The sequence below is a fragment of the Thamnophis sirtalis genome, unplaced genomic scaffold (genome assembly GCF_051295495.1).
Source record: "Thamnophis sirtalis isolate CommonGarterSnake01/CBP01778 unplaced genomic scaffold, rThaSir2_p1.2 scaffold_1, whole genome shotgun sequence".
Taxonomy (NCBI): Eukaryota; Metazoa; Chordata; class Lepidosauria; order Squamata; family Natricidae; genus Thamnophis; species Thamnophis sirtalis.
Genome location: NW_028261381.1, coordinates 178,424,160 through 178,496,248, shown reverse-complemented (window position 1 = coordinate 178,496,248; position 72,089 = coordinate 178,424,160). Strand labels below are relative to the sequence as shown.

The window sequence follows — 72,089 nt, the reverse complement described above, 5'->3', positions numbered from 1 at the left end:
TAAAGGGTCCCAACAGGGATCCATCAAACTATATAATCCTTTCAGGTTATTTGGGGCTGCCTGATCTTATTTGTTGAAGATCTTAAGCTCCCGAATAAAATCTTATTGTACTTATTGGAAGAGAGCTGTGTTTTCCTATCTACAACCAAGATCTTTTCTAGATTTGAAAAAGGGCTTCCAAACTTCTGATTTAAAACTCCTATAAACCAACATGGCTCTTCTCCATGTTCTCTTTCCTCAAGGATAAAAACTGATCACTTCCTCCCCTTCTTTGTCCTTGACTAAAGCTGATGAAAATTTTGTGCATTGTCTTCTCCAAGTGTGGTGCCTGTTAGGAGATCTGGTCTGAATCCACTGTATGATTCATGACATTATCAAATTAGTTATATGATGATCATCAAATTGTTAAAAGTTACTATTAACTTCATTATGATCAGCAATCACTCTACATATAAAATAATATTAGAAAAACTAGTAGTGAAATCTTAAAAGAAAGATGTAGATTGTGGCTGCTATTCATTTGTGTTATACAAAATGCAATAATATATCAAGTCCTAGGTGCTCAAAATTAGTTTCGAACTGTATTTTACATATGCACCTCTCTCTATCTGAAAATCATATTTTTATTTTCTAGAAGCTGGGAATTTTTAAAGGAGATCAAAACAACTTTGTCAAAGCATTATTATAATTTCTGCATCGCAAAATCATGATTTGTCTACTTCCCTTTTTAATGAAAATATCAAAGAAGCAATGCCCAATGTCTAATTGTTTTTCATAATTTTCTAATTTTATCACTAAGATTAAAATTTATTTGAGTACAATTTTAAAGACGGTTGTATCCACTTAATTAACATGCCATCCAGTGTACAATTAAGAAGATCCCCACTCACCACATCAGGAAGGATTTTGTTGATTGCTAAAATCAATTATTACCACCAGCATTCACACAGTTCAATAAAGAAATGTGATGATATGTGGGAATGAATTTGGAGGATGAGAGAAAGAGATGCTGCATAGGGAGGGATTGGATAAGATGTGGGGGAGGAAACCATCAGCTGTATAACAGGCAGAGAAAGAAACTCAGATAAGATCTGTCAAAAGAGTTCATTAAAAGATTTGGACCATCCCATTGTTAATAAAGTCTTACAATGAAGTAGAATTTGTTCATCTGGTCACCACCCCCCCCCGCACTACTTGAATAAGGATTAGCCTTGCAACTATCTGCTTAAGAAATCCTTGCCCTCTGCTAATCACCCTGTTGTTTTGAATGTGTTTATGAATACTCTACTTATTTGTGTTTTTTCTTCAATTGATTTATGACCTTTCCTCAACTGTACCCTATAATTGACAATTTTTGTCAATTATATTGTCAGTGTTTCACATAATGCACCCATTGAATGTAAAACTCTGAGCAGGTAGATTTCCCAAAGAACCATTTATTGGATACATCATATTGACACAATAGCGAAAGCTGACTCTGAAAGGTCCCATGATTTTCACCTAATTAAAAAATGAAAGTTCCCCCTGTCCTCCAAGTCATCAGTCACATTGTCCAATAAAGGTGCTAGCAGGTTGCTTGGTTACTCAACTCCTCCTCTCTAAGCCACCCATTGGAATGACCTTGGTTCCCACAGGAAAACTTTTTCTTTTGACAGCAAAATCCCAGCTATCTAATTTCCCCCCTCCCTGTCCCCTCTTCTGCCTTGTGGCAACCATGAAGCCAGAAAGATGGCCTCATGCAGGTTCGCTTCAAGGTTGACATATATCTTCTCTCTATACTTTGGACAATATACTAAGTGATTGAGAACTATTATTGAACCTTTGTTCTTGAGTTTTGAAGATTGTGGCAACACCTGTTCTTCCAACTCACAATATTTAGAAGTTAAACAACCACTGAAGATAGATTCAAATGTAAAAAGAGATAAGAAATCAAGATTTTTGCTTTTAAAATTCCTGGATGTTTCCATTCTAGATCCATCCATTTCTAAAGAAGAAGGAATTGTACAATCTTTCCCTGAAGAAATTGTACTTGGATCCAAATGGAAATGTAGCAGCAGATCTGTGGATCTTTTGTAGGGTGATTCTTCCCAAGAAGTATCCCATCAACAAGCATTTGGGGAATTTTGAAAGCAAGAGATTGATAATCAACCATGATACTTTGTCACAACTAAAGTTACTCAACAAGGTGGGAAAAATATTGATGTCTTTTCTTCATTTTCTTCTTTTTCCAAAGAATCAGGACCCTTTTCAAGGGGGATAGTCAAAAAAGTGGATATCCTGCATTGAGAATTGAATGTGCAGAATAAAACATCTATAATTATATTAGATAGATAGAGGGGCTTCAATTCTTTTTTTTTTATTATTATTTTTTCCTTCTACAATACATTACAGTCAGTATATCAACATTATTATGTCATCATACCTGTACATGTAAATATTACAATCTTCACAAAGGAGGGGATGAATTGCCTGTAGAAGTTCGTGAACCCAAGGAAGCTTTGTAGCTGTCTGCGGGTGCAAGGGAGTTGCTAGCCTAGGACAGCTTGTACTTTGGCTGGGTCCATCTCTATTCCTTCATTTGATTCTTGGCAACCCAGGTAGTCTAACCATGCACAGTAGAACTCGCATTTTGATACCTTGATGTACAGGTTGGCTGCCAGAAGTTTTTCCAGTACTTGGTGGATCAAGGGTATGTCGTCCAATGTTCCCTCTAAGCTGCGTGCCTGCGCGGCCGTGCACATAACAAGAAAACACAGTGCAAAAGTTTCAAACTGCAGCACAGTGTTTCTTTAAATGTGACTGAAAATACCCCCCCTCCCTTTTCTCTTTCTCTGCACTGAACTCTCTCCTCCTTCTGGTGATTGGTGAAATCAAGAAAGACTCTGCCCGGAGACCGATGATGCTGCAGAAGGGAGAATTGTCATTGGTCCTATGGGGCTTCGTCGGCTCCTGGGAAAACATGATTCACTGGTTTTAGCCTGTGTTTCTCTGCACATCTGGGGTTTCTCAGGCATTGCATCGTCTGAAGCCCTGTTCTGGACTGGGCAGTCTTTCTGTGATCCTTTCTCTTCAGGGAGGGAGGGAACCAGCGTGGAATTGGACTCCCTGAGCCAAAGGGGTCCACAGGATCTTGATACTTGATTTTTGAGCAGTACCAATCCTTTCCACTCTTTCCTTTCCCTTTCTGTTCTTCTTCTATCTTCCTTTCCTTTCTCTTTTCCTTTCCTTTCTCTTTTCCTCTCATTTCTCCTTTCCTTTCCTTTTTCTTTTCCTTCTTTTCCATTTTCTTTTTTTCCTTTCCTTTCTCTTTTCCTTTCCTTTTCCTTTCCTTTCTTTTTTCCTTTCATTTCTCCTTTCCTTTCCTTTTTCTTTCCTCTTTTTCCTTTCCTTTCCTTTTTCCTTTCCTTTCTTTTTTCCTTTCCTTTCTTTTTCCTTTCCTTCTTTTCCATTTCTTTCCTTTCTCCTTTCCTTTCTCTATTCCTTTCCTTTCTCGTTTATTAACTGCATGGATACCACTTTGAGTCCCTGCAGTCTGAAAGGCATCACTTTGAATTGAAAGCTCCCTAGGGGGCAGCTTAACGCTGTTTTCCATTCATCTCCCTCTCTGATATGTACTTGGTAGTATGCTTCTCTGAGGTCTAGTTTGATGAAGACTTTTCCCTTGGCCAGATGAGATAGCATGTCCTTCATGAGGGGGAGCACCGTATAGGTTGTGTACACACATGGCATTTATTCCTCAAAAGTCCACAGTCTCATAGCCCCAAGACAAAGTTCAAAAGAAATCCATTCATTTATAAGGAGCAACATTTTGGCATGTTCTTCTGCACAGCCAAAACTGATATCCGGTTAATGGTCTCTGAAATTTACCCCTGTCTCTCCCCACCCCTCACTCTGTGTCATAAATTGTCCACCAATGAGGTGCTGCAGTAGGCTGTGAACTTTGCGCCTCACGTGCCTGCTGTAGAAATCTGAGATCCGACTCTGGTTGAAGGTATGCATAGAATCCTCCCACACTTTTTCATGCTGACTTGATAATAGTCATGGAAATGCTTTACAAGTTGACATCGGGGAAAATATTGGTGTCTTTTCTTCATTTTTCCAAAGAATTAGGACCCTTTCCAAGTAGGCTAAACCTGGTTAAAAAGTGGGTAACCTGCATTGAGAATTAAATGTGTGGAGTAAAACATCTATAATTATATTAGATAGATAGAGGGGCCTTCAGTTCTCTTGACCAAAGTATCCTTCAGATGCTATAATGCTGAAGCTGTTATAAGCTGATTCGCCTATATCTAAAGTGAGATTTGGGATGATTATTATTTAGGACACAAATCATTGCCAATTAATGTCTCTTTTGCAATTTATCACTTTAAAACTGGTGAGAGAGGGCCTCATATGCTGAGGGACTTCACTTTAATAGCTTCAGGTTCACTTGTTCCTTGTTTCAAATATTAGAAATGAAGGCAATTCTGTTAACCAGAACCTAACTTCAGGTTTGGACTGATTGCAATGAAACGGAATCAAGATTGGATGGTCCAATTGGAAAATAACAGAATAACGGAGTTGGAAGGGACGTCGTAGGTCATCTAGTTCAACCGAGCTCTAAAGTAGAAGACCCCCCACCATTTATAACAGATGGCAGTCCAGTCTTTTCCTGAAAGCTTGCAGTGATGAAGCTCCTGCAACTTCTGAAGGCAACTTCTTTTCCATTGGTTGATGGCTATCACTTTCAGAAAATTTCTCCTTATTCCCAGGTTGAATCTCTCCTTGTTCAGTTTCCATCCATTATTCCTTGTCTGGCCTTCAAGTGTTTTGGAAAATAGCTTGACCCCTTCCTCTCTGTTCAGCCACTCAAAGATGATCCTTCTCTTCACTAGACTAGTGATGCCCAGTACCTGCAATTATATTAGCCTCCAATCCCCTAATCATCTTGGTTGCTCTTCTCTGCACTCTTTCCAGAGTCTCAACATCATTTTTATAGTGTGGGGACCAAAACTGGATGCAGTCTTCTAGGTGTGCTCTTACTAAGGCTTTATCCAGTGGTATTAGTACCTCATGGGATCTTGATCAAATCCTTCATTGCCTGGTTAGAGTCAGGGTCTCCTAAATTTGCAGACACATAATCTATGGCATTTTTTAATCAGCTGAGACCATAGTTATACATGCCTCTCTTTAACCCCACTGGGATAGTGGAATTTAGGAAGGCGGTCCAAGACTTTCAATTCACATGAAATAATAATGACTGGTCTGATGTGAGATTATTTATCCATTGATTGATTAAATTTATTAGCTGCCCATCTTACCATGATAATGGCTTGAAAACTGAAGTACTCTAGCCTGACTTGGGTGCAAAAGAATCCTGATATCAGAAGAAATAAGGGACAATTTCAAGGGAAACATTATTTAAATTTGAACTTTGGCTTTTAAGAGTGCACAATAATTAGAAACTAGTCAGTCAGTTTTAGTTTTAGTTCACTACCATGGTAGCCATATTAACTGAACAAATAAATATACAAATTGTTGGAAGAAATGTCCTTCTGGGTTCAGTTTCAAGTGGGGAAAAAGAGACCGGAAACACGGAGGCTGCTTGAAATGATGGTTTAAAGGTGGACAGGATCACATGGCTTGAGCTCCTGAACAGAAAAGGGGGAGTGAGATGCTGAACGTTCCTGGTTTTATGCCCTCTCTGGCCTTTGATCTTGATCTTGTTTCCTGATTGGTTGTCAGCCTCCCATGGGCCGATGCAGGGTGAGTCCACATTTGGTTGAGCGTTGCTTCTTCCCAGATGCCCTGTGGTGAGATTTCATTTCATTTTTTTTCATTTCATTTTATTAAAGCTTATAGGCCACCCTTTTCCCTGAGGGGACTCAAGGCGGCTTACAAATCATGGGAAGGGGAGTGCAAGACAAAAAAAAACATAAAACTGTGCATGAATAATAAAAAAAAGAAAAGAAAATAACAATAAAACACAACTTTCATTCAACATTCGGGTGGGGCGGATTAGAATCTTATCCCCAGGCCTGATGGGATAGCCAGATCTTAAGGGCTGTGCGGAAGGTCTGGACGGTGGTGAGGGTACGAATCTCCACGGGGAGCTTGTTCCAAAGGGTCGGAGCTGCTACTGAGAAGGCTCTCCTCCGCGTAGTCGCCAGTCGGCACTGACTGGCGGATGGAACTCGGAGGAGGCCTAATCTGTGCGATCTGATAGGTCGAAGGGAGGTAATCGGCAGGAGGCGGTCTCTCAAGTACGCAGATCCACTACCATGGAGAGATTTATGGATGGTAAGTAGCACCTTGAAGCACACCCGGAGATCAACAGGTAGCCAGCGCAGCTCGCGGAGGATAGGTGTTATGTGGGCGAACCGTGGTGCGCCCACAATCACTCGCGCGGCCGCATTCTGGACTAGCTGAAGTCGACGGATGCTCTTCAAGGGCAGCCCCATGTAGAGCACATTGCAGATGTGGTAGATGGGTAAAGGGCTAATACTATCATGCCTTAATCCCATCAACCTGGATCTGAAGGGGGAGATCTTTGTTACATAGAATAGACTGGCCCAGGCTTTTTAATGGCCCATTGACAAAGGTGAGGGCTATTAAGAGTGAGATTGTTTCCTGTCTAAAAATATATTTGTCCATTTCTGGTCCAGGGAAATATAATATAATATATATCTGCCTTTTCAATATTTCCCAGTATATTTCATTTTTCTTAGATAGGGTGAGCTTTAACTTCCTACAAGATAATGAGCATTTCCTTTAAGGTTGTCAGCCCTTGTTTGTCAGGAATTTTTCCTCTGTATCTTAAGTGGGGGATAGTTTCTAAGGGAAGCAACTTTGCAATGTTTTATGTACTCCAGAAAAGAACTTTTCCAGATCCTACTGGTCAGATGTTTCTTTCCTCATCACAGTTTTATTCTAATAAATCTAATAAAATAAGCATTTAATAAACATTTTACAGTAAAGTTTACATTCAAATGAGATCTTATTTTAAAATCATGCCTATATGAAAAATAGAGGAATGCATGTTAATTCCACTGTTAGGTGGAACCTCCTGGTTGTCACTTGATGCTTGAATCTTTTCTCAATTTCATCCCTCCAAGGATCCAGAGATTTCATATTGGCCTAAGTGAAGCCCAGAGACTTCTTGGTTAACGTTCATGTCTACCTCCATCTTTCATGAATGATGAACCTCAACATATTTCCTTTGGCATTTCTTCTTTCTCTTTTCAGTCTCTGCCTCAGTCTAAATGTGTGGATAACTGTCAGCCTGGATTTTTCAGGAAGGCTCGAGAAGGAGAGCCAGTTTGCTGCTACGACTGCATTCCTTGTCCAGAGGGGACCATCTCCACTCAGGAAGGTGGGTGACGCCATAGGAAAACCTACTAGATTCAGCAAGAACGTCTTTCATGTGGAGTAATTAAAATGCTACACAAGCCATAAAACAGAAATGGCAAATGCATCACATAAACAGTAAAGATGAATCCTATAGTGGCATTGTGATACAGGAAACAACCACACTAAAGAGGAAGGATAAAGCTGCATATAAGGTAGACATAACACCTTTGATCAGGGCGCTTAAATCAATATGCATTTTAAAGACAAATGTAACTTTGATGATATTGTTCTTAATTTTTATGGTGTCCAATTCCTTCCATAATGGAAGAAATTAGGAAGAGGAAAGTTGTGAATTGGTTAGGAAATCTCTTTTTTTATTTGCCAATGTGGATGTGTCCTTCCATATTTATCTTTCTTAGGTACGTCTGAATTCTTTGTAACTTGAGGAATGATTTTAGTTCAATGGGATTTGCTCACTCAAACCAACTTTATATTACAGGCCACAAGATTTATCAATCATACATTTAATCAGTTAATCTTTATTAACATCATAAATCTTAATAAATTGAAATATCTAATTGGGAGAGACAATTGAGGGAGAGATTTTGGGTTGAAGGAACAATGAAAACCAAACAAATGACTCATCATAAAATCGTCAAGTGGATATTTCCTTCCTACCTTCTCTTATCTTTTCAATTTTCCTTATTGTTAAATATTGAGATACAAACAGTTATGACACCAACAAAAAAGGAATATAGTCCTGCTTTTGAAAGGGGAAAAAAGTCTAATATGCTGCACTAGGATTAAAAGGAACAGAAAGGAGGGAGAAAAAAGAACTAATAAAAATCTACTTAATATCCATTGATACTAATGTTGAATCCATTATTTAAAATTGTTGCCAAATATAAAGAGGATGGAAATATATTGCTTTATCTTCTCATTTTTATTGGGCAAAAAGACTTTACAGATAACAATTACAATTTCTCTTCTTGCATTCTTTCATGAATTCATCTTTTTTAAAGATCTCTTTATTTTAAAATTTATTCACCAAATTTATATGGCTGTCTATTTCACATAAAGTGACTCTGTCTATTTCATTCAAAGTCTATCTCATTCAAAGTTGGCATACAATTAAATCAATAATTAAAAAATTAATACAATGAGAAATAAACATTAAGAAAGCAAGAGAGGAATGCATCAAGATGCTACCAATTATGCAAGGATCTGTTACCAAGTGATTCCCAGGGCTGTTGACAGAATCACATTTTGTAGATACTCTCTAATCCAGGGTAGTTAATGGTTTTTAACTGGAAGAGGCTGTATAATCTCCCTGAAGTAGGCAGTTTTGCAACCCTTCTCAAGAGTCTCTCCATGGATCCAACCATGTTAGACAAGTTTTACTCTGTGAGCAGGATTTTTAGAACAATTGATTGAGAGCCTAGTTGGTGGGTCAATCATTAATAACTGAGTTCAAATATTCCTGTGAGAAACGCATGTGTAGCATTTGTCAAAAATTAAAATTAAAACAAACAAATAAATTCAAAGGAAAGTCAGTGAAAAATAAGAATGTGGTGGATCACCTCAGAGAAGGGAGTTTGTGCCAACAGATATTTCTTCTTTTAATTTGATTTATATATTGGGGATTTTTTTCTTGGAATGTATTTATATACAATTTAATGATGTTTTCCTGTCTCTCAGTATCAAATCTCACCTAAAGGATTTCTTGAAATTTGAAACACTATGAAAAAAATTATTACTTTGTTTTCTCAGATACTGAAAAATGTACAAAATGCCCAGATGAACAATATCCAAAGAAGAATCGAGTCAAATGTATCCCCAAAATAATAATCTTCCTGTCCTATGAAGAACTTCTGGGCATCATCCTCATCTCCTTTGCTCTACTCCTGTTCCTAACTACAGGCCTTGTTTTAATCATATTCATTAAATACTTAGAAACTGCAATTGTCAAATCCAACAACCGGGACCTCTCCTTCATCCTCCTGATCTCCCTCCTGCTTTGTTTTTTGTCCTCCTTTCTCTTCATTGGTCAACCAAGGAAAGCCACCTGTCTTCTACGACAAACAGTGTTCAGCATTGTCTTCTCAGTAGCTGTGTCTTCTGTATTGTCCAAAACTATCATGGTGGTGCTGGCCTTCCTGGCCACAAAACCAGGAAATAGGATGAGAAGATGGTTAGGAAAGAGCTTGGCCAACTCCATCATCCTTTCTTGTTCTGGTGTCCAAATTTTCATCTGTGCCATGTGGCTGGGAGTTTCTCCCCCATTCCCTGATTCTGACCTGCACTCCCAGCCTGGAGAGATCATCCTTCAATGCAATGAAGGCTCTGTTACCATGTTTTATGTTGTCCTCTGCTACATGGGTTTCCTAGCTGTCATTTGCTTCATAGTGGCTTTCCTAGCCAGAAACCTGCCTGGGGCCTTCAATGAAGCCAAAATGATAACATTCAGCATGCTGGTCTTTTGCAGTGTCTGGATCTCTTTCCTGCCCACCTACCTGAGCACCAAAGGAAAGTCCATGGTGGCCGTGCAGGTCTTCTCCATCTTGGCCTCCAGTGCTGGACTGCTGGGCTGCATCTTCTTCCCCAAGTGCTACATTATCCTCCTGAGATCAGATCTAAACACAAAGGAGCATCTAATGATAAAACTAGGGAACTGACAATGAAAATGTTTCTTAGAATCATAACATTTAATTATTGATTACAATTGATGTTGGTTTATATGCTTTGTTTGCCTCTATTTGACAACTTATATTATTTAAAACTGAAAGAAAAAAAGTTAAATTAATCAAATTAAAATCTAAGAGAATCATTAAACAATGAAATAAATTAATAGTTGATGTTTGTGTTTTTAAATTATGCATAACTCTCCTTTACCTTCAGCACACTGGTTAGGAAATATTTGCCTTAAGCAACCCGTGAAGAGAGTATACACATATAAGCCATTTCCTGGGCTTTAGACTGCTTTAAACCTGGTGGGAAACTTCAGCATTAGTTAGGAGGGTCTCAGCCTCATCTTCAGGCTTCATTCAGAATTCAGAATCAAGTGTAGGGCCCAAAGCAATTATTCAATTCTTTCGGCCGTGTTTTTCAGCATGTCCTGGTGAGACTCCCTCAAATAATATCAAGAGTTGCCCCTCACGCAAGAAAGAGATGCACACATATTTATCCATTTCAAAAATGGAAGGATAGACTAATGCATAAGTAACAAATGAAGAACAACTGATGCAGATATTATATTGTTGCCATTAGGGAAACTTGGTGGAATGAAACCCACAAATGGAATATACAGCTAGAGGGATTTAAATTATTTTAAAGAATCAGATGGAATAAATGAGGAGGAGGAGCTGCACTATATATAACAATAACTAAATATTTACAGAAAGGAAGCATAAGAATCATGAAAAGTGTCTTGAATGCATTTGGGTCAATATAAAAGTGGGAGAAATGGCACTGCCATAGGTGTATACTATAGGCCACCCAATTAAACAGAAAATAGTTGAACTTTTTGCTAGTCAGTTATCTAAGTATGTAATAAGCACATCAAATAATTGGGGAACTATAAATGGGGACTTTAACTACTCTGACATCAACTGGGAGAGAAACTCTGCACCAAGTGGAAAATCAAACATGTTCCTGACAAACTTAGCAGAAAACCTTGTCTCCCAAAAATTAGAGAAGGGAACTAGGGGATCAGCCATTTTGGAGTTCATTCTCACTATTAGAGATGAAATGATAAATGGTGTTGAAGCTACAGGAACTTTGGGGGAGTGGAATGATTGTGCAATATTGGAATTCAACATTGTCCAAGAACAAGCAATAGAGAAAACTCAAATCGTAGACTTTAAGAGAGTGAATTCAATAGACTTAGAAAGAGTTTGGGATGGATGAGAATCCTCAAGGGGAAAACAACCCAAGAAGTTTGAGAAACTTTGAAAAGTATGCGTAGACATTCATATGTAAGGGATTTCAATGTATGGTAAGTCACAGAGTTCAGCCTCCGTCTTCTGCCAGTTTTTCCTTCAGGGAGGGAAAGGCAAAAAGGCAATCAAACAATAAAGCAGGGGAAAAAACATTAATCTCTCCCCAGTGGCCTCATCCTGGGGACCTGGTGGACAAATTGTCAGGGCACCTGGCCTCAATTTATTGCTGGTCAAAGGATTGATAGAGACTCAATACTCCAAAAGGACTGGAAACTTAAACCCATTTTTGTCTGCAGTGGATGCGGAGACATTTACACTTCACAAAAAGAAAGCTTCTATATTTTTTTCAAAAAGGAATTATAAATTATGAATCCTTTCAACTAATGCCCAAATTAATCTTAATGCTAAAACCCTTTTCTATTTCTGCTCTCTTAATTTCTATAAGCTCTTTATCCACCCTATTTTCCTTTAATGTCCAATTTTACAGCATCCTCTTCCTTTTTATCTGTTTTTAGTTCAATTTCCTATTTATGGAGAAGAGGTTGAATAGACAAAGTCAAAGGGGGGAGGGGAGAGAATTTCAAATAAGGATGAAATTAAAAGGTTTTAGGTGTGATGAGAAAGAGAAAAAGAAAAAAAAGAACTCATTGAAATGCAGAGGGAGAGGAGGCTGAAGTCCTGGAAGAGACTTTCCCCTCTCCCACCTAGAAATGGCTGCCCTGGAGAGCTTCTCCTTAGGCAAAAAAGTGTCACTGGATGATTTCAGACTGTGGACTTCCCTCCCCACTGAAGATCAGGGCTGTCTGTCTTCCTTCACGTCAAAGTGTTTTATTCTGGGGAAAATAAGATCTGAATGCAAATGCAGCCATGTTTCTGCCTGCTGGGCTCAACCCTCACCAAAAGCCCCCCCCCCCCCCTTTCCATCTCCCTTCCCCAACATTCCCTTGTGAATGTTCCCATGGTAGAGAACCATGGACCCTGAATCGAAAAGCAGATCATATAGATCTCTTTCTGGTATAGAAGTGTTGGGGGTCCTGTATCTACCCAGAGGTGACTTGGTGACATCTTCCCCTCTGGCTGGAGGCCTCCCTTCCTTCGATCTGGCCCCCAATGGGACCCTGCAGTGCTTGGGCCTGATCCTCATTGCCTCCTGGAAGTGGCCCCCATTTTCCATACTCTGAGAAGACCTTGGAGAAATGGCGGTTGCTTTGGAAGCTTCCCACCCTGATCCTAAGGCTGTTGGGAGACTGCAAACCTCTCCTGGCTCTTGCTAGCTTTGGGAAACCAAGCACTGCATGCTGAGGTGGCAGCTTCAGGACAAATTTCCTGAAACTTTTTCCTTTCTTTTATCCCATCTTTCTCCCACCAAAACCCAAATTTCTTCAATAAAGGGCACACACACACACAGACACACACACAGACACACACACACACACAAAGCTGGGAGAGAGAAATTTGTTCATCTTTCACTCCTCCCCCAGCCCTGAATTAGGTGCTGAAACAAAACTGTCAGGTCATTTCTCCCTACTTCTAGGTTGGCTCCAAATTAGTTACTTTGACTGCAGAGTCAAAAAGGAGAGAAAAGGCAGGAGTTTGTCTGAGCTAAGCTTGGTTGATGCCATAAAGGGGCTTGTTGGGCAATTCTTATTGTGGCTCAGGGCTGATCCTGCCTTTGTTCAGACCTTGCTGCTGGGAGTTTGCTTATGAATAGAGCTAGCTATCTCTTTATCTCTGAAGTGCTGACATCTACTGAGGGCTATTACGGAAGGTGGGGGCTGCTTCCCGAGAACACGTTTCTCCATTTCTCATCCGGGGAAATATAATATTCTGCATTTTCAATATTTCTCAAAGTATTTCCTTCTTCTAGGAGAAGGGTGGGTGCTAACTTTCAACACAATTGAGGAGATGTTTCCTCCCCTCTGGAAACAAATAGGCTTCAGTGAGGAATGGCAGCCAACGTAATGGATAAAATTAGCTCTTCTGCACTTCAACCTGGCATTCAGAAGCTAAAGCTGGAGCCTGAGGCCACCATGATCTGGTAGCAGGCATCGAGAGTGGAAGCTGAGGGCCGTGCAGTTGAACAACTTTCAAATAATGAAAATAGGAATATTGGTCCTCCTATGACTCCTTATTGTGATGATGGAACTGCCCATCCCATCATCAGCTTCCCCTCTCACTCAAACTCCCAGTTCTCCCTTCCAGGCTGAGCTGTAGATATTAACATTCCCCCTGCAGATAGGAAACATAACCCATCAACAATCAACCAAGAAAACACAGAACACGAGGATTCTCAACTGTGCCCTTGAAGCACTTGGAGGTCTTCTGGGAGTTTCAAATAAAGCCTCAGAGACAGGAATGTCACAATAGTCGGACCACACCAAGTGCACCTGCACAACCAGAGGAACTGCCACAAGGTCTCCCTAAGGCAACTTCTGGGTGGTTGTGGCAAGAAATCTGCCACCATCACAACTGCAGACCTCACAACACAATTTTATTATTTAAACTAAGCAACGTCAACATTTAACGGCTCTCATTGTATCAATATGGAAAGACAACACAGAGAGTGTCAAGGAAACTAAAACAAAAATTTCTTTCCACTCCATCAAGTATGTCCACAGTATTTGGACCTTTCCTTTTCAGTATCAAAAAATTGGAGTAAAGATGATGCCTATAAAGATGATTTCTTTGTGAAACATGAATTTCAAAATGAGTATTTTCATTGTTCTGTTTCAAAATATATTTTTCCTGTCAAAGTCCGAAAAAGATGCACCCAGAAAGCCCCAATGGGAACCCAAAAGAAACAGAAAAGGGTGCAGATTCGAAATTCAAGTTATACTTACAGTGTCATTAAAATTCTTGTCCATGCCTTAAATTCAGCATCCAAATCAAATGGTGTGACCGGATTTCTTGCCAGACTTAACCAAGAGACTGGTTTAGGGATACATCGGGGCCCTTTCTCTGCTTCTATGGATGTACTCGGTGGGATGGGCCCCATTTGAGATTCCCATCTCTCAGGTCAAATGGGGGAACAGGACTGAGGGAAAAATCAGGTCTTAGATAAATGGAATTGATTAAATCAAGTTGCTATAAATCAATATAAGGCCAACGTTTGTTATCTCAATACAACAATCCCAAAGATTTGGAATAGAAAATGCTTTCTTTTTCTGGCATTATCAAAGTGGCTCCTCCTTTTGATTTATATTTTCTTCCCTGTTTTATTGCTCATTTGTTTTTGTTTTTGCCTTAGTTCTGTGGACGTAGCTTATTTTGTGTGTGTGGCTTGGAAGTCATGTGACTGGGTGGGAGTGGCTTGGTGGCTTTGTTGTCATGTGACCAGGTGGGAGTGGCTTGGCTGTCATGTGACTGGGCGGACATGACCAATTTAGTCAATTTAGCAATCCATTAAAAAATACACAGCAGCCCCCTTTTCTATTCTTTTTAATACTGCATGAAGTTTTTGCTCTAGTTTATTTTAGTAGGTGGGAGAGGTTGGCAATGTCTGGGGATTTCTGGGGATTTCTCCTCTGTGTTAGAGGCAACAAAATAACCAACATGATATAAGGTCTCCTGCTGGAGCAGGGGATTGGACTAGATGACTCTATGGTCGCTTCCAGCCCTGAATTGCTGTGATGTTTCAAAGCATCCTCTGAAGCTGCATCTAGTGCCAGGTTTGTGGTCCTTCCCTCCTCTCCTGCTTCTCTCCCTCCCTCTATTCATCCTTCCTTCCATCCATCCATCCTTTATCTCATTCACTTTTCCTTCCCTTCCCTCTTTCTCCCTTCCCTCCCTCCCTCTCTTCCCATGAAGAGGGAATCAAGAAGTTTTTTCTTTAAAAAAATCCTGACAATCAGCAAAGGTCAAATACCAACCACAGGTCTTTATCCCCCCACCTAAAAACTGGCAATGATGGACAGGCTAGGTAAGTGCTAGGACAGCTGAGAAGTGACAAAGATACTTGGATGCCAACCCTCTCAGGCAGAGGCTATGAAGATATCTGCTACAGAAGATTCCTCACCAGAAGGCAGAAAGTCTGTTCAACACCCCAGCCCAGAGAAGCTGGAATGTGAGGCTAAGAGTGAAGAAGCCACAAAAAGGGTGAATGTTTGTCTGGAGCTTAACTGAAGGGAAATTGCTGAGAAAGAGCACCAAACCCAAATAGAGCTCTGGAAATTGCAACACCACATTATCCACGCTAACCCTTCTCCTCCCAATAGAACCAGACCTTGGGGAAATTGAAGTACCACTTCCGAAAGAACCATAAAGGAGATGAGGTTGAGACCTTCCCAGCTAACTCTGAAGATACCTACCAAGCTAAAAGCAGTCCAAAACCCAGGACATCTTTCATATGTCTTCTCTCTTAAAGGATTGCTTAAATATTGGGTAACCTGTGTGCTGAGGAAAGGAAGGGCCACCAATTGCTTAAAAAAATAAATATTAACTACTTATTTATTTTATTGTTTGATCATTATCTTGATTTTGATTTGATTAATGACTATTTTTTTATTTCCTTGGAGTTTAAAAAGTTTAAATTCTCAAGCAGAGACAAACAAAGCAACAAATCAATAACAATTGCAATCAATAATCAAATGTTATCAGCATAAGAAAGCATTTCATTACTAGGTCCCTACTTTTATCATTAGATGTTCCCTAGTGTTTAGATCTGGTCTAACAATAATAATGTAGCACTTGGGGAAGAAGAAGCAAAACAACAGCCCGGCACCAGAGGCCAAGATGGAGAAGACCTGCACAATCACCATGGACTTTCCTTTGGTGCTCAGGTAGGTGGGCAGGAAGGAGACCCAGACACTGCAGAAAACCAACATGCTGAAAGTGATCAGCTTGGCTTCATTGAAGGCCCCAGGCAGGTTCCTGGCCAGGAAAGCCACTGTGAAGCAAATGGCAGAAAGAAAACCCATATAGCTGAGGACAATATAAAACATGGCAACAGAGCCTTCATTGCATTGAAGGATGATCTCTCCTGGCTGGGAGTGCATGTCAGAGTCAGGGAATGGGGGAGAAACTTCCAGCCACATGACACAGATGAAAATTTGGACACCAGAACAAGAAAGAATAATGGAGTTGGCCAAGCTCTTCCCCAACCATCTTCTCACCCTGTTCCCTGGTTTTGAGGCCAGGAAGGCCAGCACCACCATGATAGTCTTGGCCAACACAGAAGACACAGCTACTGAGAAGACAATGCTGAACATTGTTTGTCGGAGAAGACAGGTGGCTTTCCTTGGTTCACCAATGAAGGAAAAGGAGGACAAAAAACAAAGCAGGAGGGAGATCAGGAGGATGAAGGAGAGGTCCCGGTTGTTGGCTTTGACAATTGGAGTTTCTAAATATTTAATGAATATGATTAAAACAAGGCCTGTGGTTAGGAACAGGAGTAGGGCAAAGGAGATGAGAATGATGCCCAGATGTTCATCATAGGATAGGAAGATTATTCTTTTGGGGATACATTGAATTCGATTTTTGGTTGGATATTGATCATCTGGGCACTTGGTGCATTTTTCAGTATCTGAAAAAACAAAGTAATATTTGTTTTGTAGTCTTTCAAATTTCAAAAGAACATTTGGATGAGATGTTATACTAAGAGAAAAGAAATCTCTAATGTTATATTGTTACACTCAAGCAAAAAAAAAATCACCAATATATACAACTATAAAAACAACAACAAAATAAAATTAAACTATAAAAAAGAAAAACTAAATAAAATTAAACCATAAAAAAGAAGAACAAAATGAAATTAAAAGAAGTATCTGGTGCCACAGCCTTCCTTCTCTGAGGTAATCCACCAGATTCTTTACATGGGGCTGCCCTTGAAAAGTGTTCGAAGACGCACGAGCGATTGTGGGTGCACCTAGGTACACCCACGTTACACCCATCCTCCGCGAGCTGCACTGGCTGCCCATTGGTCTCCGGACTCGCTTCAAGGTGCTAGTTATTACTTATAAAGCCCTACATGGCATCGGACCTGGGTACCTGAGAGACCGCCTCCTGCCAATTACCTCCCAAAGACCAATTCGATCGCACAGGCTTGGCCTTCTCCGGGTTCCATCTGTCAGCCAATGCTGGCTGGCGGCCCCCAGGGGAGAGCCTTCTCTGTTGCTGCTCCGGCCCTCTTGAACGAGCTCCCTGTGGAGATCCGGACTCTTACTACCCTCCCGGCCTTCTGTAAAGCTACTAAGTCCTGGCTGTTCCGGCAGGCTTGGGGCTGTTAAAGCACCCAGCCCCATCTTAATTGTGACTGTTGTGGATTTTAAAATTGTTTGTATTGTCTTATTTATTCCCTCCCCTGTTTATTGTCAGTCCTTCGGGAGTGGGCGGCATACAAAACCAATAAACCCAAACCTAACCTAACCTAATCTTGCACTGACATTACCTTATCTTAAATGGTTGCTACAAGAAAACAAATAATTCATGTTCCTAAGAAAGATAAATATGGGAAGACACATCCAAACTGACAAATAAGAGATTCATATTACTTCATATTTCAAGATCTTTTATTTATCATTAAATTAAAAACGAAACCATCAAACTTATATGACTGTTTAAGATGCACATTGATCAAAGTGCTCTTGATGAATCAAGTAGATTTCTCTATGGTATCACCCACCTTCCTGAGTGGCGATGGTCCCCTCTGGACAAGGAACGCAGTCATAGCAGCAAATTGGTTCTCCTTCTCGAGCCTTCTTGACAAATCCAGGATGACATTTATCCACACATTTGGACTGAGGCAGAGACTGAGATAAACAAGAAATGCCAAAGAAAAGATGCTAGGAGTCCCCATGCATGTAAGATGGAGGTAAACATGAATGTTATCCCAGTAATTTCTGGGCTTCACATGGGCAAATATGAACTATCTGGCTTCTTCCAAATGGCTGCAGGAGATATGGTTGGAGGCAGATGCCTCACTTAGTTCCTCCCTTTTTCTTCAGGCTTATCAGACTGCAAAAAGGACCTTTCTACTTAATAAAGTCTGGAGGGATGAATTTGAGGGAATATTTAAATATTAAATGACCTGGTAGTTTTGTCCTCACAGTCGAATTACCATGCGTTCCTCCATTCTGTATATATGCATGATTTGAAAATAAGATATCCATTCATACTAAATTTTAGAATAAATTTTGTTGTAAACAATTTATTATTTTTATTCCATTATATTTATTAAAATAGAATAAAACTGTGATGAAGAAAGAAACGTCTGACCTGTAAGATCTTCTGCTTCCCTTTGAAAGGATCTGTCTGTCTGTCTGTCTGTCTGTCTGTCTACCATCTGTATCTATCTATCTATCTATCTATCTATCTATCTATCTATCTATCTATCTATCTATCATCTACCTACCTACCTACCTACCTACCTACCTACCTACCTACTTACCTACCTACCTACCTACCTACCTACCTACCTACCTACTTACCTATCTATCTCTATCATCAAACTATTGAACAATCGATCTATCATCTATTTACTGTATCTATCATCTATCTATCTATCTATCTATCTATCTATCTATCTATCTATCTATCTATCTATTCTCAGAGAAATAATGGCTGTCAACCTGAAAGGAGATGTTCCTTATTTGTATATTTCTTTGTTCAATTTATATGGCTGCCATGCTGGTGAATTAAAACTAAAATGCTAGATTAATTTTAGAGTATAGTTCAACTGTTTGCAATCCCCACCATATATCTGATATCAGTACAATCGAGCAGATTCAGAAGTACTTCATGAGAAAAGTCTTGCACTCTTCTGTACACAATAGAATTCCCTATGCTACCAGGCTCAAAATTCTTGGTTTGGATAACTTAGAACTGCGTCACTTGTGGTCAGACCCAGTTATTGCATACAAAATTATATGTGGTAATGTTTTATTTGAAAATGACTTTATCTGTTTTAATCACAATAACAAGCATGCAAGCAACTGCTTTAAACTCAAGGTAAATCATTCTATAAAATATGATTTCTGGAACAGAGTTGTCAAAGTCTGGAATGCCCTACCTGATTCAGTTGTCTCAGCTACAAATGTTCACAGTTTCAATCACAAATTACTTATTCATACTTAAGTGGTCAGTAGAGGAGGTGTGCATAAATGCACTAATATGCTTATCGTCCCTGCCATTGTATTTTTATTCTCTTATTCTTATTCTCCATTTTGTTTGACAAACTCCAATAAATAAAAAATAAATAAAACTGACTGACTAGTTTCTGAAACTATAGTGAGGTGAGATAGAGGTGTGGTCATAAGAATGTGTCCCTCAAAAAGAGTGAGTATGAGCCCTATGTGGGAAAAGGATATCGAACACAACATATTCAACACAAAGTTAATACTTTCTGTTAATAAATTAAAATTAAGTGACACAAACTCACAGGGAAATACACACACCCATATTTATTATTAAGCCTCTTGTGGTGCCTTAAAGTAGCGAAGACAAACAATTGTATTCAAGGGATTTTCAAATAAAGTTTAATTTTATGTATATATATCATCTAAGTAACATTTCCCTCAAAATTAGCCCTTGTTGCTTCTGATATCAGGAACTGCTTTTCTTTCCATCAAAGTTATGCTTCCAGCATTCAGTTTTCAAACCATTATTGTGGTGAGATGGGCAAAAATATATTGAATGAATGTATGTATGAATGAATGAATGAAGAAATGAACACATGAACAAATGAATGAACAAATGAATAAAAGAATCAATGAATGAAAAAACAAGTAAGCAAGCAAGCAAGCTCACATCAGATTGGCCATTATGATTTCATGTGAACTGAATGCATTGGACTTCTTAAATTCCACTATCCCAGTGGGGTTGAAGAGAGACATGTATAGCTATGACCAGATCTTGGATGATTAAAAACATCATAGACTCTGGACCTACAATTTTAGGAGATCCTGCCTCCAACCAGGATAAGATGAAGCTTATTTCCCAGTTGGACTGGCAGGACTTCCATCCAATCGTGATTCCATTTCATCGGATTCTGTTCAAATCTGAACTCAAGGGCTGATCAAGAGAATTGCCTTCATCTTTGATAGACTAACAACATGAAAATCCTCAGCATATGAAGCTCTCTCTCACCAGTTTTAGGGAGATACTGAACTGCAGAAGGACCACTAAATGGCAATGATTTGTGTCCCGAATAATAATCACCCTGAGTCTCATTTTGGATATAGGTGAATCAGCTTACAACAGAATTCAGCATCATAGCATCTGAAGGGTGCCTTGGTCAATAGAACTGAAGCATCCATATCTGGCTCAGAAAATTACAGTTTTACTCTACACAGTCAATTCTCAGTGAAGGTTATCCAAGGTTTAGTCCACTTGAAATGGGATGTAAGGTTTTGGAAAAAAGAGAAAAGACATTAATATTTTCCCCACCTTGTTGAGCAATGTTAGCTGGGACAAAGCACCTTGGTTGATTATCAGTCTCTGCCTTTCAAATGTCCCCAATTCCTTCTCGATGGGATCCTCTTCAGGAAGAATCACCCTACTAATGATCCTGAAATCCGCTGCTAAATCTCCCTTTTGATCCAAGTAGACTTTCATCAGGGAAAGATTGTACAATTCCTTCTTCTTGAGAAATGAATGGAACTAGAATGGAAACATCCAGGAATCTTAAAAGCAGAAATCTTGGTTTCTTATCTCTTTTATTTAACTTGCAAAGAATGTGAATTAAGAGAACAAGTGTCAACGCTATCTTCAAAATTCAAGAACAAAGGTTCCTTAATAGTTCTCAATCCTATAGTATATTGACAAAAAGTATAGTGAGAAGATATAATTGACAGAATATTTTAGGAAAGGTCACAAATCAATTGAAGAAAAAAACCCAAATAACCAGAGTATTCATAAACTCCTTGAAAACAACAAGGTGATTACCAGAAAGCAAGGATTTGTTAAGAAGAAAGTTACAAGGCTAATCTTCATTCAAGTAGAACAGAGAAGAAAAATGACCAATGAACTAATTCTACTTTATTTTAAGACTACATTAACAGAATCTGGCAAGTGTGAAAGTACAATACAAATCTTTTACCTTTGGATGGTCTAAAAAATTAAGGAGGATCTTTTCTGAGTTTCTTTCTCTGCCTGTTATACAGCTGCCGATTGCCTCCCCCATCTACCTGACCCTTCATTTATTCAGAATTCCACTAAAAGGGACCTTGGAGGTCTTCTAGTCCAACCCCTGGTCAAGCAGGAGACCATATTCCATTTCAGATAGGTGGATGTCCAGTCTTTTCTTAAAAACCTCCAAGATGAAGCACCCACAATGTCTGAAGGCAAGCTGTTCAACTGGTTAATTGTCCTCACTGTTAGGAAGTTTCTCTTTAATTTCAGGTTGCTTCTCTCCTTGATTAGTTTCCATCCATTGTTTCTTGTATTGCCTTCTGGTGCTTTGGAAAATAGGTTGAGGCCCACTTCTTTGTAGTGGCCCTTCAAATACTAGAATATTTCTTTTCTCTAAACTAGTCCTACCCAATTCCTGTAACCATTGTTCATATGTTTCCTGTCTCAAGGCTTTTAATCAGGGGCAGGTTGCTGCTGGCATTACTGCCGGTTCGGCGCATTTAAAAAAAGTGTCAAAATGGAAGTGCATACACGTGTGTGCCCTGGAAAATGGAAGAGCAGCTCCCCGGCATGTTCATGCATGCTGGCCACCTGGTCTTCTGGTTTCTAATGCGCATGTGTGTGCAAAGGCCAGCTGTCACACACACACCATAACCCAGAAGAGCAATGGGCACTTCTGGCATAGGTCCCATTGGTTCACCATCACGGATCTAGACTTCCTTTAAGATTTCATTTATAGTTTTTCTCACATTATTCTACAGTATATGCACAGCTGTTACTGATTAAAATTAAGTAGCATTAATATTTTAATGATTTGATAATGTTCATATATTATAATTTGATGATAATATCCCTATTGATCCAATGGAATCATACAGATCCCCTGAAGAAATAACAGTTGGAGAAGACATTGCACAACATTTTCATCAGCTTTAGGCAAGGAGAAAGGCAATCAAGAGATCAAATGAGCTGCTTTTAGCCTTGAGAAAAGAGAACAAGGAGAAGAGTCATGTTGGTTTACAGGAGCTTAAAATCAGAAGGAATCTGGGGACGTATTTTCAAATATACAAGATGTCTTAGTTGTAGAAGGGAGGATGCAGCACTTTTCCAATAAATACAAGTTGTTTTACAGAAGCTTAAGATCTTAAACAACCAATCTCAGAGAACCTTGAAAAGGAATTTAGTATGATGGATCATTGTTGGGACCCCATACCTTCCATGGCTGAAGCCTTGGAGTCCTCAACATCTCCTCTCCCATCTTTCTCTTCTTGGAATTGGAAGCATCATTTAAGACATGGGCCAGAATCTTAATGATACTATAAGTAAAGCCATCATTTGTGATCCACGTTTCATTCTTGTTCTCTTTGGTCTCCACTGGTGCTTTCTGGGTGCATCTTCTCTGGCCTTTGACAGAAAAGACATGTTTTGAAACAGAACAGTGAAAATATTCAGCTTGAAATTCATGTTCCACAAACAAATCACTTTCATAGGCATCATCATTTCCCCAATGATTTTTCCATTGAAGAGGAAAGCTCCAGATGCTATGGACGTACTTGTGAATTCTGTCCTTTTCCATGTAATATACTCCAACCATTGTCATGATCCAGACTTTCCCTTCAATGGGTCCTGGCAAACGGCTAAGTGTTAAATGGAAAGGAAGAATTCTGTCCCAAATGGACTCTAATTCTATGAAGTGAACAAAGACATTGACATGTTTCCACTTAGAGAGGGCATCCCTGAGGGTTGCTGTGTGTTCAGTCACTGAAAATTGCTGTGATATAACCACACAAATTGTATACTTGACAAGCATAGGAGTAAAAGTTCTCATGAAATGCTCTCCCTTCTCTGTGTCTGGAGCAAAGAGACCAATCAAGGTCCATCTGAAATGGAGGAGCAGTTGGACAATTGCTGGGTATTGAAATCCTTCTTTAGGGAGCATTGAATGGAAAAAAGGGAATTGACTTTTATCACTCAGAGCCTCTGAAGCAATTCCATCACTGATCTGAAAAAAGCAATGAAGAGTGCTGTGTTATATTTGGGGTCCTACCAAGTCCCAATTTTTAGCATTTAATGAATCCAACTTTTTCCCCATGCACATATTATTTCTTGCTAATTAATATAAAACAGAGAACAGTCACAAGTCTATATGTAAAAACAGAATTTAGAAAAATAAGTTACAATGAAATAAGCATGAAGAATAAAAATAGTATTTATCTCCCCCAGAAATTATTGCAATCAGCAAAGAAGATTTCAGTTGAAATAAATTTTCTCCCAAAAAGGGCCATATTATATATAATTGTTGACTGCTGATCACAAAGGAAATATATTATTTTCATATAATTGCAGTCCAAGATATTGATCTCCCTCTTATATAATTGACATTCAAAATAATAGATGTATTATATCTTTTATCTCTGGAGCTCCACAAATGCAAGTATATTCGTTGTAAAAGACTTGGAAGATTCAACTCAATACCTGTCAGTCTGGAAGGTATATTTGTAGCATTTAATGCATTTCAATGTGCCAACCTTACTGAGGATGACTATATCTTTTTCTGTTTTGAAAATCTTAGATTGTGCAGCATTTTTTTAAAAAAATTGTCTACATTTGTAAAAACCCAAGGAGATCACATTTTTAATATAATTTGTCAATTGTACCCTTCAATAACTTTTTAATTGAAATGTCTTTGTTCTAACAGAGTTTTGGGACTGGCATATATTTTGTATAACAAATGCATGCCCTAATTTTATAAATTGTATAAATTCTCAATTCATCTTTCAGGGCTGCAGCTGAAGTCCTGTTATCCATCCTCAAGATACTTCTTAGTTTTAGTAATTGTATAAATTAAATCCCAAAGTTCAGCTCTGAATAAGTGCATGATGGCCTTTTGTACTTTAATATTTCAGGCTAAGAAAGCTGCATAGCTGCGATTTTTAAAAATTCTTTTAACAGTGCATTCACTTCTCCCTTTGGTCTAAATGAGCCCTTTTAATGTTCAGGGAACCAAAATCCAGTCACAGAGAAAAATACCCCAGGTAATGAAAGGTGTGAACTTTCTTTATTGACTCATCATTGAATAGCCCTATATGGCAATATGTCATTTTCCAAAGACCTTAACCTTTGAATTATCAAGAATCATATAATTCTTATGAGAATAAGAGTCAAGTGTTCTTAACAGTATATGAAACCCAAATGTCATATTAGTAGTGCTACGATGGATTGAGTTATTGTAAGTGACCTCTGCAAATTGCAGCAGGTCGGCCCAATTGTCGTAAACTGCTGGTACTTTATGTAGCATCTAAGGCAGGGGTGGGTTGGTGCTGGTGTTTCTGCTGGTTCGCTGCGCAGGCATGCACAATTGAGAGTAAATTGTTCTGTGCATGCGCAGAACATTAAAAAAATGATTTAAAAATAAGCCGGCAATGGCAGCAGGGATTGGGGAACCAGTTTGGGGGCAGGGCCAGCCTGCCGTCCCTACCGGTTCAGCGACCCAGTCTCAATATCCACTACCAGTTCACCCGAGCTGGTGTGAACTGGTAGCAACCCACCTCTGATCTAAGGTGCTGTTAAAAAAAACCAAATTAGGGCATTTACAGGCCCTGTTAGTTAGGGGGAGGAGCCTAACTCCTTCAGGAATTCCTGCCAGAAGTGGGAGGTGAATTGTACATCCATATCTAAAATAATGTAATACAATACAATATAATACAATAGCAGAGTTGGAAGGGACCTTGGAGGTCTTCGAATCCAACCCCCTGCCTAGGCAGGAAACCCTATATTGTTTCAGACAAATGGTTATCCAGCATCCTCTTAAAGACTTCCAGGGTTGGGGCATTTACAACTTCTGGAGGCAATCTGTTCCACTGATTAATTGTTCTAATTGTCAGGAAATTTCTCATCAGTTCTAAGTTTCTTCGCTCCTTGATTAGAAGCAACTTAGAACTGAGGAGAAATTTCCTGACAGTTAGAACAATTAATTAGTGGAACAGGAACACCGTGTAACCATACGTGATGGTTAAATTGGGGAAGTTTGTGCTCAAACACATTCTCAAACAAATGAATGAAGAACATAATTGGAATAGAATGGGTCTTTGAGGGCTTCTAGTACAACCCTCTACTCACAGAGAAGATTGTATACCATTCCAGATGAAATGAAAATGCAGCAATTTTTGAAAACCTTCAGTAATGAGGCAAGTTCCACTGATTATTTTTTTTCGCTGTCAGTGCTTATAAAAAGGCCTTTGAGCAGGATCAGAACTCTAAGTTCCCTTTTAAGAGCAATCATTTTCTTCCATAATATTTCTTTGTTTACTCTGTCAAATGCTATAAAAGCAGCAAATGATTTTTTCCTCTGACTGACTTTTTTATAGTTAGATGGTTTGAAGCAATGCAATTACTAAGAGTGGATCAAATCTGCCTACAAGTTACTGGTGTTTCTATAAGGAATGCACTTTCCATCTACCAGAATAAACTCAATAGAGTAGGATGTCAACATCTAAAGCATTTCCATGACTACTATAAACTTGAGAAGGGGGGAAAATGCCATGCATACTTTTGGCCAGAGTAAAAAGTCTCATATTTCTGTAACTGGGATGTGAACGTGCATGTCCAAAACCCTGTCTTAATTCCCTGTTGGAGGATGAGATTGATGACTTCAGGCAGAGGTGAGGGGACACAGGGGTAAAGTTCAGACTCCATTAAATAGGATTTCATTTCGGCTCCACAGAAGCCTGTGCCAAGATGTTGGTCCTAATAAATGCATGGGTTTTCTTTGAACTTTATCTGGTGGCTCGTAAATCAATTAGGTCAATTCTTGGAAACTTCACAGAGAGCCGAAACTGACTTTTAAAAATCTATTAAGATTTCCGGGATTCCTGAATCCTGGGCTTTCGGAGCACTCCCCCAATATTTGGGGTGCTTGGAGGGAAAATCAGGCAACAGGAGGCTGAAGAAAAAGACTGATTACAGCTGGAGGTATGCGGCAATGCCAAGCAGCCATATCTTCCCCAGCAGCAGAAGCAAGAAAAGATGAGTACTTTTGGAAATCAACCCCTAAAGCAGCTGAGCTGGAATTTCCTTGCCGTAGTCCCCAGATACAGGGAAGAGTCTCAAGCCTGAATCGGGAGGCCCTCACAACAGTCACTCGGGCCCTTGTGACCTCTAGGCTGGAATACTGCAACGTGCTCTACATGGGGCTGCCCTTGAGGAGCATCCGGCGACTTCAGCTAGTGCAGAACGCAGCCGCGCGAGTGATTGCGGGTGTACCTCGATTCACCCGCATTACACCTATCCTCCGCGAGCTGCGCTGGCTACCTGTCGATCTCCGGATGCGCTTCAAGGTGCTATTGATCACCCATAAAGCCCTACATGGCAGTGGATCTGGATACTTGAGAGACCGCCTTCTGCCAATTACCTCCCTACGACCTATAAGATCTCATAGATTAGGCCTCCTCCGTATTCCATCGGCCAGCCAGTGTCGGCTGGCAACCACAAGGAGGAGGGCCTTCTCAGCAGTGGCCCCGACCCTTTGGAACGAGCTCCCCGTAGAGATCCGTACTCTCTCCACCGTCCAGGCCTTCCGCATAGCCTTGAAGAACTGGCTCGCCCGTCAGGCCTGGGGATAAGGACTGTTACCCCGCCCGAATGTAGTATGCATGCTGTTTGCTATTTTATTATGTGTTGTAATCTCAATGTCGTATTCCCCCCTCCCTTGGTTTTCTGTGCGCCGCCCTGAGTCCCCTCAGGGAAAAGGGCGGCCTACAAATACAAATAAAACCAAAACCAAAACCAATCAAGCAAGCCGGCAAGGGTGGACTGGAGGTGGGTCTGGAAACAAGCCAGGCTCCCAAAGCCCCAGATGGAATCTATAGAGAGTGCAATAGAGCAACAGAGGAAGGATCTTGACCAGGCCACCCTTGCTAATGAGGGGCCATCATGCCGCCCAAGAGAGAGGGGAGGGACATCTGATCCTGTTGGGGGAAAGAGATGCAGACTGGAGCGCAGCCCACTCCCCGTCCTGATAGAAGGAGAAGGAGCCCAAAATGGCAACCAGTGCCTCTCCCATGCAGCAGGCAGGCTGCCAAGAGCAGGCAACCCCCCCTCTCTCTCCGAACCAGGGGTGAAGAAGATGGCCAGCCATACCAGGCACAAGCATACAGAGGCCGACAGTAGGTTGGAGGAGAAGGGCTGAATGACCCACCCCAATTCAGGGGAAAGTTTGATGGGGATTCAGATCAGCTAGCTCTATTCCTTGATTCAGCTGATATCCACCTAGAACGCTATGCGCACATCTACTCATCCCCCAGAACCATGGTGAATGCCATCACAGAGGGTCTAAAGGGAGAAGCAAGGGAATGGCTAGCAGCCCTCCACATGAGGAGAGCCCCCCAATTGCAAGACATAGATGACTTCCTGCAACTGCTGGAGGCCAGGTTTGAGGAGAGGGAGGAGGAGGACCCATATGCGGAAGAGGAACTCAGCAAACTAAAGCAGAGGGGCCGCCCCATCAAAGAGCACACCTGTGAATTTAGGAGAGTCATAGGAAGGCTATGCAGAGTGACTGCTGGTGCATTTCTTCAGAACAAGCCTGGACAAGCAAATTGCCCAGGTAACCGCATACCGTGACATCCAAAATCAACTGTCTGAGTGGTTCTGGGTAGCAACAAAAGTCGACAGTGGGCTGCATGCCAACAACATGAGAAAGCAACCAGACACAAGAGAGGTCAACCTGACCTGAAACCACCCCACCCACAGGGAACCATAGCACCACAGCAGGCCCTGAGACCAGCCCTCCCTCAAAGTCTGCTGAAATGCTACAGATGTGGGAGGATGGGCCACATGGCATCTGCATGCCCAACCCCAGCCCCAAAACCAAGGCCAGACCCACTGCCCAGGGCACGACCAGAACAAGGGCCCAAATGAGGGCCCACCAATGTGTCTGGGAAAGCCCTCCAGGCTGCAGACGCACCTCCCCCCCAAGTGAAAGTGGTGGAACCCCAGGCAATGACAACCAGTTGCCCAAACCATATGACAGCGAAGACAAGGGAGAAAATGACCCAATGGTGAGAGAACCAATTCACCCTTTCCTTTTTCCAATATGCCTCACAGCCCTAAAAACAGGAAACCAGGGGGATTTTCAAGCCCTAATAAACTCAGGCTGCACAAGGTGCTTGATGAACCTAACCACAGTCCTGAAACTGGGGATCAGAGCAAAAAGACTGGCCCACCTGATCCAGTTCGAGCAGGTTGATGGGTCCCTAATGGGAGGAGCCTATGCCACCCACCTGACTGAACCAGTGAGGCTAGAGCTATCAGATAAATGGGAAGTAATGTGATTCATAATATCCCAGGCAGAGGGGAGGGGACACAGGGGTAAAGTTTAGATGCCATTAAGTGGGATTTAGTTTCGGCTCCACAGAAGTCCGTGCCAAGATGTTGGTCCTAATAAATGAATGGGTTTTCTTTGAACTTTGTCTGGAGGCTCGTAAATTAATTAGGTCAGCTCTTGGAAACTTCCCGTAGAATAGAGTAGAGCAAAGTAGAGTAGAGTAGAGTAGAGTAGAGTAGAGTAGAGTAGAGTAGAGTAGAGTAGAGTAGAATAGAATAGAATAGAATAGAATAGAATAGAATAGAATAGAATAGAATAGAATAGAATAGATGGAAAGGACCTTGGAGGTCTTCTAGTCCAACCCCCTACTGAGGCAGGAACACTTTTATTATTTCAGACAAATAGTTGCCCAATTTCTTCTTAAAAACTTTCAATGCTAGAACATTCACAACTACGGGAGGCCAATTGTGAAAGAGTTGAGGACAACACAATTGTCAATAGTGGATCACATCATCCTAAAGACTGTTAATTCTTCTCCAAGGAATGCACTTTTCATCTACCCTTTAAAACTCTATTCAAAGAGAAACTGGCACATATTTAAGTCACAATACTGTATCTGTTAGACAAATAGGCCTGGGATTACTAGGTTCCATTTTATTCCCTTTTTATATATATGGGAACTACAATTGTCATCTTAAACCCAAAGCAGGTATGGTAGGTAAATGAACCTGCCAATAGAAGGCCCCACCAGCTGGGACATTTCATGAATTGTTCAGCCAGTAGAAAATCATATCTGGAGTAGTAATGTTCTTCAAACCTTTTATAATGAATTTGATCATGAGCATTTTAGGATAACAATAGTTAACATGTTGGATAATATATTTGTAGTCTTTTTTCTAATGTGATTTGACACTTAGTCTCTCCTCACCATCACAGGTCTGCAGAAGAAACCCTCAAAGCAAAGAGGATGTGATCATGGGTAGATATTTCTCTTTTGATCCTTTGCCCACACTGTTATATCAATCCCCAGCCTTGAAACCTACAATGGACATAGTGAAAAACAAGTCTTGAATTCTATGATGAAGATAAGAATTAATTGATCATCAGACACTGCACCCCACTCACTTTGCCAGATAGAGGAACACAACCACTAACCTGTGGGACTTTGTAGGTTCCTGCTAGAGTTGACATCTGGATGGAGATGTCTCTGTGAGCTCTATCAAAAAGAGCCAAAAGATTCTCTTGCTTTCCACAGCTGTAATTGGGAACATTGGCTTCTCCAGTCGAGAGCATGTCCAGCAAGGCATCTGAAGTGCCGAGGGTGTTATCACAACTGTCATGGATGTTGCAGCCAAGTGTGAGATTGTGCGATGCCTTGTGATTTTTATTTAAAACTTCAATATTGAAAATGACACGTAGTATATATTTTTTTCGATGAGGTAAACTAGTGTAAAAACATGCTCATGTTAGAATTAGCAGCAGCAGCAGCAACAAAATGTTCTAATCCATTTTTCTCCACAAGGTAACTGAGATTTAAGCCAATATTAATCTAAAACCAGAGGCTAATGATAGTCAATCATCATCCTTTGATGTTTTTGAGTGTAGAGAAGATAGAATGGACATAGTCCTCCAAAAGGATTAAAATCAGAAATACATCACTATTTGTAGCAGTACTAATTTCCATGAGCCCCGTAAACAGGTTGCAGAATAATTCAATCATTAAAGTAGGACAATCCTAAATGGAAAAGGATTTTGATAAGTAACCCAGAAAAGCTGTTCTAAAAACAACTCATCCGCTATTCTTATAAAAATGAGGCATTGAATATCACTGAGCAGTTATAAAAATATACAAATGAGCTGGACAGGGGAAACTACAACAATCACGACTTTCAACAAAACTCAGTTCAGTTCATAGAGGATTGAATAGAGAAAAGTATATAATATGGACTTCTTTCTGGTTTTATTTTCCCTATGTCTGGATTTGAGCCTCTCCCAGAAAATCAGACAAAGTATAGAGGCTGTGGAAATCAAAAGGATTCAAGAAATTAGCTATGTCCTATAATATAGGAGTAAGTAAAATAAGAAGAAAAAAGAGGAGGGTTAGAACTGCAAATGAAAGGAATGACACTCCATCACAGTGAATGACTTACAACTGAATCTGCCTAGAAGGAGCTCTGTTGAAAGGTAATGTTGTGTATGCTGTTGTTGATGGAGAGATGACTACACCAATGACAAGATCTCCTGGCCTATAATAACTCCATGGGTTTTCTTCATCCTGATGGTCCAAATTCAGTGGGCACTTGATTCTAGGTTTCTCAGAGACTGGTTGAGATACCTGCAGCATCAGAGGTAGAAGCAGGAAGTTCATCATTCAATGGGCTAAATCAATTACCTTCCCTTTTCTAAAAAAAAAAAAGAATTGGAAGCATTCTCACAGAATGGAATATCCAATGGCTTTCCTGATTCAAACAGAGACAAAAACAAAAAATCCACCTGGCAAAGAGAGATAAAGTACATTCAAGAGGACAGGTCCTGCCTATTCCATGACTTGTGCCACAAAGAGCATAACCTGTGCTATTTATCCCTTTCTGATGCAAGATCCTTTCCATGTTGCTTCTGTCAGATGTTTACATCAAAAGCAGCCACTGGAGAAGTAGGAGAAGAGCTCTCAAGGCCAGAATGGTAATAACAGTGAGAAGGAAATTCTCTTGGGACCCTGAACTTCCCCCCTGTAGGGAAGGGTAGCTGGAGAAAAACATGTTTGTTAAAAATCACATATACTCCCTTTGGTTCACTCTTCTGTCCTCTTAGGCTTTCCTGTTAGGACATGTCCAGAAAGTGGTGCTGAAGCAAGAAATATCAACAGCCAGAAAAGTGACTTCTGCTGTCCTTCAATGTAGTCCTTTGCCTCCAGAGACTGTGCTCTAATGCAATGGAAGCCATCAGTATCCTTGAACCCAAGCCTAATGTTAAGAGTAGGGCATATTTAAGATTTTCTTTTCAATGAGATCTTCAAATATTAATCCTAAATTGGAGGTGATTTTAGAATTCCTTGTAACTGAATGAAATTTCATTTGTCATCTGTTCTGGAAATATCAGTTTTTGCATGAGAGCTAAATGCTGTGCTGTGAGATCTGCACAGATGGTGCAGTGAGATCTGCACCAAGATGGTGGCAGTGCCCACAGGGTGATGGATGGTGTAACCTGATTTTTTGCTGCCACCACCCAGAACTTGATTTGGGGAGACCTGGGATCAGATCCTAAGGTTTTATAGATGCGCATGGTGTGACTGTTGTGACATTCCTATCTCTGAGGCTTTGTTTGAAATTCCAGCCCAGATCACCTCCAAACGTTTCCAAAATAAAATTCAGAGTCCCCATGTTATGGTATTGATAAACTCTAGGCTGGTGAAGCATGCTGTATGAATGTGGCCCTTACAGGAAGAAAAATGTTTCCAGTTTATTGCTCTTAAAAGCGATTGTTCAGCCACTTGCTGAATTAATACGCATGATTAACTGACCCATCAGTTGACAGGTTTAACCTCCAAAAATAAACTATGGTTAAAAGTTGCACGTGTGAAGGAAGCTATTGGTGACTTGATCAGGTTAAGTGAGATGCAAAGCTATGACCAGAGCCAGTCTATGGTCAAGGCATGAGGATAATAACCAGGAGACCATGAGTTCTAGTCCTGCCTTGGGCAGAAAGTCAGCTGGGTGAACCTGGACCAGCCAATCTGTCAGACCCCTAGAAAAGAGTCAATGGCAAACCACTTCTCAAAAGCCTTGCCACCTATGATCTTTCTGATATCATTCACACCCAGCCGACTGGGCCTTCCTGAGTCTGTCTTCAGTCCTGCAAAACCAGCCAAGCGGACTCCAAATTGCTGAAATTGGGTGGAGCTTTTATCTGGTTTCTCTGTGAAGAAGAAGAAGCAGGAAAGCTCCAATCTTGACCAAAAGAGTGGTTTCAAGTCCTCATGAACGCCGTGGGAAAGCTGAGGAGGAAGCAGGGGTCCTGGAAGGCCACACATGGCTGCAGGAGGCTGATGTCCCTTCCTGTCAAGGACAGGGAAGGTGTGCTGGAAAAGAGGAAGGCAGGTCTGGCTCAGGCATGTTTGGAAAATGTTTCTTTGAAGGAGAAATGGCAACTAAAATCAGATAAAAAGGTAGAAGATGCAGTGAAATTGGACATTAAAGGCAAAGCCAAATGTGAGGCTTGGGAAGAGTCTTGGAGACTGTGGTGACTTTCAGTTTATTTTACTACCGGTTTCCTCATGAGCGTGTGACGCTTTTGCGCATGCGCAGAAGGATCTGGGCAGGTGGGCGGAGCCTCCCTTTGCCATCACTACCAGTTCACCCAAAGCAGCAGAAACCCACCTCTGCTTGGAGACCATCAGGTCTCGTCTTCCTCAAACTCAGCAACTGTAAGAAGGTGTGGACCAACTGCCAGGATTCTTCAGCCAGCATGGAGTTGAAATCCACACTTTTAACAGTGGCTGAGATGTGAAAATTCTGTTCCAGATATAAATATGTAAACCAGAGGCTGCCTGGTTCCCCTCCCAGCTCTGCCTGCTGTAAGCATATCAGGCATCTTCAAGGTTAATTAGGGAGGTCTGAAGCTCATTTCTTTCATGGTCCTTTATGAATTGGTATCTCCATTCCTTCAAGTTATGGGTTCTCCTGGGGAGAAGAGAGTTGGGGAAGATGACATGGTGTTGCAACTTCAACATCTCTCACTGGTGTTGGTGTTCCTTCTCTTTCTCCTGATGGGCTCTTTCTCAGCAACCTCCTTCATTTCAGCTCCAGATCAGGTTCCACCCTCTTCATGGCTTCCTCTCTCATAGCCTCCAGTTCCAGCTTCTCTGGGCTGTGGGGCTGAACAGACTTTCTGACTTCTAGTGAGGAATTTCCAATAGAAGACATTTATTTATAGCCTGTAACTTCCTTGCAGGTTTGGCATATCGACCGTTGACTTACCTGAACGGTCCTTCTATGTGTGCTGCGAGGGGAATCCAAGCATGGGTTAACTTTGTCCATTAGCCTAGAGACTGAGTTATGCAAATTGGTGACCACGCCTCCTCTGACTGGTAGGGTCAGTTTTGGCGAAGTCAGCCGTTTAATGATGTATAACAATAACAATAGAGGCCGTAGCCCAACAGGTATACAAACATGGCAACAACCAAAAGATACAACCAGTCACAAACAGTCATAGTCAAGTCAGATATCAGAGTCAATCAGGTGAAAGTCACAATAGCCCTGGCCAGCCGAAGCTGCGGGCGGGTTTGGATTCCCCTCGCAACACACATAGAAGGACTGTTCAGGTAAGTCAACGGTCGTTCTCCTGTGTGCTGCTTGGGGAATCCAAGCATGGGACATGCCAAAGCAATTAAGGTCCAGGGCGGGAGCTAGGCTAGCCAGGGTCCCCCACAGGGGGGAGCACCTGTTGCAGCACACGCCACCCAAAGGAGGCCTCAGCCGAGGCATACACGTCAACTTTGTAGTGTCAGATGAATGGTGAAGGTGTAGACCAGGTCGCCGCCCTGCAGATTTCTTCCACTGAAGCTTGCGTGGCCCAGGCCGCTGTGGTAGCCGCACTCCTGGTAGAATGGGGAGTGATGCGCCTGGGTACCTGCTGAGATTGACTGTCATAAGCAAGTGCGATGCATGCCTTCAACCAGCGACCTATCGTATGGGAAGAAACCTTCTGCCCCATCGACGATGGCTGAAAGGACACAAAAAGCGCTTCCGATCGCCTGAAGGACGCCGTGCATTTCACGTAGCGACGAAGAACCCTGCGCACATCCAGGTGATGCCATTGGCACTCCTGCAGATGAGAAGGATTGGGGCAAAAGTCCGGGAGGACAAGTTCCTGAGCCCTGTGAAATAACATGTTGATTTTCGGTAGAAAGGCAGGGTCCAAACGGAGAACGACTCTGTTGGGGTGGAAAATACAGAGGTCCGCCCGAACTGACAATGCCGCCAATTCGGAAACCCGCCTAGCTGATGTAATAGCTACCAAAAACACGGTCTTAAGAGTCAATAGTCGGAGACTGATGGAAGTAATAGGTTCAAATGGAGAGTCCATAAGCGCCCTGAGCACTAAAGTCAAATCCCATGTAGGGTAGCGGTGCACGGTCGGAGGCCGGATGTTGGCCGTCCCCTTCAGGAAAGCCTTGACTTGTGAATGTTGAGACAATGAACATCCCTGACTGCCCCCAATCACCGTGGCAAGAGCCGTGACCTGCCTGCGAAGCGTGTTGGGCGCCAAACCTTTGTTGAGACCCGATTGCAGAAAATCCAAAACTCGGGGCACCGAATCCTGGAGGGGGTCTGCCCCCGCCCTGCAGCACCATCTGCAAAAGGCCTGCCAAGTAGCCTCGTAAATCTGAGTGGTGGAGGGGTGATGAGCTTCTTGAATTGTGGCAATGATCTCATTGAAGTAATGAAGCTCGGTCAGCAGAGCCCGCTCACGTGCCACACGGCTAACTGCAACAACTGGGGGTTCGGATGTATGAGAGCCCCCTGGTAGAGCTGGATCTGTTCGTCCGGAATTCTCCACGGGCATGAGATCGACAGGTGCACCAGGTCGGCATACCAGGGGCGCCGAGACCACATCGGAGCCACCAGGAGGACTTCCGCCTGCTCCGTCAGTATCTTCTGTATAACTGCCGGAATCACTGGCAGCGGCAGGAAGGCGTAGAGAAGGCCGGCCGGCCATGGGCTGCGCAGGGCATCCACCCTCTCCACCCTGGGAGTCACAAATCTGGAGTAAAAGTGAGGCAGTTGAGCATTGTGAGGTTGCTCAAAGCATCTGTAAGCAGGAGATGAAACAATGGATGGAAACTAATCAAGGAGAGAAACAACCTGGAATTAAGGAGACACTTCCTAACAGTGAGGATAATGAACCAGTAGAACAGCTTGCCTTCTGAAGTTGTGGGTGCTTCATCACTGGAGGTTTTTAAGAAGAGACTGGACTTGTCTGACTTGGCTTTCCATTTTTTTTTTACTACTGGTTCTTTTGTGCACACTCATGCGCATGCACAGAAGCATCTGGGCTGGTGGGTGGAGCCTCCTGCTGCCGCCACTACTGGTTCAGCTGATCTGGACTGAATTGGCAGAAACCCACCTCTGGTCCACTTGTCTGAAATTGAATAGGATCTCCTGCTTGAGCAGGGGCTGGACTAGAAGACATCCAATGTCCCTTCCAGCTCTCTTCTGATTGATTGATATGATGTTGTCCATTATGCCTTCTTCCATCATAATCCAGTACCTTTGAATTCTCCTACACAAATGAAAGACTTTTATATATTCTTTTCCCCCCCCCATATTTTATGTTTTATTTTTATTTCCATTTCATTCCATACAATCAGATGTATACTGTGCATAACCGGGGCATATAACATTGAATAATAAACACAGCCCTCGCTTTTATAGACAATACCCCCCACAATACAAACCCAATATACCACCTTGACCCACCATACACCCTCTTTCACCCCCCTCCAACTTTCATTCTTCCTTCCTACCTACCCCTCTACTTCCTACTTCCCCTCCCCCTCTATCACTCCTCTCTCTTACATTCCCTCCCTTCCTTCTCCTCCTACCTCCAATCCTCTCTCCCACCCTCTCCACCCCTCCTTCTTCTTTCACTCTACTCCTCCCTTCGGTGTGTAGTAGAATTAGGAGACAATGAAGCCAAGCGATGCAATATAGGAAAAGTTTATTGAATGCGCAGGTTCAAACATGCCAAAATAAGCATCAAGGGTTTGAACCCCGAAGGGTCCTTAAAGCCATACATTTATAGTGCAAATTACGTCATCATCTATAGAGGCAGTGTTTAAGCATATAAGGTCATGAGAGGAACCAAAAACTGTCTATGCCAGATGGCCAACAGTTACTATTCCTAAAATATACATGGTCAGCACCTTATAGATCATGCGTGACATAAACAGGGCCCATCTTGCAAGATAACAGGAAACTCCCCGTCTGGGCCGACTTGTTCCCAGATGTGTAAAAATATTTATTGCTCCTTCAGCAACTGTCAGCAATTGTTTTCTGCTTAATGGTGCAAAACCTCAGCTTTAATCAGAGTATTTGATATTAAACATGGCCTGTAGAACTATGGTTCATAATTGGGCCTCTTAGCCCACCTTAGTCCCCCCTTTGTGACTCATCTGACATTTCCAGAAGAGTCACATACTCAGGTTCATTGGATGGTTCTTCCACAGGACGCATTTTCTCATATTCCCATAGAGCCATTACCTGTGCTGTTGCTTTTCGCTCTGCTATTAAGGAAAATACAGCTTGCCTTCTCCCTGTGGGCTATTTCTAGCACCCACCTTGGGCAGGCCTGTCCATAGGGTTACATTGAGGCGTACTGGAGTGTTGGGATTATAACATACAGTCTTTCCTTGCAGGGTGCACAAACTATACATAGTTTTGGTATGAAGGCAATTCATTTTAGTAGACTTACACCCCTGGGGTGACTGCGTATACACAATCAATACAGTGGGCACAACAACAACATCCACATTCACAGGTACAGAATCAGCACATATGGTTAGTAAAGATGATAAAAGACGAAAATAATTAAAGGTTAGTATGCTGGTCCACTATTCTTCACCCGTGCGTAGAAAGTCAGCTTCCGGAGTGACTTAGCAAGGGTTCTCCACTGCCGACCTTTGGAAAATTCGCCGGGGGGAAGGCTGCGCTGGCTCTCCGTCTTCCCTTCCAGGTGCGGGATCTGCTTCAGGTGCAGGGTCGGCTTGGATTTCCCTTAAATTGTCTGTATGCAACTGTCCGTTAGCGAATGGGACACCAGCAAATGGCCACCAGTCAACCGCTAATTGACTGTTCCGCCAATTGATTGGACCGTTGGACCGTTGGGTTGGCGTACTTCACAATACAAATAATGCACACAATGAAAGCAAGAATCACAATACCTATAGCAATACAACAAAGGATATAGTTGGACTTTATTGACGAATCAATTTCAACTTCAACGGTTGGTCGCTGGGATGTGTGGTCCATTGTTTGTCAGCGGCCCTCTTTACACGAGTCCAATGTATCCAGGTTTTAGATTCCGCAATCTTAACAGCAAGTGGAGATGTCATAATTACCTCATAAGGTCCCTTCCACCTCCCTTCTAATTGTTCCTTTTTCCAATGTTTTACCCATACTCGGTCCCCTGGCTTGAAAGAATGACACTTAGTTACCAATCTGGGAGGGGTCTGCTCTAACACATAATTCCGCAACCTGTTTATTTAGTTCCTGCACCATTTCCATGGCCCAAACTCCCCCCTTATGCCCCAAATCAGGCCATCCAGTCAAATTGCGCCGCAACAACGTCGGAGGCCGACCAAACATCAACTCATATGGGGAGAGTCTATGTTGTCGTCTGGGAGCACTCCGAATTGCATATAATGCAAGGGGCAAAGCATCGGGCCACTTCAAGTGTGTTTCCGCACAAATTTTGGTTATCTTTTCTTTTAAAGTCCTATTCATCCTTTCCACGGGAGAACCAGATTGTGGGTGGAAAGAAGAATGGAAGCGCCATTTCACCCCTATAGCTTGTGCAATGGCTCGATTAATATGATGGACAAACTCCGGGCCATTGTCTGATGAAATAAAGGAGGGGTTGCCAAATCGAGGAATGATCTCCTTAAGTAAAACCTTTGCTACTTCCTGTGCCTTTTTCGTTCTAGTAGGGAACGCCTCTGGCCATCCCGTGTATAAATCCACAATAACTAGCATAGCCCGATAAAACCCACTTCGTGGCATATCAGTAAAGTCAATCATGACTGTGTCCATAGGATAGTAGGCAATAGGTATAGTTCCTGGTGGAAGGGAAGGACCCTGCCTAGGATTAACTCTAGCACACGTTTCACAGGAAGATGCGACTTTTACTGCCATCCCTGCTAACCCATCTATATAGTAATCCCTCATAAGAGCGGATTCCAAAGCTGTTTTCCCCATATGGGTGGTTTCATGAGCGGACCGAACCAATTGCCATGCCACTGTGGAAGGCACATATATTCTTCCATCCGGAAGAACGTACCAGCCCTTATCGATGACCGCCATCAAATCGTTGACTGCCTTATCACATTCAGCTAAAGAATAGGAGGGTTGGATGTCTACTGGTATAACCCCTAAATCCAAGGCCACATTAATATACATGTCTGGTAGAGGCTCATGACGCAATGCTGCAGCTCGTGCTTCAGCATCTGCTGCCCTGTTCCCTAAAACAATTCTATCATCACCTCGTTGATGGCCTCTACAATGCATAACTGCCACCTTTTTTGGTTTTTGGACAGCATCTATCAATCTCTGAATTAAATGGCTATGTTGTATATATTTGCCAGCTGAATCCCTAAATCCCCTTTCCTTGTATACAGCACCATGAGCATGTAAAGTTAAAAAGGCGTATTTACTATCCGTCCATACATTCAAGCGTTCACCTTCAGCCCGTTCCAATGCCCGAATGAGGGCCCACAATTCTGCCACTTGCGCACTTTTTCCTGCTCCCAACGGCCCGCTTTCAATTACCCCCTCATCATCAACAATGGCATAGCCTGCAACTCTCATCCCCTGATGTATATAACTAGACCCATCGGTAAACCAGTTATAATCCACCTGAGGCAAAGGTATGTCAGTTAAATCGGGTCGTGTGGAATAAACGGTTTCCAACACTTGTACACAATCATGCTCCACCTCAGTTTCTGTGGGCAAGAGGGTAGCAGGATTTAATGAGGTAGAAACCACTAGATGAACCTGGGGGTTTTCGATCATCATGGCTTGGTATTTGATGAGTCGTTGGTTACTAATCCACAAATGGCCTTTCCGATCAAGAATTGCTTGAACAGAGTGTGGGGTGTGGACCTTGATGGGGCAGGAAAAAGTGAGTTTGTTACAATCTTGCAGCAATTCTGCGATGGCTGCTAAAGCTTTCAAACAATGCGGCCACCCTTGCGCCACAGCATCTAGCTGTTTTGACAGATATGCAACTGGTTGTTGTCACTGGCCGAGCTGCTGAGTCAACACCCCTAAAGCGACATTCTTTCGTGTATCCACATACAAATTGAAGGGCTTACTCAGATTTGGCAAGGCCAAGGCCGGAGCTCTTAACAGAGCTTCTTTAATTGCATCAAAGGCTTGATCCTGCTCCTTTGTCCAAAGGAAGGGGTCTGTCTTACTTCCCTTGGTAGACGAATAAAGTGGAGCTGCCATTAGCGCATAATTTGGAATCCAAATTCTACAAAAACCTGCCAAGCCTAGAAAGCCTCTCAATTGCCTCCTATCGGTTGGCCTCGCCAGATTAAGCAACGCTTGCTTTCTCTCCGGGCCTAGTGCTCTTTGCCCTTGCATTATGTCTTAACCTAAATAACGGACTTTTTGTTGGACTAACTGAGCCTTACTTCTGGACGCCCGATATCCACAATCTAACAACAAACACAACATACGTCTCGTATTTTCCCAACAACCGTCCCGTGACTATCCAGTAACCAGCACATCATCCACATATTGTAAAACCGAATCTCCCTGTTGGAAGGGGATAAAATATTGTAAATCCTTGGCTAACGCGGTTCCGAAGAGAGATGGGGAATTTTTGGGGAATTTTTTGAACCCCTGAGGTAACCTTGTCCAACTATATTGGCTCCTTGTTCCAGTATACGGATTTTCCCATTCAAAAGCAAACAATGGCTGGCTAACAGGATGAATGGGTATAGTAAAGAAGGCATCCTTTAAATCAGTCACTGAAAACCATGTAGCATTAGGCGGGATGAGACTGAGCAGAGTATATGGATTAGACACCGACGGGTGAATTGTGACTGTCCTATCATTAACCACGCGCAAATCTTGCACTGGTCTGAAAGACCCGTCTGGTTTTAGGATAGGCAGAATTGGAGTGTTCCATGGGGATTGAATAGGGACCAACACTCCAGCATCTAAGTATGTTAGAATACAGTCGTATATAGACAGGATGGCGTCCCTCCAATAGGGTCGTTGCTGCCCAATGTGAACAGGAGTTGCCAGGGGCTTCAATTCCACAATAATAGGGGGGTGATGTGCTGCAAACCCCGGAGGGTTATCCTCAGCCCATAGTCCTGGTACATCAAATTCCCTCCATACATCCAAACATTCTTCCTCAGAAGTCCTAACCACCATCAACCTCCACACTTCATCAGGCCGGTGACTAACAGTGAGATACTGCTTTCCCTCATCAAAGGAAATAGTAGCTCCTAACTCGCTCAACAAATCCCTTCCTAACAATGGGACAGGACATTCGGGTATATACAGGAACTCATGTTGAATTTCAGAGCCCTTAAAAGTACAGGTGACTGGTTTTAAGACTTGATGTCCTACAACTTGTCCAGACACCCCTTGTACTTGAATTTGGTATGGACCAGGAGTAGTTATTGGGTTATTTATCACCGATCGTCCAGCCCCTGTGTCTACTAAAAAGGTAGTCTGTTGACCCCCAATATTCAGAGTAACCATTGGCTCGGGGGGAGTCTGCTCCAAGCCAGGTCCCCGTCAATCTGATCAACCGATTCCTGCCAATCCAATTCCCTCTACTCCTGCATTTACTTGAGCATTAAAACCTCTTCCTCCTTGACCCTGAGCCGGTTGCGATCCCCATCCACGACCTGGATGTCTGGGTGGCCCTCCTCGGCTCATCATCCCTTGCCCAGGCATTCCACGACCTACCATGCTACGTCCCAACGGGCGTCGCCCGGGCGGGCCCCTAAACACTCCACGTCCTCTAAGAGTCAACCTTTTTGGACACTCTCTCTGCCAATGACCTTCAGATCCGCAATGGGCACATTGATTTGGCCCCAATCCTGTCCTTCCTCCCTGTAAGGCCAATGCCAACAACTCCGTCTTCTTATGCATACGATCATCTTTGTCCTTCTTCTCAACCTTATCCCTATTCACATACACTTTCCTAGCCACCTCTACCAACCCGGTCGTATTCTTTCCCAACGCTCCCTCTAACCTTTGCAATTTCTTACGAATATCCAACGCACTTTGTGCAATAAACCTCTCATTCAACATCCTCACATTCTCTGGAGCCCTCGGGTCCATCTGAGTATACAACTCATAAGCCTCAATCAACCTTTGAAGGAATGCTCCTGGACTCTCATCTGCTCCCTGCATAACCAATGAGGGCTTAGACAAATTCACAGGGGGTTTTCCTGCCTTCTTGAGAGCTGCCACTATCACGGTTTGATACGTTTGTATCTTTGCCATGTCACCTGCTACCTTAGGATCCCAACCAGGGTCCCGTTCCGGTGCCTCTTCCAAAAGTATCCGAGCCCTAACTGCTTCTGTATGATAACGTTCTCTAAAAACCTCTTGCATTCCTGCTTTGCATTTCTCTCTCTCCTCTGCTGTTAGCAACGTAGTTAACAGCTGTTGTATATCTCGCCAATTGGGGTTATGACTATGCATAATGGTTTGAAACAGATCCGTCATTTCCGTGGGCTTCACGGACAATGGACCAAAATGCTTCCGCCAATTCAATAAGTCCGTAGTTGAAAAAGGGATATATTGAAAACAAGGGCGGTACTCAAGATCTCCCTGGGCGTTGATGGCCACCTGTTGTTCTGATACTCTTAATGGAAAGAGTCCTTCCTTTTCCTCTAACAATGTACTTTCCTCTTTCCCGGCTTCCGCCCTCTCCGCCTCCTGCTGTCCGATGATCTCCTGCCCCCACAGCACTTTCCTTATCTCCACTACCCGCAACAGCAGCACCCATAGCCTGGGGCACAACAATGCCTACAGGTGCCGATGCATAGGGAGGGGGAGGTCTGAAGAGTTCCCCCTCGTCTTGGGCAAAAATCCTTTTCTTCTCTGACTCCTTTTTCTCTGAAGCTGCTACATTTTTGACACATCTCGACGCTAACCTCAACTTCCCCTTTTCCTTCGGTCTAACCACACACAGGCGAACCATTTCGGCTTGACACTGCAATAATTCATCAGCCTGTCCTGCTACAGCGTCTCCCCACTGATCTATATATGGAAACTGATTGGGATAGCGTTCTTCGTCTGCAGCAATTAACGAAGTTAAATCATCTATAATTTGATTTCGAAAAGTTCCTCCCATTGGCCATCCTACCCCCATATGTGGCCACTGGTTCTGACACAAGTAAATAAGCCTATCCTTGGTCAATTTTGGGTAAGGGACTCTATATTCAGTGTGGTTAAAATATGAGTCAAATCCTTTAATCATGCAGTCCAGCGGTGTGCTGGGTATGCTGCTTCCCCCACCCATTCCTAACACACTACCAGCGACCTGAGGCCCCAGAAGCCGGAACTCAATGGCCACCTGCAGGAACTGCGCTGGTTTAACCACCCACACAACCTATACGGACTTCATTAGGAACGCCGTCCCGAGTCCAGGGGGGTGATCAGGCCCCCTCTTCTATCTTCAAACGAGATAGGTACAATACAATTATCAAGATACTCGCCTGAGACGTCTTCTCCCCACGGATCCTGGCCAGGAAACACCACAGCTCCTTTCCTAAGTTTGCAGGGTTCTTGGACTCACAATGTGTGTCCCCCTTGGTGTGGGTGGGCTGCTGTTGCTGCTTCCCGGGGCAAAAGAAGACCCGTGGCGCCTGGAAGCCAAGGAGCAGCAGCCCCACACCCCAACGGGGCAAAGTGGCCCTCAGCAAAATATTGCCTTAGCTTCTCTGTCCCATCTGGGGTGCCAGAAAATGTAGTAGAATTAGGAGACAATGAAGCCAAGCGATGCAATATAGGAAAAGTTTATTGAATGCGCAGGTTCAAACATGCCAAAATAAGCATCAAGGGTTTGAACCCCGAAGGGTCCTTAAAGCCATACATTTATAGTGCAAATTACGTCATCATCTATAGAGGCAGTGTTTAAGCATATAAGGTCATGAGAGGAACCAAAAACTGTCTATGCCAGATGGCCAACAGTTACTATTCCTAAAATATACATGGTCAGCACCTTATAGATCATGCGTGACATAAACAGGGCCCATCTTGCAAGATAACAGGAAACTCCCCGTCTGGGCCGACTTGTTCCCAGATGTGTAAAAATATTTATTGCTCCTTCAGCAACTGTCAGCAATTGTTTTCTGCTTAATGGTGCAAAACCTCAGCTTTAATCAGAGTATTTGATATTAAACATGGCCTGTAGAACTATGGTTCATAATTGGGCCTCTTAGCCCACCTTAGGTGTACCTCTATTGTCTGCCACTATGTTCAGCTTGTCCTATTTTTACACTAACATTGAAAAGCCACAGTATACAAGTGCAATCATGTACTTTAAGATCTAACACATATTATATTTTCCCCTCCCCCCTCCCCCTAGAACCCCACCTCCCTTCCCTCCCCCTGATTTCCCAGAGCCTGTACACGGTATAACTTTTTAGCAAACACAGTCTAAAATGTCTTAAAACAAAGCAGAGAAAAGATCAATAAAATCTCTACATTGAACTCAGCTTCTTACTGTTACCCAAACTTTAAACAATTTAAGTTGTTACTAATCTTAAGCATAGGCTATCTGGAGTTTCTTAGTCCCATATTTGCTTTGTGTATAATCAATCCATTTTTTCCAGTCTCGTTTATATCTCTCATTTGAATGTTCTTTAAGATATGCTGAAATTTTTGCCATTTCAGCTAAGTTTATAACTTTCAAAGTCCATTCTTGAGTTGTAGGCACGTCTTTCTTCTTCCAGTATTGCGCCACCAACAGTCTTGCTGCCGTTAAGTACAGAACCAAGTTAATCTCTACCGCTATAAAGTCAGTACATATACCTAGTAAAAACAACTGAGGGGTGAATTTTATCCTTCTTTTGAAGATATTTTGCAGGATCCACCATATTTTTATCCAAAATGCCTTAACCTTACGACATGTCCACCATATATGAAAATATGTAGCGTCAAGAGAACCACATCTCCAGCATTTAGGCTGTACATTCGGATACATAGAAGCAAGCTTTTTGGGATCTAAATGCCATCTATAAAACATCTTATAAAAATTTTCTCTCAGATTTTGTGCTTGTGTAAATTTCACATTTCTTACCCATATTCTTTCCCATGTGTCCAGCATTATTGGTTCCTCAATATTCTGAGCCCATTTTATCATACAGTCTTTAATCAGTTCCGTTTCAGAATCCATCTGTATTAATACATTATATATCCTCTTTATATGCATTAAGCTTTGATCTCTTATTTGTTTAAACAGATTATCCTCAACTTTTACAAAGCCAATTTTTTGATCTATTTTCCACCTAGCCTGTAATTGGCCATACTGAAACCACGTTTGAACTACCTTCTCCTCTTTAAGAACAAAAACACAATAGAACCACTTATAGACAACTTCTTACTTCAGAAAGGGGGGTGTTACAATTAAAATCTTTAGAGGTACTTAAAGAGGAGACTTTTATATATTCATGTGTCAGGCCTGCAGCCCCCTTTCTTTTGGATCTTTGGCCTGCTACACTTTCTATTATTCTACTATGCATTTTCTATTGTGGGAAAATAGGAGGAGGGATTGTACGGAGTTATGTGCTATGTAGCCATAAGAAAATTCTTTCTAGAAATCCAAGGGCATCCTTTGTCTTTGCACCACTGTACCTGACTGGACTGGATAGGTGGACCTGCCAGCATGGCAGTGGAAGATTGGACCATGGGATGGATTTGTGGGTGTGGGAGCAAGATCTTGAACTTTCAACTGGGTGGGGAAAACCCGGAAGCTTTCAGATTCGGGTTTTCCCAGATGTGCCAACATGGCTCTCTTAATCAATTGGAATGTTGAGCAATACTTTGCCTTGGATTCTGATTTACTTTTGGATGCTATTTGGAACCCCGACATTATGTTCAATTGATCCTGTTGGGTTCTGACTATTGATACCGCTTGTTAAAATCCTGTTGAATTCAGATCCAATCTTTTAAGAGTTTCTCATCCTCAAGAACTTTAAGATATGTTTGATTTCAAATCCCAGAATTCCCAAGCAGGATGGAGAATTCTTTCCATCTATCCTAAATTGTCAGGTGGACAAAAAATGCTCTTAGATTTTATTTTCCCCTCCCATAATATTTGATACCTGCAAATGTAATAATCATATAACTTAATATATTTATTTATAATATCCCAAAAAGCATTGGCATTAGGAGGCATCTTTTAACCTTGAAGTCTCTGCCTAGCTTCAGGTATATTGTATTTCAGCACACTTATTCAATTAGCTCATAGCATAGTCAAGCTCCCATTTTCCTCCCTTCTTTGTTAGAAGGGAGATCTTGCCAAATAGTTTGCTGAAGTCAAGGTATGCTATGTTTATTGTATTACCAAGGTCAAATCAGTCATTTTTATCCAAAATGAGGGGGAGGGAAGGAGTCCAAATTGGTTTGGCATGACTTAAAAAAACTTCTCCCAGAAGCTTTCAAAAATTGCATTACTTTTTAAATTGCTTGTAACTGGGATCAAAAAGATAAAATAAACTCTGAGGAAGGGTATATTATAATAATCTTTGCATTCCATTGTACTAAACTCTCAAGGTAAATAGAGGGAACTTGAAACAGGAACTAAAAATGATAGATCTTTGGATAGGGATTCCCAAAGTTGTCTATGGAACTATAGAGAGAAGGTTCTTTTGCATGTTATTTAAAATAATTGACCAGATCACATTGCAATACTGAAACCTAAGGAGAAATCTTTTGTCAAGTTTGTGATCTCTAAATATCTAACAGCTGAGTTCTACTGCACCCTTAGATACAGAAGCTCTCAAGGGGATTTTGAACCAGTCACTCCACTCAACACAAAGCACTACACAATGTTAGTGTCTTAGGGCAAAGAGAAGGTGGAAAGAAACGCTGTGAATGCTCCCTTTAGCTCCTCTGCAAAAGAAAGGGTAAAATCAAATAAAGGAATGATAAATAAATCTTAAACAAAAGTACAGCTATAAATCAGAGTTCAAACTTTGATAAATGCACCCCCCCTTCTCTTGTTAAAAAGTTCTGGGCAGAACCTGTGAATGATTTCATCTCAGTTTAATGAACTTTATTTCCCCTGAAGAGTTTGCCTAAAGCATAATTATCCTGGGATTCAAAGAATTAATTGAGAGGATGCAGAGACATCGGTTGTTGACAGCCTGGAAGAGAGTAAGGAAAGTTTGATTCTCTACTTTAGTTCCTATGGTGCCACCTGGCCAAACTTACAGCAGCAAAAACACCTGAGTGCTGTTTTAATTATAGAGGGGAGAAATCCTGGCACAGTTCCAAGTTCCTCTAACATGGAACAGGAGAAAAAGTTATCTGTGCACCTGTGGCCGACTCTTGCTTATGGACTGAGATAATCATGTTTATCCCTACTTTGGCACAGATCCAACCGCTTCCATCTAACCAGGGCAGCCAGGGGAATTTTTGTCCACAGCTGTCAGATGTTGACTTGATGCCTCTGTGGAACTGAGGACCTCAATGCAGAATGAACTCCAGGTTTCCATGGAGAAGCTCACTTAACAGAGACAATAACCAGAGGGAAACAGAATTATGATTGATTCATTGCAAAGGCAGCAGGAGACAGTAGTAAGTCACTGGTCTTTTGCCCCCAAGCACGCCCAGATGAAGAGTCCCCTGGCTCCCTAGGACTATGGCACTGAATGTGGATTCAGGCTAGTCTTAGCAGGCATCTATTATCATGACTGTTTTTCTGTTGCCAGGAGACAGTCCTGACTCCTGGCAACTGCTGGTCCCTGTAGTTTCCCTAGGCAAGTTTTTCAGATGTGATTTCTCCTTGCCTGGGCTGGGAGGGACAGGCCCAAAGTCAACCCACCATGCCTGAGCCAAGCTACTATTCATGGCCTTCCAGTTTCTAGTCTGGTGCTTTCACCACTATGTCAAATGGGCTCTTTACATATGTTAATAGGAAATCCCTTTGTGGGGAAAAAAAGAACTGTGGTTCTCTGTTCTCATGCTTATCTTTCCCTCCAATATGTTTCTCTTCCCCCATGATTGGACTGGACATCCTGATTGGTGGAGGGATCCTTGCCAATCAAAAAGCATTAGCCCCACCCCTTGTATTCTTTTTCCATCTCTAGTTTCCTTGTCTTGTTTGACCTCTAATTTTTAAAATATTTTTATTAAACATTTTGCAAAAAGCATAAATTCAAACACTAAGTGCAAAGAGTAAAAGAATCAAAGAAAGAAAAGTGCAGAAAGGAAAAATAAAAATTAATAGCAAGGGAAAAAAGTCCAAATTCCTTTGAGAACATATAACTATGATTTCAAAATTATTTATTGCTCTATTGGAGGGATGAGTGTGACTCTTTGGTGTTAATCAGAAAGTAACCTCAAGATTCTGTTTAATAGCAATAGCCATAGCACTTAGACTTATATACCACTTTACAGTGCTTTACAGCCCTCTTTAAGTGGTTTTACAGAGTCAGCCTATTTTCCTCAACAATCTGGGTCCTCATTTTTCCTACCTTGGAAGGATGGAAGTCTGAGTCATCAGTGAAGCTGATGAGATTTGAACTGCCACATTACAGGCAGATGGCAGTCATCCGAAGTAGCCTGCAGTACTGCACTTTAACCACTGCACCACCACAGCTCATAAACCCCCTTTTCTATTGTCTCATTGAACGAAGTGGCCTCCATTGATTTTAGGCAGGGAGGGAGGTGTAAAATAATATTCAGAAGAGATTGTGAATGGTGAATGCTTGCTTCTGCTTTGAGAGAGGGAGTGGGTTAAGGTGTAAGGCAGAGTCCGCAACTTTTCCCAACTCAGCAGACCAGTGGAGGTGGCAGTGGTGGTTTACGGGGGGAGGGGCGGGGATTGTTTCATGCATGCATCAGTTTTACAAATGCAGCTGCACATGCTTCTTCACCAGGGGTGGGTTTCTTGCCCCGTTCCCACCGGTTCGGTTGGAACGGGGCCGGCGGCATCCTCGTGCACGCGTGCGGCGCGTGCATGCGTACTAGCGTCTGCGTGACACTCCAGCTGCTCCTGGATGATCGCGCAGGCGCTGTATGCGTCCTGCGCATGCGTGGAAGCGCAGAACTCGTCAAAACCGGGTAAGGACCGCGGGCGGGTGGGCGGGCCCTTCGCCATTCCCGGAAGTTACTTACTTCCGGGTTCGGCGACCAACCGGTTCGCATGGACTGCCGCAAACCGGTTGAAACCCACCCCTGTTCTTCACCCAACCCTTCTGTAGCCTGATTCTGAATGGACCACAACCCAGCACCCGTCCGTGGTCCCCGAGTTTTGGACCCCTGGTGTAAGGGATCAGAAACAGAGGTGATATTCTACCAGTTCAGACCAGTTCACCTGAACTGTAGTGAAAATTGCGGGTAGCCCTGCCCACCCACACAGGCTCTATGGCACCCCATTTAGGCCCTTTTTCACCAAAAGTGCATTCATAGAAGGCTGAGTGCATGCATGGAGTGTGCTCACATTTGTGACTCGGTAGGGAAGGTAAGTGAATACTACCCTTGCTAAGAAAGGAGCTGATTCTCCCAGGTTGAGAACAGCCTGTTACATGATTCCAAGGACCGAATAACCAGCACAGGGAAGAAAAAAAGAAGGGAAAAAAAGAGAGAGAAAGACAAGAAAAGGCAGTTACCTGGCCACTTCTAATTGTAAAGCCCATCATCACTTCCTTTCATCTGTCATCCCCATCCTCTAATAACATCCATCTTTTGGAACTGCTAGGTTGGTTGGTGATGGTTCTGTGGTGGTTTGCCTCCTTCTTCTGGTCAATGTTGGTGAAGAAAGTGCTAAGTCCTGAGGTCTCAAGAAAGACTTGTCAGTCACTGGGCAAAAGTAATTCATTGACTCCAGTGCGGGTGCAGGCTCGCGGAAATCAGGCAAGCTTCCTATTGGTTAACAGTTTGACAGCCTACATATAAAAGGCTGCCAGTTTGTTACTTTGTTCATTGTCAGCTACGTTAATAAACAGTTAGTGTTACATTGTGTCCTGAGGTTTCTTCAGGAGAATACGTTTTACTGGCGACGAGGACGGGATCCCGATAGTAACCACTAGTACAAAGATAAAATCTTATAACGATCCACAGCATGACGGCTATCCCTCTAACTTGGACTTATGATAAGTGTAGTTTTGGGCAACTGGAACTGCATAAAATGTAGTTAGATTACCAATTGCAGATGGACCTCCTGAGGCTGGAAAGTATGAAATGACAGTTTCCACACAATAAATACCATCACTTTGGTAACTATGGGGGAGTTGGAACATAGCCAAGCTTGATATGATGGACCACCAGCTGACCACAGGGAGCACCTCTAGGATAAATGAAAAGATATTCCAATGCCAGCCTGGCCTGAACAAAATAAAATAAATGATTGATTATTGTTAATTTTAATTGAATTTTAAATGTTATTGTTAATCTTAATTGGGTTTGTTTTTTGGATACTCTATCTATTTTTTAAAAAACTTTTGTAATATGTGTCTTTTTAAATGTTGTGCGCCACCCTGAGTCCTTGGGAGAAGGGTGGCATATAAATCCAACAAACAAACAAACAAACAAACAAACAAACAATGTGGATTCGGTTTGAAGGAGAAAGGTCCACATTCAAACCCTGAGGTCTATATCTGCTGTTTCCCAAAGGAAGGCAGATAGTTTGGCAAATTTCTTGTAATATGGATGATTGGCAATAAAGCATCTATTACAGTCTAATCATAGAGTGGTTCTGGTTATTCTGGCCTGACATTGCTCTCCCCAGATTGTCTCCTTTTGTTGGAAGATGGCTTGCCACCTCACTTGGTAACCACTTCCCCATTTAGGTTTCCACTCCTTGATAAGAGAGAACATTCCTGGAATGTCAGAAAGGTTCAGCTATAATGTTTTACACTGTCCTTGCCTACCTGGGTTTCCTGGCTATCATCAGTTTCATGGTAGTCTTTCTGGCTCTGAAATTGCCTGACATATTTAACGAACTTTTAGCATGCTGGTCTTTTACAGTGTTTAAATCACTTTTCTGCCCATCTATCTGAGCACCAAAGAAAAGTCCATGGTGGCTATGGAGATCTTCTCCATCTTGGCCTCTTTTCCCACAAATGCTACACTATTCTATTCAGACACATCTTAATTGTAGGGAATATAAAATGAGGTACAAGAGCCTCTGAACTTTTATTTTGATTTTGGGACATTTTGTATTTGATCTGATTTCTAAAATTTCATGAAATGAGAAGGGATTGTCCATTAAATAATTGGAAACCAAATCACAAACTATACTTTAATCAGCAACAATCACCAACCTTTTTATTTTAACCACCTTACAAATCCTTAGTAAGACCACACTTGCAATAGTGCTGATAGTTTCAGTTGAAGAGTGTATAGAAACTTCAACTGTTGCAACAGGCAGTAGAAAGAGAAGTTATGAGGTTTCTGGCAGTGCATATTATTCCTCTGCCTTGTCAGCTGCATTGTTTGGCCTCATCACTCCTGAGCTTCTAAAGTTCCTTGTTATGAAAGCAGACTTGGGGACCCCAGGAACAAGGTAAATCCATGAGTTGGCTTTAAGATTATGAAGATTCTGTCAGGGTTAACACACCCATAAGAATCAAAACTCAGAAGCAGGCATCTTACTCAAGTTACAGATTTATTAGGCATGTCATATTGGCACATCTGAGGAAACCCAACTCTAACTTCCACCCTCAGGTTTTCCCCTACTTAAAAGTAATTTTTTCTTTCCCTTGCCCATGCAATCCATCACATGGTCCAATCAGGTCACAGTACAAGGGTCACTTGATTTCAGACCCCACCTGCTTGCACCTGGTGGGAGAGTCCTTTGTCCTCAGAGGAAAGAATTTTATTTTGGCTACAATCCCCTGGCTATCTCTACCTCCCTTTCCCATCTTCACAGCTTGACTCATCTCTTCTGTGGCAGCCTTCAAGGTGCCAGGGGAAATGGCTCCATGGCTGACACATCCCTTTGTATATTTTTCTATATTTTTCTCTTTTCCGGTTTTGGTTCCGCTGTTATAATTTCTGATTCTTTTTAATAATTATTGCATTAAGTTTTTAAACCAGGATTGTTTTCTTTATTTACAGATTTTATTGGTTTGTTGTACACTAGCCATAATTACTTTGCATGAGATGGGTGGTCATACAAATTTGATCAATCAATCCATTTATTCCCCTGTCTTGTAAGAGTTGCATACTTGTTTTCCCATGCAAACCCCATTATTCCCTCAAAAATCAACATGCAATCTTAAAAACTCATCTTTCTTCTCCTTGAAGAGCACCGATACTGTCACCTAGACTTTAGTGGCTGAATAAAGCCCTTAGCCAAATTTTTATCCACAAACTTCTGGAGCTCTCCATTTCCCTTGGGGTTATGGAGTATATGTTTCATTTGGGAAGCTTTGCCCCAGGCAGTCAATTGCACAGTACAAGGGGCGGTGGGGGGGGGGGGGAAGCACATCCAACTCCAGCTCACTAAATACTTCTGCCAAATCTCAGTATTCCTTTGGCATGCTCAGCTTGGCTCACTCACTCGCCATTAGAACTTTAACTGTCTCCACTCAAACTTTCTCAGCCGATGTCACCTGTTTAACCTTCATCGGTTTCTCTACCCCATGCATTTTCTCAACTTTACCCCTCAGGCTCTACTTTTTCTTGGTTCCTGATATCTCACTAAGCTACAACTTTCTCGGAAGTGTCCGGATAGTCTGCATTCATGATGTGAAGGTTAAGGAGAGTTGGTTTCATGTCAACAATCTGAATAGTGAACCCAACAAAAGGAATCCTCAAAGCAATTAAGTCCCAGCAAAACCAATTCTGAGGTTTCCTGCACAAAACATTGCTTAGTTAAATGTTAGATTCTTATTCCCCCATCCACTGAGGGTTTAAATTATCCAACAGTAACATTTATTTTTGCTTTGGAACAGTTCACTTCTCCATCGACCGCCTGTATCAATGACCTTGCTTTGGCGCAGGCTTCTGAGGTCCATGAATGGCTTCTTGGCATTCCATTCCCTCCCCCCTGATCTTTGGCAAGATGCTGAAGCGAACAAGCATTGTAGCAATACAATCTCGACAATAATTAAAGCAGTTATTGCATCTAAACATTGGTATGATTTCTCATACTTCCTAAGGTACAGCTCACTACTACCATGCCCCATTAGCACCCATTCTATCTGAACATACTATGATATAGGCCTAACTCCATCTTGTCTGCAAGTGTTCACTTTCAGATAGTTCAAAAAGTCAACTTCACTTTTATTCCCAAATCCATTTGCTCTATGGATTAGCAACAAGAGACACCAACATGTTTTTTCCTGCCCGGTGTGCAAACAACATCCATTGCCCAACAGATAGGACAATTGCTTCCCCCTCCAATTATTAGAAGAATAGTAATTCTTAAAGTATCCCTGGTGGTTTTCAACCCGCAGAAATCTTCCTAGGTTAAACCTGCTTTAAAATATATTCTCTGAGTTTTCCCAGTGTTGGAGGATTTTGCTTTGTCTCCCAAAGAGCTCTGTGAGGTGTCAAAGTCCAAAGACAGGTAAGAAGGAGCATGATTGATATTGTAGTAGTTTTTTGATTGATTAGTTCTGTGACTTTATTACAATTAAATATTTTTTAATTCATATAAAGAACGGTTGCAGGAACTGAGTATGTCAAGGACTAGGGGACATGATAGCAGTGTTCCAATATCTCAGGGGCTGTCCCAAAGAAGAGGAAATCAAGCTATTCTCCACAGCACTTGAGGGCAGGACAAGAAACAATGAGTAGAAACTCATCAAGGAGATAAGCAACTTAGAACTAAGAAGAAAATACCTGACCATTAGAACAATTAATCACTTGGAACAAGTTTCCTCCAGAAGTTGTGAATGCTCCAACACTGAGAGTTCTTAAGATGATGTTGGATAACCATTAGTCTGAAATGGTGTAGGGTTTCCTGCCTAAATGGAAGACCTCCAAGGCCCCTTTGAACTCTGTTATTCTATTAAAAAAAATACATCACATAGTCTAATTTCAGAATAGGACAGAGAGGATGAAATAAAGCGATAAAATTCAAATGTGTCAATGCAAAGAGACATCAGATAAATTTGCCCTGAGGCCATCCAGAAGGCACAGAAGCTGCCTGTTGTGATAAAGCCTCTGATGGTATTTCAAATACTCCCTGCAATTCAGCTTCTGCACAAATCAATCCTTGATTTCTGATCTAGGAGGGAAGATGAGAAGAATAGCTGGGCTGCCTCTCCTGCTGCTACTGCTCTTCTGGCTCCTGCCTCCAGTTACTGCTAAGAAGATTCAAACTGTATGTGCAATGCCAAAACATGTAAAGGATCAATATCAATGGGAATTTTACAGGCCTGGTGATCTGATCATTGGAGGGAATTTTCCCCTGTCAACTTTTGTGGAGTCCAAATCACCAGATTTTCAAAGGGTCCCATTGTACCTTATGAATGTCATCACGTAAGTTTCACTTGGAGGAGAAAAATGTAGGTGATTGTTTTATTTCCTTTCAATTCAGGGCTTAAAAAAAAGAAATACTCATTCTAGGGATCTTCAGATCTTTGTCCTTTTCTCAATAAAAAGGAAAATTCAAGAAATAGGCTAGAATTCCCCGTCTTTCCAGAACGGTTCCTGAGGACCGAGAACAACAACAGTTTACACACAAATTATATGCAGGGAATGACTGTCTTTCCAGATGTTTTCATCAGGATGATTATCAACCATATAAAAGTAGGGAGGGGAAGCACCATGCAAACTGTGGTGGCCTAATGAAGAAGTTAACATGATATTGATTGGACATAAAATCATAGGGAAAAGAAACACTCACAGAATTTTTCAATCTTTTTCCAGTGTGGATACTTCCCCAAAATATCCCTGAGTTTGGAATCAGCAGAGCTGATGAATAATAGCCCTGAGTAAATCTGAGCTGGGACCCTCACTGGAATCTTTTGCTCAGACCTGAAGAAGCTGCTTCATGGGAAAAAGAAACTGATTAGGGTGAAAGGGGAGCAATTGTGGAGGATTTCAGTCACTGGAGGAAAGTGAAGAAAGGAGGGAGAATAGAGGGGTATAAAATGATGTGGGAAATGGACAGCCTGGCTTTTCTTCTTTCTCAGAAATCCATCCAAATACAGGAACATCCTTTAAAAAGCCAAAACAACCCAATGGAACTTGTGACTTAACACAAAAAAAGGCAAAGCCAACTCCATAAGCACACAATATCTTTCTTATAATGTTCTCCACTCTTTTTCTCACTGTAGACCCCTACCCAAAAACTACCATCAGTTCCTGGCATTGATGTTTACTGTCATGGAGGTGAACAAGGATCTAGTTCTCCTCCCCAACATCACACTTGGCTTCCACCTCTATGATAATCAGAAGATGGAGAAGAAGATTTTCCTATACAGCCTCTCCTTGCTCTCCACACGGCTCCAAATGGTTCCAGGTTACAAATGTGACAGGAAAGGCCCTCTCCTCTCTGTCATTGGAGGTCACAACTCTAAATTCTCAAGGCAGATGGCCTCCATCTTCAGCATCTCCAAAGTCCCACAGGTAAGGGGACTCCACTAGATACAGTATGGAGTACACAAACAGCAGAAGCACACACTGAAGACAAGGATGTAAGCAATGATGTTGGGGGGAGGGGCATACACCAGGGGTATGTGTATGACTTAGGTAATCCATCCTAAAGTTGAATTGATCTTTCTATGTTGTATATCAAGATACATTTTATATAATTGCAAAAAAAGATACTGACATAATTTTTAAAATCTGTATCTGCCAAGAGCCTTTATTACTTCCTGACTTTCATAAAAGTTTATCATCCTTCTGTCCCTTTGAGTCCAGTTTATTCTCTATATCAGGTAGATGTTTTGTTCCATTGGCTTCTGATCTATGACAACAAGGCAAAACAGGTATTAGTATTAGTATTAGTATTTGGTTTATTTGTATGCCGCCCTTCTCCAGGGGGGACTCAGGGCAGCGAACAACTCAAAGGGGAAAGGGAACATAAACAACAGTACACATAATTAAAATACACGAAAATCACACAGCCATACCAGTCGAGAGGGGAGGGGAACTCATCAACCCCAGGCCTGACGGCACAGCCAGGTTTTGACGGCTTTCCTGAAGGCCTGGAGAGAGGTGAAGGTCCGGATCTCCACGGGGAGTTCATTCCAAAGGGCCGGAGCTGCTACAGAGAACGCCCTCCCCCGGGTAGTAGCCAGATGGCATTGGCTGGTGGATGGAACCCGGAGGAGGCCGACCCTGTGAGATCTGACGGGTCTTTGGGAGGTAATTGGCAGCAGGCAGTCTCTCAAGTACCCAGGTCCAATACCATGAAGGGCTTTATAAGTTACGACTAGCACTTTGAAGCGTATCCGGAGACCGATCGGTAGCCAGTGCAGCTCACGGAGGATAGGTGTAACGTGGGTGTACCGAGGTGCACCCACAATCGCTCACGCGGCTGCATTCTGGACGAGTTGTAGTCTCCGAATACTCTTCAAAGGCTGCCCCACGTAGAGCGCATTGCAGTAGTCCAGTCTTGAGGTCATGAGGGCGTGAGTGACTGTTGCGAGTGCCTCCTGGTTCAGGTAGGGGTGCAACTGGTGCACCAGGCGAACCTGGGCAAATGTCCCCCTGGTCACAGCCGACAGGTGATGTTCTAAAGTCAGCTGTGGGTCCAGGAGGACTCCCAAGTTGCGCGCCCTGTCTGAGGGGCGTAAATTTTCACCCCCCAACCTGAGTGATGGAATACTGGCCAAATTCTTGAGAGGAAAACACAACAGCCACTCGGTCTTGTCTGGATTGAGTACAAGCTTGTTAACCCCCATCCAGACCCTGACAGCCTCCAGGCACTGACACATCATGTCAACCGCCTCACTGAGTTGGCACGGGGCAGACAGATACAGCTGAGTATCATCCGCATATTGATGGTATTTGATCCCGTGCCGTCGAATGACCTCCATCCCTGGCTCTCCAGAGATCATCGGTCAGTGCGACCAAAGCGGTTTCCGTGCTGTAGCCAGGCCTGAATCCAGACTGAAAGGTGTCCAGATAATCGGCTTCATCCAAGGACCGTCGGAGTTGAGAGGCTACCACTTTCTCAACAACCTTCCCAATGAAGGCAAGGTTGGAGACTGGACGGTAGTTGTTCAAACTAGCTGGGTCCAACGATGGCTTCTTCAGGAGGGGTCTCACCACCGCTATCTTCAATGCCGGTGGGAAGAAGCCCTCCCGAAGAGAAGCATCCACCATCGCCTGGACCCAGCTCCGCGTCACCTCCTTGCTGTTCGAGACCAGCCAGGAGGGGCACGGGTTCAGTACACATGTGGCAGCACTCACCGCTCCCATGGCCTTGTCCACTTCATCAGGAGCAACAGGTTGAAAGTCAGTCCAGAGCTGGTGTTCAAGGCCTTCCCCCGGTACCCCGGCTGGCTCTGCGCAATTGGAGTCCAGGTCCATCCGAAGCCGAGCAACTTTGTCCGCGAGGAACTGGACATATTCCTCTGCTCTACCTTGTAAAGGGTTATCCGCAACCCTCGTATTTAGGAGGGAGCGGGTCACCCTAAACAAGGCGGCAGGGCAGGTAACTTGTGACTCTTCCTAAGAAGGGAGAATATAAAGCTTGTGAGTCAGCCTGACTGGTGGGGCATTAACTACACAATGGGGAACCCTAAAGTCACCATAAAACTTAACTTTACTTTTGAAAGAAGATTCTCACTTTCTCTAGCTTGGTGTTGGCTTTGAGTTCACTCAAGGAGACAGAAGAGTTTATCCTTCCTTCTTCCGGATTAATCCCAGTGAATCTGCTCAGTATGAGGGTCTAATCCAGCTGCTCCTGCATTTCCAGTGGAACTGGGTTGGGCTGGTGGCCAACAAAGATGACGGTGGGGAACATTTTGTCTCATCTCTGATGCCAATGCTAAAGGAGAAGGAGATCTGCCTGGCCTTCACTGAAATAATGAAATTTGATTTTTACACTGATGAAGATACAAATTTTTATCATATTTTCAACACTTTGTCTAAAGGTGAAGTGATTATATTTTTTGGAGACTACAGTAGTATTACATATGCACAGATAGTCGTGTTTGCTTATGAAAAACAGAGATATGAATCGTTACTGAAAGTTTGGATCTTTACATCCAATTGGAAACTTAATGTGATGAATTCTGAATATATATTGCATATTATAAAGCACTACCATGGGGCTTTGCATTTTAGGGACCACACCAGAGAAGTCTCAGAATTCAGCCATTTTATCCTGTCTTTAGACCCTTTGAACCCACAAGGGAATTTCTTTCTCCCTCTATGGTGGGGAATGACTTTTGCCTGCAGGATTCTCAAACCAGGAGAGATCCTTCAAAAGGATGAAAAACCATGTACAGGAAAGGAAAATTTACAGAGTCTGCCAGCTTACCTGTTTGAAACAAGCATGACAGGTGAAAGTTACAATATCTACAATGCTATTTATGCTGTGGCACATGCATTCCATGCAATGGCTGGATCAGGAGCACGACCAGCTATGATGAGACTTGGAAAGAGGATCTTAGATGTCCACTCATGGCAGGTAATCTCTGTTTTTTAATCCAGTCCACAGTTCCTTAGAGCCAACATAGAGAGGAAGTTCCCCATGTGTAGAACATAGAATAATAGTTAGAAGGGACCTCGGAGGTCTTCTAACCCAACTTCTTGCTCAACCAGGAGACTCCATATCATTTCAGACAAGTGGTTGTCCAGTCTCTTTTTGAAAGTCTCCAGTGATGGAACACTCACAACTTCTGAAGGCAAGCTATTCCATTGGTTGATTGCTCCCACTGTTAGGAAATTTCTCCTCACTTCCAGGTTCCTTCTCTCCTTGGTTAATTTCCAACCAATATTTCTTCTCTTACCTTTTGGAGCTTTGGAAAATAATTGGATCCCTTTATCTTTATAGGAACCTTTCAAGTATGGGAACACTGTCATCTTGTCACCCATAGTTCTTCTTTTCATTAGACTAGACATACCAAATTCCTGTAACCATTCTTCTTATGTCTTAGCCTCCAGTCCCCTAATCATTTTTGTTGCTCTTCTCTGGCCTCTTTCCAGAGTCTCAACATCTTTTTAATGTTGAGGTGATCAGAAATGGATGCAGTATTCCAAGTATGGCTTTACTAAGGTTTTGTTAAGCAGTATTAGAACTTGATGTGATTTTGATTATATCCGTCTTTTAATACAGGCTAGGATTGCATTGACTTTTTTTTGGCTGCTGCCACACAATGTTGTTGCCTCCAGGTAGAGGTAGTTCTGTTGAGGAATACTTGTTGAACACAATTTGTCAGCCAGTAAAAGCCCACCTGGTGGTTGTGCTGTCTATCTCACATATTACTAGCTTGCCAAGAAATAGGATTTGCTCTGATTTATCAAATGCTTTATTGAAATCAAAGTATACTACAACCACAGCATTTAGCTGACCTACTAATTTGAATCCTTTGTCAAAGAATGCAATAGAATTTGTTTGGCATGATCTCTTTGTTATGAACCCATGTTGGCTTTTGGTTATAACCTTGTCTATTCTGATCTTCTCAGGTATTGATGTCAGGCTGATTGGTCTGTAATTTCCAGGTTCTATCCCCCCCCCCTCTCCTTTTCTGAAAATGGGGATCTCATCAGTTTTTTCCAATCCTCCGGTAGTGAGGACTGAGAGATCACCCCCCTGGTGATCAAAGAACCTTGAAAGATGAGTTTCAACTGTTCTGAAGTCATGTCTGCCAGTTCCTTCAGAACTCTGGGATGTAGATTAGAGCTGACAGGTGTTCTGTTACCTTATTTTGCATAGTTTAATTTGCATTTCTAATCTGTCTTTATGGTTCTGCTTTTGGTAAGGTGAGTAGTGTACAGCATCTGTCAGGTTACATTATTATATATTTTTTGGTAAAGAGGATGCAATAAATGAATTGAGCAGTTTCTCTTTCTCCCTGTGCTCGTTACCTCTTTGCCATCTTCTCCCTTTAGTGGACCAATTGTTTCTTTAATTTTTTTCTTATTTTTTATGTGATGAAATAAACTTTCTAAATACTTTTTTGACATTTGTTGCAAGTCTTACTTTGTGCAAAGCCTTAGCTTTCCTAACTTCATCTTTGCTGGTTCCGTGACCCGACAAATGTGCGCAATGAGAAAAGCGTGCCAATGAAACCGTGGTGAGAAAACCGCAAGATCATAAACCCTCCCACAACAACGTGCCGACAAAACCACGCCCAGAAAAGCGTGATTTAAGTTAAGGTAAGGGTTAGGTTCAGGGTTAGGTTCAGGGTTAGGTTTAGGGTTAGGTTCAGGGTTAGGTTCAGGGTTAGGTTCAGAGTTAGGTTCAGGGTTAGGTTTAGTGTTAGGGTTAGGGTTAGGGTTAGGATCTGAGGTGGCGCAGTGGTTAAATGCAGCACTGCAGGCTATTTCAGCTGACTGCAGTTCAGCAGTTCGGCTGTTCAAATCTCACCGGCTCAGGGTTGACTCAGCCTTCCATCCTTCCGAGGTGGGTAAAATGAGGACCTGGATTGTTGTTGGGGGCAATATGCTGACTCTGTAAACCGCTTAGAGAGGGCTGAAAGCCCTATGAAGCGGTATATGTCTAACTGCTATTGCTATTAGGATCAGGGTTAGGGTTATTAGGTTGTTATTACTTGTTTGTTGAAGGCATGCTTTTGTCGGTGCACTGTTGTCAGCGCATTTCTGCGCTCATTCGTCGGCATGATTTCGACATCACGGTTTTCTCACTGTGGTTTTGTCAGTACGCTTTTGTCGAGCGTGCATTTGTCGGTGAACCGCTGGTTCAAGGTATTTGGGGTATTCTGCCTTCATTATGTCTCCCTCTTTCCATTTTTTGTACTTGTCCTTTTTTTACTTCAGTTAGTCTGAGAGTTATTTGTGCAACCATGCTAGATTTTTCTTGGTTTCTTGGTTTCTTGGTTTTCTTTTTTAGTGGTATTGAACTAGATTGGGCATTTATAACTGAAATTTTCAGAGTTTCCCAGGCTTTTTCAGTTGATTTGCCCTTTAAGGTTTTCATCCATGGGATATTTCCCAAGCTCTTCTGAGTTTGTTAAAATCAGTTCTTTTTAAGTCTAACACATTGATTTGATTATGATGTGTTCGGTGGCCTGTAGTATATGCCTATGACAATGTCATTCTTTTTTCCTTTTATGTTGACCCATAAGCATTCTAGAAGTATTTCTTCCTTGGTTGTGATGAAACAGAGGAAGTGATCTCTAAGATACGTATAATGCAATTCCACCTCTCCTTTTGTTAGGTCTGTTTCTTTTGAATAGTTTGTATGCTTCCATCACTACATTCCAGTCATGAGTTTCATCCCACCAAGTACATCTCATGTACTAGTATTTCACTTTCACCCTGTTTTTCTTTCTTTTCTTTTCTTTTCTTTTCTTTTCTTTTCTTTTCTTTTCTTTTCTTTTCTTTTCTTTTCTTTTCTTTCTTTCTTTCTTTCTTTCTTTCTTTCTTTCTTTCTTTCTTTCTTTCTTTCTTTTTCCTTCTCTTTACTCCCTACATCCTTATGTGATTGGATATCTAGTGGTTTTTGCTTGGAATTAAGTTATAAAGGTCACGAAAATCACTCTACTCCCCACTCAATTTTAGCCTAAAGCACTTGTGATAAAATGAACCAGTCATTTTCTATTTATATTCTTTCCCCTTCTTGTAAGGTGCAGTCCATCCCTTGCCAGGAGCCTTTCATGTAGGTAATGCAAACCATGGTATTTGAAACCATTTTCTTGATGACACCAGTTTTAAGTTTTAAACCATTTCTAAAATTCTTAGCTCCCTCACTGGAGTTGGTCTTTTGTTGGAAGTATAGATGAAAACACTACTTGTGTTCCTGATTCCTTAACTTGCTTCCCTAGCTGTTATTGTTTTTAGATTCATTGTTGTATTATTGGTTCCCTGCATGTAGAAGAAGGAGAAGAATTGTGTAGTAATCCATGGGGTTGATTATTTTAGCAAGGTTATCAGTGGTATCTTTATTTTTACTCCAGGGAGACAGCATTACCTGCCTAGCTTGATTGTTTGGTTTGTGGACTATAGTTTCTTATTTCTTCTCTTCCCTAAGTATTTTCAGGGGAAAATATATCTTGAATTACTGATTAAATATGAGAATGGCCTTTTATCACTGCATCTCATAGAACATTAAAGCACAACTATTTTTAAAAAACAACAAAAACACAAATTAAGTATAGTGTTTGATTCAATAGGGGTAGAAGGGGGGAAGGAGAAATAAAACAAACTAATTGTAGCTAAGATTCATGGATGTATGACCTTTCCAAAGGTTTTCAGAAGTATTCAAAGGTTGTGTGACTGTCATGGAGTGGCCATTCCATAGAGGGATCCAGAGCAAGGTGACAATTTTGCCAGATGCTTCAGCAGGTCAACTGAAGTCCTAGTAGACATATTTGCAGAACCACCTCCATTTCCTTCGTGTTGTAGCCTGAATCCAGTTAGAGAAAGACACTTGACTGAATTCATTGTAACCCTGATTTATGTGACTGTGGATTAGCATGCTGTGTGATCCCATCCCACGTATTTTCTTTGCCATTTGTTGCACTGAACTGCTTGTTGTATAAAACCAGCCTTGGTCAATTTAGCAACAGGACTCAATGTATTTGTATTTGTTAGTTTGTCAAACATGTACAAGATAGCAGGTATAAATATAAACATGGATATGAATGAAAGAAATGAATACAAATAAATGTGGTCTGAAATTCATGAAATTGTCTTTTTCTTCTGCATCAAAACATAAAGAATGGACCTCTATGACCACTGAAGTCACAAATAAGGGCAGGCACTGTGAGGGAAACATTCTTAGAGGTGTGGAAAGTATTAGCAATTTCTGAAGGTTCCTTTTCATTCAGCTTCTTCCCTATTTGAGGAATATCCAGTTCAACAACAGTGCTGGGGATGAAATCTTCTTCTCAGAAAATGGAGTGGGTTCTTCTCGTTATGATCTTTTCAACTGGGTTCTCTTCCCCAATGAATCTTTTTTCCCTCTGAAAGTTGGACGAATAGATCCTGGGGCTCCTGCAGGACAAGGTTTCACCATTAACTCTGATGCAATTGTCTGGGCAAAAAAGGTGAGCTGGAAGGTAAAATAAATCCAGAAAAAGAATAATTCTCTTCTGGGGATTCAAAATATCTCCCTTAACGGAGAACGGGTTACGGAATCAAAATTTTAGCACCAATTTGATAGAAAAGCTATTTTGTTTGTAACATATTTGAGGTATGATTTGTGACAGATCAAAAAGGGTTGAGATCAGGAAGAAATTCTGGTTGAAACCCAGAATGCAGATGGAGCAGCCAAGAGTGATTTTCATGAATCAATCCCATTCAATTGGATCTCCATCACTATTTCCTTCAGAAAAGCTATAGCTCAATTCATGATCCTTCTTTTGCATGCCAAGTCCTAGTTCCAATCTCCGGAATCCATTGGTGGTTAAGAGCGGCACTAGCCTTAATCCCCCAGGAGCTTTTCCTGGTTTGTGCTACACTTGGATTAACAATTACCTTTGAACATATTCTAATAATGGAAAGAGAAATATAAAGGAATGGATAAGTGAAGCATTAATGAAGACATCTACAGATTTTCTTTTTTTCTATTTTAGAAGGTGCCCTTTGCCAGGTGTGGCATGAAGAGGTGCCAAGCAGGAGAGAGAAGAAGGGTTCCAGAGGGCGAGCTGGTTTGCTGCTACCAATGTGCCCCTTGCCCAGAAGGGACCATTTCTAATCAGACAGGTAGAGCAAACTTTCTGTGTAGATCTTCCAGGATCAAGGAAGCCATTCAGTAGAAAGACATATCATTTTTTGGTCATTTTAGTAGATTAACATTCTTCAACACATTCATGCTTTTCAACAGAACCTCTGTTCAGGGAACAAAATTGGTCTTTTCCCATCGTCTGGCCACCTTTCCTGCTCCTCAGCAATTTAATGCAGGGTAGCTTCAGGGCACAATTCATGAGTTCCCTACTAGACTTTCTAGTCCTACTCTTACATCTAACTACATCCAGGAAAACCAGATACTAAACTTTTCATGAAGGAGTGCATGTGAGGTTGAACCTTTGATTTTCATTATTTAGGATGTTTTTTCTATCAGTCTCCCAGGAGGTAGACAAACCTGCTGGGGAAGAGGGAGAGCCATCTAACTTGGACTGCCTGCCCTTCCCAGCCAAATAAATGCAAATCTGAGTTGATGCATATTATGAAGTAGAGAACTTGAGCCCAAACCAATTCCAGTTCAGACGAACCAATTCCAAGAATAATCAATGTTGAAGAATGATTTGTTCTTTTTGATATTCCATGATATTGTAAAGTACTCTTGATTTCAGATTCTGCAAGCTGTGATCCCTGCCCAGAAGACCAATATCCCAACATGGACAATGACCACTGCATTGCCAAGAAGATTCACTTCCTTGCCTATCAAGAGCCTTTGGGATATGCTTTAGCTTTGCTCACACTTTCTCTCTCCATGATCACATTGGCAGTTCTGGCAATTTTTCTTAAACATCATGATACACCAATTGTCAAGGCCAACAACCGAAATCTCACATACATCCTCCTGGTCTCCCTCCTGCTCTGCTTCCTCTGTTCCTTCCTCTTCATTGGTCAGCCCCAGATGCTCACTTGCCTCTTCCGACAAATTACTTTTGCCATTCTCTTTTCCCTGGCAGTTTCCTCCATGTTGGCAAAAACTGTCATGGTGATTCTGGCCTTCATGGCCACCAAGCCAGGGAACAGGGCAAGGAAATTCTTAGGAAAACCCCTGACCAACTCCATTGTTGTATCCTGTCCCCTGGTTCAAGCAGTTCTTTGTGCCACCTGGCTGGTAATCTCCCCTCCTTTTCCCAACTTGGACTTCCACTCCTTGACTGGAGAGATCATTTTGGAATGTCAGGAAGGTTCAGCTTCAATGTTTTATGCTGTCCTCTCCTACCTGGGTTTCCTGGCCCTCATCAGTTTCACTGTAGCCTTTCTGGCCAGAAAATTGCCTGATAGCTTTAATGAAGCCAAGTTCATTACATTTAGCATGCTAGTTTTTTGCAGTGTTTGGATCACCTTCCTCCCCACTTACCTAAGCACCAAAGGAAAGTCCATGGTGGCTGTAGAGATTTTCTCCATTTTGGTCTCTGGGGCTGGTCTCTTGGCTTGCATCTTTTCCCCCAAATGTTACATTATCCTACTTAGGCCCCATCTGAATTGCAGAGAGACTATAATGGGGCACAAGAACCTCTGATTTGTCCTGGGATTGGGAAATTTTACTTGGATTGGGGTATTTTGGCAGTTGTCCCTTGATATCAAAGATGTGTATATTAATCAATTAAACAAATTTGTTTAGCCACCCAACTCACACGCAGGTGACTCTGGGCAGCTGAAAAAAATATTTTTTTAAAATCCATCATATAATAAATCCATCATATAATAAATCCATAATATTAAAGAAAACCCATAACCCACCAATTTCAGCAGGGATGTTTCCCACTTTAATCACAAAAGGACTGATTACTAATTTAAAAAACAGACAATGCAATTGTAGATTGCGAATATTTTCAAGTAGTGCAGAAATTAAGTCTGCATTAAAAATATTATAGCTTATATGAAAATATTTAAATGTAAAACACTATTTCCTATGTTAGAAAATCAGTGGAGCTTGTTATGAGTTCTCTTTTAAGATGTATTTGATTAGATTATCCTAGTCTCAAAAGATCAGCAAAAGCACTGGACCCTGGACAGGTCGATGTTTATAAATTCCTATAAGGGTTGGGGAGATGTCTCATTTTGATAAAAAATATCTAAGGTGCAAGAGTGAAAGATTAAGTCTGTGAGTTCTTTCTATGTATATTTTCTTATATTTCTATCACTATTGAATAATCTATTACTATTCTTTCTATGTTAAAATATGTCTATTGCTAGTATATAATTGCTACAATACTACTGATATACAACAGTGCTTTCACTCAGGTCTATCCTCTCTCTCAAAAGAGGAACTTTGGGGTCATTATATTACTGAGTTTTCCAAAAAATAAGACCCAACTGGAAAATAAGCCCTACCACGATTTTTCAGGATGCTTGCAATATAAGCCCTATCCTAAAAATAAGTCCCAGTTAAAATTGACAGCCAGATGGATGCATTGAGTACTGTATTTCCCTGAAAATAAGACCTAACTGTAAAATAAGCCCTAATGCATCTTTTGGAGCAAAAATTAATATAAGACCCAGTCTTACTTTTGGGGAAACACAGGTAATTATGGCACAGTGTACTAATTGTTCCTGGAAATTAGAGGCAAATGTGCTGATTGCTGCTAGATAAAGCAGATGCAAGCTAAGCATTATCAATAAACAATGATAAAGTCATAGGTTAATCTCAAAAAGTTTGGCTTAAGGTGGGCTTCCAGAGAAGTATGTATAAAAACTGTACTGTTGAAGGAGCCCCTTTGCATAGTTTCAATGGGAATGATCCCCCTGTGTATTTTCTCCTGTACAGAATAAAACTTTTTAAAATCTCAATCTCAATGTGTGCTTCATTGGGGATTGCACGCTAGACAGAACCAGCTTTCTGGGACCACACTGGAAAACCACTGACCAACTCTATCATGGTTGATGGTATTCTTCCACCACAAGCTGACAGCAGACAAATTTCCCAGCCTTTAACCAGTTGTTAGGCAACACGACAGCAGAGTTTAAATTGGCCATACATCTCAAGTACCTCACCTCATGTCAGGTCCCAGTCAGGTCCCTACAGGGATGTTGGCATTTTGGTGGGAGGAAGGGGGGAGGAATGGACTGGCTTGTATATGAAGTTTCTGTTTCCCCACAATGCTGTAGTGTGGGAGGGGTTTGATTAGCATTGGTTTAAACAGCTGGTTTTAAGTGAGAAGCTTCAGTTCTTGCCTTGATTTCTTGTTATCACAAACTTTACAATAAAAACTCCTTTTAGAATCAGTTGCAGTTTCAAGAGTCCTGCTTTCTTGGGAAGATTGGAGAGGCAAGACCTTACACCTCATGGAGAAATGGACTGCTAATTTCATCTCTTACCATAGAAGAATAAATGTAAATTAGTTCTTCCACACAAACACAAAACATAAGCACACAGAGAAGTCAAAGATGAAGCTAAAGTTACTTGAGGAAATTCAGGAATACATGATTTGGAGAATTCATTCAACCTTTGAACTTATATTTTGTCTGTTGGGATCTATATCTTTATACCCACATTGCAAAGAGATAAACAATGAGGAATTTATGAAATGCTTTCCTGGATGAATTCCTTTTAACTGGTTCTTTGTAAATGTAACTACGTTTCAATGGGGTTTATTGTGTGAATCGGGATGATGGCTTCTCACCTGCCAGGCAAGCTATGTCAGTGGTGGCTCTTTATAAGGAGAAAGTAAGATTATCTTTGCCGCATTTGGAAGGAAAGACGCAAGGCTGCTGGTGTGAGTTTTCCTTGATTATGGATTCTGTTCCTTGGGTCTTTAAAAGAAAGCCAAGACCACACTTGTAATGCAGGGAGATAAAAAGAGATATTTTGAAGACATGGGAATTGGTGGAAGAGATAAAGGACATTGAAATGTAAAACTAAAGAAGTGAGAGTTTCATCTAACATGGTTAGACAGAGAGAAAACCAAGACAAACCTAGCAGACAAACTTTTCTGATCATTGCTGAAGAACCTTCCTATAGAATTGAAATTAACCTAATACTTTGAGAGATTCTTCTGCAAAGTTTTAAGCTCTATGGAAAGAAAGAGCTGGTGTCTAATTTCATCATCCACCATGTTGGTATCTATAAACCACTTATTCCATCCATGCATTGGTATCATTGCCCAGACTTACTTCCTGCCCATGAACACTTATAATATCCAAACAATTATGGAAGACACCATTTGTGTGTAGATGTTCAGTTTCACATAACTCAAATACCCAACTTCACCTTGATTGTCAAGTGCATCTCATCTGTGGAAGAACCGTAAGAGACACAAACTCATTTTTCTCTATCATGTGTATTGCTCAGTAAATAGGAAAATTGATTTTCCATGCAATTATCAGAAGAACAGTAATTTCTAATGTATCCCCTATGGATTTCTACCCACAAACATATTCTGAGATAAAACTTGCTTGAAATTATATACTCAGAGTTCCCCTGTTGGTGGCAGAACATGTCACCTTGCCTTGTGTTGCAAAGAGCCAACATCAGGGTTGGGGGAGATTTAGCTGGCATTAGTTTCCTCTTTGGTCACAGACCATACATAGATGGGAAGAAGCACGGTTGGTATAAATTTGTCTTGGGAACATCCAGGTGGCACAGACTATCTCTCTTGTGCTAAAGCTCTGCTGAGATCTCAAGGGCTCCCTGCAATTCAACTTCTGCACAGACAAAAGACCCTTTTGATTTTTGGATCCAGAAGGAAAGGTGAGAAGAATGACTGGGCTGCCTCTCCTCCTGCTGCTGTTCTTCTGGCTCCTGCCTTCAACTTCTGCTAAGAGGATGCAAACTGGGTGTGTGTTGGCATACACTTTACAGACTAAGAGAGACTTTTACAGACCTGGTGATTTTATTATTGGTGTGAATTTTCCCCTGGGAACTACATATACATTCAACTTCAAATCCTTTAAAAAAGACCCATCTTTATTTCTGGAGAATATTTTGTAAGTTTCAACCTAAAGGGGAAACATCTAAATAATTATTTGATTTGTTCAAGGACTCTTTTTGGAAATATTTGTTCTAGTGATGCTTGCAATGCCCTAGCATAGTTCATTTCTTTGTGCTTTTCTCAGTAAAGAACCAAACTCATAAAATATGGTAGAATTCTCAATGTTTCCAGAACTCTTAATCAGGAAGCTATAAACCAGCAAAAAACACCTTAGAAACTATACTGGCCTAGTGAAGAAGTTGACTTACAATATTAATTTGGACAGAAACTCCTGATGCAAAACTCAAAGATGAGGTCAATCCTTTTACAGTGTGGAGGAGTTGTAAAATATCCATCTGCTTTGGAATCAGGATTGCTCATCAATAAGGACCTTCAGGAAATATATGCTGTTGCCCCTTATTGTAGTCTTGTGCTCAACAATGGTTTCCAGACCTGAAGAGGCTGCTTCAAGAGGGAAACAAATTAATTACCGTAGTGTGGAAAAGAAGCAATTGGGAAGGATTACAGTCACTGAAGCAAAGTGAAGAAGGGAGGGATGATGGAGGGATATAAAATGATTTATGATATGAATAAACAGGATTTTCTCCTGTTCTCCTGGAGGCCATTATTCAAGAAAAAGCCTTAACAATGAAACAATCCCAATGGAATTTGGGACTTCCCGCTACAAAGGACATTCTAAAAAAGACATGACAAAGTTCACCAGCACACACAAGCTTTCCTTAACATTTCCGAACAATTTTCTCACTGTAGAATCGTACCCAAGAATTACCAGCAGTTCATAGCCTTGGTGTTTGCAGTCACAGAGGTCAACACGGATCTGTTTCTCCTCCCCAACATCACCCTTGGCTTCCACATCTATAGCAATACTCAGACTGAGATGGAGATTTCTTCAAATAGCCTCTCCCTGCTTTCCACTCAAGGCCGAATGGTTCCAGGTTACAAATGTGACAGAAAGCACCCTCTGCTCTCTGTCGTTGGAGATCTCAACCCCAGTTCCTCAAGGCAGATGGCCTCCATCTTCAGCATCTACAAAGTCCCACAGGTAAGAGGGGCTCTTTAGATAGAGTAACAACAAAGCACACAAAAAGGTCAAAGGTGGAAAACAAAGGTGTTGTGGGGGGGGGGACATAGATTTAGATTGTTTGTGTCAAGATGTCTTTTTATAGAAGCCAAAACTGATATATAATGAGGTAATTTTGAAATGTGGTACTTGGCAAGAGGAAATCTTTCCTAATCTATTCTTCATAAAAGTAGTGTAGTTGGTATATTCTCTGTATTAATTTGACATTCCCTTGGCTTTTGACACATGTTCAACACCAGGCAAAATACATAACCTCTTCTTCCTAATATGTCATCCTTCTTCCTAAGAAGGTCAGATAATTAAGATTGCCACTCAAAGTGAGCCAGCCAAATAGATGGGGCAATAATCTACATGATAGTGACCCTTAAAATTTACTCTATCAAGAATCTCACTTTCTCCAGCTAGGCATTGGCTTTGAATTCACTCAGGGAGACAGAAGAGTTTATCCTTCCTTCTTCCGGATTAACCCCAATGAATTTCCTCAGTATGTGGGTTTAGTCCGGCTGCTCCTGTATTTCCAGTGGAACTGGGTTGGGCTGCTGGTTCCTGAAGATGACAGTGGAGAACATTTCATCTCATCTCTGACACCAATGCTCAAGGAGAAGGAGATCTGCCTGGCCTTCACTGATAAGTTGAAATCAAATTTTCTTGCTACTCCAATGTTGAAAATACTGCATATTTTGGAGATTTGGTCTAAAGCTGAAGTGATTATTCTGTTTGGAGACCCCAATAGTATTACAAATGTACAGATAGCAATGGGTGTCCAGGAACATTTGAGAAAGACATCATTCTGGAAAGTTTGGGTCTTAACTTCTCATTGGAAACTTAGTGTGCTGAGGAGTCATGACATCTTGAAAGTAGTAAAGCCCTTCCATGGGGCTCTGCATTTTAGGCACCACACTGGGGACGTCTCAGAATTCAGTCATTTCCTCCTGTCTTTAGACCCCCTGAAGCCACAAGGGGACATCTTTCTCCAGCTATGTTGGGAAAGATTGTTTGGCTGCATGATGAACAATCCAGGCAGGATCCTTCCAAAGAGGGTAAAACCATGTACAGGAAAAGAGAATTTACAGAATCTACCTTCTTACATTTTTGAAACAAGCATGGAAGGTGAGAGTTACAACATCTACAATGCCATTTATGCTGTGGCACACGCATTACACACTATATATGGATCTGGAGCACAAGCAGCCAGGATGAGGCTTGGAAAGAGGATCTCAAATATTCAGCCATGGCAGGTAATCTCGGTCTTTTTATTTGATCCACAGATCAGATTAATGGTAGGTAGTTGTCTAGGTAAAAACAATGCATTTCTTGTTTTACTGATTAAATATCTATATGTATCTAAGATAGCATTTATTGAAAACTGTCATTTGAATTAAGTGAGAGGTATTTGTTGAAAAGGGACGGATGGAGGAAAACCCAACTGATTGCTCCTAAGAGCAAAGATCTTCCTAGAAGTCCCTGGAAGGACATCAATGGTTGCCAGAGAGTATGCCATTTCTTGTACTGCTTTGTTTGTTGGGTAAAGCTTCTGTCAACCTCAGCATATGCAGAAGAGCCCAACATGGTCCTAATCTGAGTGCATTTGTGGAAGATGCTTCAGCAGGTCAGTTGAAGTACTAGTCAGCATCGTAGAACCTCCTGGTTTTCTCTCAGTAGAATCCAATCTGTAAAAAGACACTCAATTCATATTAAGGTTTAGGTTATTGTGGCTTAGAATTTTTTTTTTTGAGTCCACTCCATTTTTTTGTATGCTATTCTCTTAATATGCCCTTTCTTGTCCTGCTTTGTTTATTGTGTTAAGTCTCTTCAACCTCAGCATATGCAAAAGAATTCAATGTAGTCCTAAAGGGTTCCTGATCTGAAATTCATCAGACTTTTCAACATCAAAGACTAAATCATTTCTCTCTAGATAGTGAAATGACACACCAGGGCAGGGGAAACCTTCTACATGGCCCCCACTTGATCAGATCTACTTCTTCTTTCTGTTCTCTTTGACCATCAGCTAGAGAAAGTCAGTGGAATTGTACCATGTTATGATAGAAAGTATTTACCAAATAAAGAAGACCATTATAATTCAGGGTTGAAACGAAGGGTCCTTGGTGCTCTTTGAGTTTGGTAGTTTTCTTGTAGACATTTCATGATCCAACTAGGTAGCATCATCAGTGCTAGAAGGGAATGATATCACTGAAGGTTACCTAGTTTAGGTCATAAAATGTCTGCAAGAAAACAACCAGGCTCAGAGAACACCAAGGATCCCTCAGAAATTATTGAATCATTCCTCAAATGCATTTGTCATTTGCAAAACTAGGAGTCCAAATAAAATTAAAAATGTAACTTGCCAAGTATCTACTACACAATGTAATTTGGAAGATGGCATTTAAATGTTTGTAAGTAGTTATCATTCTTGAAAGACTGGAATTGAAAAAGACATGATACAAATATCCAACGATAAAGAGAAGGTGGGGATGCAATGGAATATTTGATGTTATTTCTGATAGATAAGATCTCCATCAAGGGAATTCATTTAGCTTCTAGGAAATAGACCAGACTTCTAGGTTGATGGCCATCACATTATGACAGAAATCAGGGTGTGTCAACTGTGGTGTTCAACAAATTGCTGTAGTTTTCGGAGTATAAGACGCACCTTTTTCCCTCAAAAAAGAGGCTGAAAAACTGGGTGCATCTTATACACTGAATACAGTGTTTTTTGCCTCC

The 72,089-nt window shown here is 41.7% G+C and overlaps 2 protein-coding genes across 2 annotated transcripts; one reads left to right on the top strand and one right to left on the bottom strand.

Annotated features, from left to right (window-relative positions):
* Positions 1–42,026: 42,026 nt before the first annotated feature.
* LOC148049927 (uncharacterized) lies at positions 42,027–43,847 on the bottom strand. The gene has a single exon (XM_087703423.1). The coding sequence runs from the start codon at positions 42,928–42,930 to the stop codon at positions 42,226–42,228; it is 705 nt and encodes a 234-aa protein (XP_087559549.1). The 5' UTR covers positions 42,931–43,847; the 3' UTR covers positions 42,027–42,225.
* Positions 43,848–53,922: 10,075 nt separating this feature from the next.
* Positions 53,923–64,875, top strand: LOC148049926 (vomeronasal type-2 receptor 26-like). The gene is made up of 4 exons (XM_087705480.1): positions 53,923–54,071; positions 54,872–55,163; positions 57,463–57,640; positions 63,971–64,875. The coding sequence occupies exons 1-4, from the start codon at positions 53,923–53,925 to the stop codon at positions 64,873–64,875; spliced, it is 1,524 nt and encodes a 507-aa protein (XP_087561606.1).
* Positions 64,876–72,089: the final 7,214 nt, after the last annotated feature.

Bases quoted from the DNA above. Each gene is read 5' to 3' on its own strand.
- LOC148049927 (XM_087703423.1), bottom strand. From the start codon at position 42,930: ATGGGTGGGGGAAGCAGCATACCCAGCACACCGCTGGACTGCATGATT.
- LOC148049926 (XM_087705480.1), top strand. From the start codon at position 53,923: ATGCCAAAACATGTAAAGGATCAATATCAATGGGAATTTTACAGGCCT. The intron at 54,072-54,871 runs GTAAGTTTCACT...TTCTCACTGTAG, and splicing joins TACCTTATGAATGTCATCAC to ACCCCTACCCAAAAACTACC. The intron at 55,164-57,462 runs GTAAGGGGACTC...CTGCATTTCCAG, and splicing joins GCATCTCCAAAGTCCCACAG to TGGAACTGGGTTGGGCTGGT.